The 72,089-nt window shown below is 34.8% G+C and overlaps 2 protein-coding genes and 2 pseudogenes across 7 annotated transcripts; 3 read left to right on the top strand and 1 right to left on the bottom strand.

Annotated features, from left to right (window-relative positions):
• The window catches only part of LOC104596923 (caffeic acid 3-O-methyltransferase-like), a 10,133-nt pseudogene extending 7,610 nt beyond the window's left edge, over positions 1-2,523 (top strand).
• Positions 2,524-14,620: 12,097 nt separating this feature from the next.
• On the top strand, positions 14,621-25,051 carry LOC104596922 (MLO-like protein 9). 2 transcript variants are annotated; one of them, XM_010258240.2, is made up of 15 exons: positions 14,622-14,990; positions 15,700-15,757; positions 15,952-16,196; positions 17,289-17,405; positions 18,096-18,156; positions 18,311-18,399; positions 19,188-19,262; positions 19,345-19,433; positions 19,557-19,606; positions 19,716-19,756; positions 19,844-20,017; positions 22,196-22,231; positions 22,341-22,408; positions 23,845-23,905; positions 24,391-25,051. In XM_010258240.2, the coding sequence occupies exons 1-15, from the start codon at positions 14,862-14,864 to the stop codon at positions 24,709-24,711; spliced, it is 1,614 nt and encodes a 537-aa protein (XP_010256542.1). In that variant the 5' UTR covers positions 14,622-14,861; the 3' UTR covers positions 24,712-25,051. The 2 variants fall into 2 exon arrangements, with proteins under 2 accessions (XP_088744857.1, XP_010256542.1); XM_088888731.1 differs by lacking the exons at positions 22,196-22,231; positions 22,341-22,408 and having other exon boundaries at positions 14,621-14,990.
• A 5,723-nt stretch (positions 25,052-30,774) lies between these two features.
• LOC104596815 (FKBP-like peptidyl-prolyl cis-trans isomerase family protein) lies at positions 30,775-40,312 on the top strand. 5 transcript variants are annotated; one of them, XM_088887144.1, is made up of 8 exons: positions 30,775-30,931; positions 31,797-32,013; positions 32,486-32,550; positions 32,671-32,757; positions 33,676-33,825; positions 33,973-34,032; positions 34,772-34,918; positions 39,761-40,312. In XM_088887144.1, the coding sequence occupies exons 1-7, from the start codon at positions 30,833-30,835 to the stop codon at positions 34,832-34,834; spliced, it is 741 nt and encodes a 246-aa protein (XP_088743270.1). In that variant the 5' UTR covers positions 30,775-30,832; the 3' UTR covers positions 34,835-34,918; positions 39,761-40,312. The 5 variants fall into 5 exon arrangements, with proteins under 5 accessions (XP_088743270.1, XP_010256413.1, XP_010256414.1 ...); XM_010258111.3 differs by having other exon boundaries at positions 32,486-32,556; XM_010258112.3 differs by having other exon boundaries at positions 31,797-32,016.
• Positions 40,313-51,618: 11,306 nt separating this feature from the next.
• Positions 51,619-52,160, bottom strand: LOC148791636 (polyadenylate-binding protein RBP45-like; annotated as a pseudogene).
• Between the last annotated feature and the right edge of the window lie 19,929 nt (positions 52,161-72,089).

Raw genomic sequence — 72,089 nt, 5'->3', positions numbered from 1 at the left:
TCTTTCTTGTTTTTGACACTTCAACTAGTTCTACAGGATAGATAGCACAAGTTTTTAACAAAAAGCAGTTGGACAAAGCATGTAAAAGAGTAAGAGTGTGGAGACGGAGGTCATTTAATGATGAAGTAATTGTGATCTGTCACAACATGATTTTGAAGAACACATGAGCACTCAATTCTTATAAAACCCTAATATAGAATTCATCTACCTTCCTTAAGCTCCTTGATAATTAAATTCGATGACAGAAAACATCTATAATTAGATAATTAATTACAAATCAATTACTCGTAGACGCTCTCTGACCCATCTATCTTCGTGCCCATATCAAGGCACAGTCCCCTTCCCATGGTGCAACTGGCAACCGCTACGGTGCTTCCCATGGTCTTAAAAGCAGCTTTGGAGCTGGACGTGCTTGAGATCATATCTACGGCCGGCCCTGGTGCTTGAGATCATTACATATTGGAATATTTTATGCTTTCTTTCGTCTTTTTCTTAATGCAATTAAGTCAAACCAAATCCCTAAAATTATATGGCGTGTTTATAAAATACAAACTATGGATAGGTTTTAATAAATCAATAAAACTATAAAAGGTATTTTAGTTAGTGACAGTTTTAATTTCTTTCTTTGTTTTGAACAAATATAAAGCAAATTTGGGCTAAATCCGGTTCTGATATGATTTGAATCCAATTTGAGCTCCCTATATCTGATTGATTTGGATGAGTTACGGATTTCAGTTTTCAATAGCAGATTGAATTCAGATGTTTAGGATCCGAATCCGAACTGTATATTGCAGCCCAGGAATTCATATTTGGCTATTGATTAGTTTTTATGGAACCACCCAACAACAGAAAAAAAAAAAAAAAAAAAAAAACAAATAATGGAGAATTACAGCCTCCAATTCCAAAATTGTTATATCTAAATGCAACCTTAGCTCTATATATAGATAAGAGTTTAATATCATTTACGTTGTTGTTTCAATTCAAGCAAAACTTGATCATCGAACCTTGGCTGCAGGCAATGTTTGAAAGATGCGGTTTTTAAAGGTGGAATTCCTTTCATCAAGGCTCATGGGATGCATGTATTTGAATATACTGGGGTTGATGCTAGGTTTAACAAGGTCGTGAATAAGGCATTGTCAAATATTACCACAATGACCATGGTGAAAATTCTTGAGACATACAAGGGATTTGAGGGCCTCAAAGTGGTAGTTGATGTGGGAGACTGAATTGGAGTCACAATTAACATGATCACATCCAAGTATCCTCAAATTAAGGGCATTAATTTTGATTTACCCCATGTCATAGCAGATGCACCATCTTACTGAAGAAATATCTGCTCTTCAGTATTATAGTCGTACCGATTTATCAGTTACCAACTCAGGTGAATTTTTTAGAATTGCTGTCAATAGATAGACAAATATTGGTGTTTTAGGGTGGGGTGTTTTTCATTTTAAATTGTATAAGGTTACAATAAAATTCATAATTTTGCAGTGTGGTGTACTGTACTTTTCTACAATTTTTTTCCGTGGAATCTTGATTTTTGAGTATTATAATGGTACCCTAATAAAACTATTTAATTACTTATGAAACAGGTGTGGAACATCTTGGAGGGGATATGTTTGAATATGTTCCAAAGGCAGATGCCATTTTTATGAAGGTGATTTATTTGAATTTTTTTAATATAAAAGAATGATTATTTTTTTAATAATTAAGCATTAATTGTGGGGCTGTAAAGGGTGCAAGCTAGCTAGTTTCACTCATTAATGAACTCAACCCAACACAATTAAATCTAGCTGATTGAATCTCAAATTTGAGCTTACCTGATTCGAGCTCATCTAATTACAGCTCATGATTTGATTTCGAAAATTAATTGTTCATATATATATAATGCTAATATCATCAACTTGTTATGTTCTAATTAAATAATGTCTACATATGTCCCAATTATTGAGTTGTCCCAAGTAACCTCTCCAGGCTCACATGCACCCTGCTCTGTCCCATAGGCTCAGTTTGGAAGGAATATAAAGGCAAATATATGTAGAGTGCAAAATCTTGTATTTTATATTATTTTGTTTATATTTGTACTGTATATATTTGCATTTGTACTGTATATTATAATTGTAAATGAAAGATTGTAAAAAATGTAAAAGTTGAAACAAGCTCCTTAATTTTCTCCTGTGACTCATTCGAGGAATTCAATTTAATTAACATGTCTTTCTTGGCTTGATCTTTATGCTCCTAGTGCATACTTCATGATTGGAACGACAAAGATTGCTTGAAGCTTCTGAAGAACTGTTGGAAAGCCTTACCCAACTTGGGAATGGTCATTGCCGTCGAATCAATCCTTCTGATCCTGTCACTAAAGTCGTATGGGAACATGATTTGGTCATGTTATCACAATGCCCTGGAGGAAAAGAAAGAACATACAAACAGTTCCAAGCCTTAGCACTGAGTTCAGCATTTACCAGTGTTCAAGTAGTTTGTTCTGCGTATGACAGTTGCGTTTTGGAATTCCATAAGTGATGATGATATATATTTTCTAGTTTTGGAGAACTACTTCTGGTTCTTACCTTATGCTTGCTTGATATTAATAATATCGATGGATGATGGGACTATTCTTGTGTGCAGAACTTGTTTCAGGCCCTTTCCTATTCTGTTAACATTTGGAATAATTTCATTGTGGTTTTTTTTACAGTCTCGAGACAATAAGTAAATTTGCAAAGCAGCTATATAAAGGAAAGAGAGAGTTGAGCTATAGCTATTTTGATGTGTTAAAATTGGGATGAAATTATTCAATATATAAGAACGAAATCATTTTTAAGTCAGTGATGAGTGTCCAGGATGCTTTTCTGGTGTGGGCACTCCGATGCTTAAGTCAACGATGAGTGTATTGAAAATTTGAAAGTGACAGTTGAAAGGTTTTGAGAGCTAAATCGTGCATGCCTCTTATGGTGAATGAGGCTCCTTTATATAAGCGTGAGTTATGTGGGCTTCACAATATTCGCCCAAGATCCCCTGTAAGACGTGTTTGTTTCGCTCAGAGGTCATTTCTTAGTCGGAGATGTAGTCCGCGTGGAGGGATAAGTTTTATGTGGTCAACTTTCGAAGCATGCAGCATGGGGAGACGGGTCTGTTGATTAAGGGATGCAATTCTGGAGAACTAGGAGGGCTGTGCGCTAGAGAAGCCATTTGCCACGTTATGCAGATCATCGACTGGGCTGCAGTCAGGCCTATGGGACCTTGACAGCAGTCGCTCCCAATGCCAAGGTCTCCAGCTCGGCCCCGACCAGTTCGTTGGAGTGAACATGCCAAGGTGGCATCAAGGCTCCTTGGAGCGTGTGACATGCCCCCCGAGGGTTACCAAGGTGGCTCTAAGGTCCATCCAAGGTGGCATTGTTGATTGGGAAGTGCCACATGTTGCGTTGTCATTGGAGGGTCAAATCCTCCATCAATTGTTCTCCACTCCTGAGTTGGGGTCAATCAGGCAAAGGGAGTAGCTCACTACATATCTTTGGCCCTAAGTGATTAAGTCTAATTAGTCCCTCTATGGTATGGTATCTTGGAACCTCAGCGTTCATGCGACAAGGTGGATTTCAGATCTCCAAACGGGACGTGGTCCATGTGTGGTAAATTCAAATTTTGAACAGGGGCGTTGGATTTGGAATGTCCATGCACATCAATTTCAAATTTCGACTAAGGCGCACATGATTCAAATTCAAATTGCTTGCCTTGCCTTTGAGCAAACGATCCTTGGGTTCGCTGCGAGGTTCTCCATTTTTGCCATCTTCTTCTCCTTAATTGGTGAGTAGATTTTCTTTTGAAAATGTATTAAGAAGGGCCAAAGGGGGATTCCTATGAGTTTAAACGAGATAAGGCTGGCACCTTGGTTCAAGAGAAACAAAGGTCTTAGAGGAGAACTTCAACCTCTCAATGACTTGTGTTTGGGTTCATTCTTAGCTCACTGACTGGCGAAGAGGTTCTTGGGTTGATAGCAACCTTCAACATCCCCTTGACCTATAGCTGCATTCTGCCCAGCGAGGGTCAATACCCTTGGAACCATGGGCGAAATGAGATGTGTGTCTTCAAGGGGGCATTGATTGCTAAGCTTCATTTCTCACTTCATCCCTTCTTCTGTGAGGTGCTCAACCATTACGGGGTCTCCCTCGAGCAGCTCCATCCAAGCTCAATTTGGAGAATTGTGGGGATGATCTCTCTCCATTACCACCTCGGCATGGGGCTAGACATTGACTACTTTATGGGGATCTACCATATAAAGAAGATGCCTAGGGCACCATACTGTTTTTATGTGAGTTACCAACCTAGGTACAAGCTCCTACACGACTTCCTTTCAAAAGTGAGGAATTGGAAGCATAGGTACTTTTCTTGTCCTAGGAGGACAGCTGGCCGGTCAATACCACTTGGCAACCTGAACCAAGGAAGGTCACTGTGTTTGACAGCGAGCTAGTAGACGAAGTCAGATTCCTCGTAGAACGATGATCTTTGGCCGAGGATTTCTTAGCCGAGCTGGTGCTCATTGAGGCCGATCTGAGTCCTGTCGGTAGGTTGTCCCTGATGATATTTTTGTTGTCACAAGATATCTTACCATTTATCTATTCGGCTAATTTTTTGTTCCTTGTGCAGAAATGTCCAACACTTCGAACATCCTTGTTGCGGCCAAGATAATTGGGGCGAACAAGATGTTGAAAAGAGCAAGAGAAGTTGCCAGCTCACTTCCCATAAGGAGGTTGGCCGAGCACATTGTGATTGACCCGAAAGAGGATGGGAATACAGTGAATGTCGATCCCGCCCATGATGTCCAAGCTCAGTTGCAATTACATTGTAGCCTTTTCGTTTTCAACTTGCCTCAACTACTAATCTATTTCCTGCTCGCAATCCAACTCTCTTGTTCAAGTCCTATTAGATCAGGCCACTTGTACGAGGCGTGAGACGCATGAGATGAGGGACTAGATTGAGCTTCTCCAAGCTTAGTTGTAGAATGCTCGACTTAGTGGCGAGGAGGATCGCCGCCAACTAGGGGAGGCTCAGGAGAGATGTAGCCAACCTCATCAGTGAGGTGGAGGCACAAGACTGCCAAATCTAGGAGCGGGATCGTCTGCTAGAGGAATGGTAGGCTAAGTACGCCAAGGACATTTAACGAGCCGGTGGATGCGTATCGTATTTCACTGAAGTTTGAGGTTGAGAAGACTACTGCCATTGTACCCTCTCTCAAGAATTCAGATTGTGTCGTCGCTTCCTCCGAACTCTCCACCCTAACTTCAACTTTGATCACATCTTCATCAGGTTGGTTTCTGATAGCATGGGAGATGCTATCGTTGCCGAGATGGATACATCCTATGAGATGATCGAGGATGACAAAGAGGTTGGCGAAGAAATTGAAGAAGTTGGCGGCAACGATGATGGCAAGGAGGGAGACGAATAGCCATACACCTTTTTTCTTTTTTTCTTTTTTTCCAATGTAAAGAAAGACTTTTGACTTCTTAAAAAACATAAGTTGGGGTATCGAGGGATATATAGGCCAAGGCACTAGGGGAGTATCGATTGATTAAATTTTGGCTAAGTCAACACGGGGCCGAGGTATATGTATTGGTCGAGGTGGTAAAAGTGAATCAGCCAATTGATCTCTGCCAAGTCAAAATGATGCCAAATGTCTGTAGGTGTTTGGGGCTAGGCCGAGGTGCTGAGAGTGTATTAGCCGATTAATATATGACTAAGTCAAGATGATGTCGAGCTCCTTAGAGATTCAAGTGCTAAGAGCGAGCTGGTTTCTTGAAGAGTGAACTGGCCGACGTGTTAAAAGCATATTAGCTTTTCCATATTTTTGGCTAAGTCGTAAATTAGCCAAACTGCTTATACGGGCCAAGGTGCCAAAGTAAACCAGCCTTTTTGATTTTTATGCTATGTTCTAAGTTAGCCAAACTGCCTAGATATACATACTACACTCAGGTGAGGTGGTCGATGTACGTGGTCGAAACTTCATATGTAGTATCTTCTTATGTTCTCAACTTTACATGTATAGGGGACATGCCTCCCTTCGAGGGTTTCAAGCTCGTATGTCCCTTCGTTGATGACTTTGCATACTCGGTAGGGTCCTTCTCAGTTAGGACCTATCTTTCCAATGCCGAGCTCAAGTACCATAACCTTCCTACGTACTAGGTCACTAACTCAAAATTGTTGTCTCCTGACTCAGGCGTTATAGTACCAAGCTACACGTTTTTGGTATGTCATATTTTGGATATAAGCCAAGCCGCAAACCTCTTCCACCAAGTCTAGATTGGTTTGTAGCTCATCGTCATTTACTTCCTCTTCATACACTTCTGATCACAAGGTTGGCACTTCGATCTCGGTGGGGATGGTGACCTCGGTCCCGTATGTAAGGTTGAACGAAGTCTTGCTCGTTGCTATCTTGATGTCGTGCGGTAAGCCCCCAGATTGCTTTAATGAACCATTGGATCTTTCTCTCTGACTTTGTGATTTATTGGGTTTTCATGTTGATTGTTACTTGAATTTGATTAGCATCTCCTTGAGTGGTATATATTCTTTCTCTTTTGTTGTCATTGAACCTGGATCTAAGGAAGTACAGTTCCATGTTAAGGTGAGCCTCATTGGAAGTCTTTTGTACATTACCATGTACCAGCTAATGTTAAGGTTTATTCTCGTACATAATGACCTACATAGATCCATTTCTACACAAATACTAATAGAATCTATCTTAATCATTGTTCCCAATTTTATTTCCTATTGACCAAGAAACCCATGTTCTTTTTCAGATTTATGTGGGGACCAAGGAAAATTTCTTTTCCTATGTATCACTTATCCGGATTAGTGATACCCATCTACTAGGTGGGTAAATAACTTTTCCACCTGGGGGAAAGTTGCAAACACTTGAATGGGACAATAATGCCCCTTTTAATAATGGACTTTTATGGCTAAAATGGTCATTGACTTGTTTATCTGGGAAATAAGATAATATGGGTAAATGCACTTACCCGGATAAATAACTTACCGGAAAGCAAACGGGGTCTAAGGACAACATTTCCTAGTCATAATATTCCATAGGGAGTTATACAACTCTAAGACAAATAGATGTCTTGTTAATGTGTTCTTGTTTCAATTTATAAATTGATAAATATTGATCAGCTATAAGCCAAGGACCTTGAAAGAGAGTTTTGCCTCCAACATGAACTTAAAAATATAGAAACCATTTGTGAGATCTATGATTTCTATGTTACTTGATTAATGGATTCCAAACTTGCTTCAATCTCGAAAAATCTAAAAACTTAAGTTGCACCCAAGAAGTATACCAACTACAGTATTCACCCAAGGCAACGAATTATTTGATGAACTTCTTCTTAAATTTCCACATAAACATCAGCTTTCGAGGCACCATATGAAGCCAATGATCTTTGTCATCTACATCTAACTGTTATCTTTACTATGGGTGCTCTGCTCTAATTGTATTTCCATGGGAACTTCAGCTGAATCATAGGTCATATCTTCATTTTGATCATTCATATTCATGGAAAGCTCTTTCTGTGCTATTTTCCTGGACCAACAACTTTGACCCCTTGTTGTCGCTACTAGGTTTCAGTAGCACATGTGCAAATTTGTAAGAGTTGGACTTAGTTATCTATCAAAAGGTTGTAAACCCACATGGATATTTCATAAATGTGGCAATAAGATCTGGAGGGGAGGATTTCTCAGGGAAACACTCCCTGTGTTTTCCCTACCTTCAATGTCCAATAGGATCTAAATTCAAAGAGAATTTTTGGTGTGGGGAAGGTCTATAATGGCCTGTATCAATTTAATTTACTAGAGATCACTCTACATGTCATCAGCCTCAATTGTGGTTCGATTAGGTCATGCATCTTGTGATCATTTGTCTCTCATTTCCAATATAAATATTTCAACATAATCTCTAAATGGTTGTTGATGCTTGTAATAAATTAAACCCAAATGGCCCAGATTACCTCATCCTAATAGCAATATACACACTACTTCTACAATATTCTTGGGCTATTTGTGTCTTATTGATGCAACATAAATCCAAAGCGGTGCATAATCAATTTAACACAAATATTAAAATGGCTCGATCTGATAATGGAATGGAATTCAAATCTCGACCACTATTAGAATTTTATGCAACCCATGGTATTGATGATTATCATACTAGATGTATGGCTAGGGGTGAGAAAAAAAACCGAAAAACCAAACTGATCGAAACCGAATTGAAAAATTGGGTAACTGAATGGTCGGTTTGGCTTCGGTTTAGTATTTTTTAAAAAACTGAAGGTACTGGTTAGGTTTTAGTTAACCAATATAGAAAACCGGCGGTTAATCGAATCGACTGATATACATATATTTCTATATATTTTATATATATTTATGTATATTATATATTTTTTATTTTTTATAAATTAATAAATATGCATTATATATAGATGTATATTTATAGTATATGATATATTATTTATTAATTAAAATATAATATTTTATATATATTTTTTATTTTTTTTTTTATATTTTTATAATATATATTGTAAAAATTAAAAAACCAAAAAATCGATGAACCAAATCGACGGTTAATTGAACCAGTGCACTGGTTAACCAATTGGCTTTGTTTCGATTTTGGTTACTGGTTTTTCAAAAACCAGTAGTACCGATTTAGTTACAAAAAAAAAGCCCACAATTCGGTTAACCGAATCGTGAGCACCCCTATGTATGGGCCACACCACACTAGAATGGTGGTTAGGCACAAGCACAAATACTTACTTGAAATGGCATGGACATTACGGTTTCATGCAAACTCACCACTCTGGTTTCTGGGTGAGTTTGTACTCATTGCTATGTACTTACATGTTACATCATAAACCAGTTCCCACTCCGGTCCTCAATGAGCAATCTCCTTTTGAAAGACTTTAGGTTCAGTTTGGAAGGAGTATAAATGCAAATTTCTAGAGTGCAAATACATACAAAATAATACAAAATACAAGGTTTTACACTCTTCAAATTTGCATTTGTACTCCTTCCAAACCGAAACTTATGGGAAATTATTGACCTATGAGCGCCTTTTGAGTGTTCCCTTTTCTTGCTTAGGCTCAGTTTGGAAGGAATACAAATGCAAATTTTTAGAGTGCAAATACATACAAATTAATACAAAATACAAGGTTTTACATTCTACAAATTTGCATTTGTACTCCTTCCAAATTGAGCCTTTTGAATGATTACTAGATACAGTTGTTGACAAATTTGCCACTCAATCCGATTGGTGCATTTTTGTCAGGTATCCATAGAGACAAACAAACTACAATTTACAATCTCGACACCAAAGTTTTCTAGCCCCATTTGGTTCGGGGGAATAGACCTGGAATCAGAATTGGAATAGGTTATTCTGGTTCCAACTATTTGGTTAGGTGGAATTAGAATCTCATTTCCATTCCTGCTAGAATGGCATTCCCCATTTGAGAGAATGACCATTCTTTGCCCCTTCCTTGGGAATGAAATCTCATTCCTATTTAATGTAATTTCCATTCCCATTCCTGCCTGAACCAAATAGACTATGGGAATGGACCATTCCGATTTCGACTGTGAAGCAAACAAAGTCTCTTTGCCTAGGGACATTATTTTTTATGAAGAATAAAAACGGTGCCTCTTAGGCCCATGATAAGGATCAAGTTTCAAGCCTACATTCTCCTAAGCTTATGTTTGGTTTGAAGGAAAATGTAGGGAAAGGAAGGGAAAGGGAGAAAAACCTATACAAGGTTTGTAAAGGTTTCCCTACCTTTCTCTTCCTTTCCCTACTTTTTCCTTCAAACCAAACACACCATAAGGTTCTAACCTTTCTCATACTAATAGACCTCATCGTGTCACCCATCCACCAGCTAAGCTATCTGATTATGTTTTGTCCCATTTTATGTACAACTATTCAAATTTGGGTGCTTCCATAGCTTTTTCTTCTGCTCTCTTGGACACAACCGAACTAGGCTCTATGTGGAAGCCCCTCACTAATCCTCACCAGAAACAAGCCATGAATGATGAACTTATCACAAGAAAACACAACCACACATGGTCGTTACTCACTGAGCTTCCTCCAGGAAAAGCACACATTCGTTCTAAATGGGCTGTGAAGTTAATACTCAAACCTGATGGCACCATTAAGCAGGCATCCTGTAATTGGTTTGAGAAATTAGCTTATGCTCTCAAGCATAATGGTTTCATCCAATCTACAACTGATTCATTACAGTTTACTTCAACTCGACCAAAAAGATTTTTGGCGGTCCTTGTATATGTTGATGGCCTTCTCATTGTTGGGAATGACTCCACTCACATATTTGGTTTAAACAGTATCTCAGTCATTGTTTTCATGTCAAGGACCTTGGTCCCCTTTACTATTTTCTTGGTGTGGAATTTACTAGAACTGATGCTAGGTTTTATGAGTGAGGAAATATCTCTTAGATATCTTACAAGAAGTAGTCATGTCGGACCATGGTTTTTAAAACCGAGCCGGTGATCAAACCGGTCAGGGGTTCGGTTACCAGGTCGAACGGTCCAATCGTTCAAACTGAATGCTCAGCCCGTTCTGGCAAGAAAATAAAAAAATTAAAAAAATGAAAAAAATGAAAAACAGTCAAAATTGTACGAATGGTTCGAACGGTTAACCGCCCAATTCAGTGGTTCGTTGACCAAAATCAACAGTTTTTGGGAGAAATCCGGTTTTTGGGGAAAACAGAACCCATCACCTGACCGGTTCCTGATTCTTCCGGTCCGGTCCGATTTTGAAAACCATGTGTTAGACTGCAAGCCCAACACTTATAGAGGTCTTGTGGGTTGCCTTATCTATTTGACAATTACTCGGCCTGACATCAACTATGTGATTCATACTCTAAGTCTATTCATGAGCCATCCATGCATTTAGTACAATCTTAAATCTACTCCTAACCATGGACTCATACTTGTTGCCTCTAGTATTCTTCGTGCCTTTTGTGATTCAAATTGAGTTGGTTATCCTCTCACTAGAAGATCCACCACTAGCTACATCACATATATCAACTCTTCTCCAATATCTTTGGAAGACTCAAAAGCAACCCATTGTTGTCCATTCTTTAGCTAAAGCTAGATATAGGTCCATGACGACTACTACCAGTGAAATCCTCTAGTTTCATCGCCTTCTGATCACTGATCACTTGGGCCTTCGTCATAAGAGACCCATGCCCTTATTTTGTGATAATAAGGCTGCCAACCCTGTGTTTCACAAAAGAACAAAACACATCGACATTGACTATCACTTCATTAGAGAATATCTTCAATCTCAGGCTATTTCTATACTCACCACGTTCTTTCTACTACTCAACTGTGGGTATTTCAGTTGAGCTTACAGTTGACTCGCACTACTCGTATCTAATGAATTCATTTTATCAACTTTCTCAGGCCCCGTTTGGTTTGCAAGAATAAGTGTCTGGAATCGGAATCATAATGAATTATTCCAATTCCAGCTGTTTGGTTGGTGGAATCGGAATCCTATTCCCATTCCTTGTGGAATGGCATTCCACTATTTGAGGGAATGATCATTCCTTCCCCTTCCCTTGGGAATATGAAATCCCATTCCTGTTGATTCCAATTTACAGTCCCATTCCTATCTGAACCAAACAAACTATGGGAATAGATCATTCCAATTCTGATTCTGAAGGATTTCGATTCCGATTCTGGCTGCGAACCAAAAGGACCCTCATTTTATATAGGAGTAATGGCCAATTTCTATTACATGCTCCATTCAGTACATAAGAGTAGTAACCACTACTAACAAAGTTCCACCAAGTAAAGTTTAGTGTGTAGAACCTACAACATGGATCCAACTAGAACAATTATTGTCATCCCTGCATTGATCTTATGCTAGTATATCTCCTCTTTCGCTAGAAACTCCTTCAATTGCCTATTGGATATTGTTAAATGGCTGTGTTCTGAACTCGAAGTTAGTCTTGTATAAATTATTCTCATCTATCACAATCTATACCAAGAGCAAGAAATCCAGATAAATATATAAATGTCCAATTTATATCATTCTAAAAAGGAATCCCACCCATTGTCACCTTGACTTGAAGCCTTAACCATGCATGAGATGAATTTCACAAAGTGTTGGAGTCTACAAGTTCGAGGACACATAAGATCAGTAACTTCTTTATGTCTTTGCTATGCATAGGTATGGGTCGTACAAGTGGTTTTGGACCCATGCCGTCCAATGGTCTTGTTAAACTGTGTATGGGTTGTAGGGGACCATGCATGTTAATGATGATGCGGGAGATGGTGGAGAGGGAGGGGGGGAGATGAAACACTTTGGAAACCCAAAAGTCTTTTGAAAAAAATGAAAATTAAAACCATAAAAAAAAAAGAATGTTGCTATATATGTCTATATCTATACAACTGTTAAAAGTGTAAATGAGAGTTTGAAACTTTTGTTTGACTAGAATACCTCTACTTTTTTAAATGTGATCCCTCTCTTATTATAAGGATAGAATTGTAATTTGATCAACCACTTTCTCCACATTCAAATCCCTCTCATTAAATCTTATATTTAAGGTATTAACTCCTATTATCATTCATTGAATTATACTCTTCACTATAATAACCCCTATTTAATTTTGAATTTGGTTCTCTAATTGTGAGGACACAAAATGTAATTTAAACTACTACATTTATCCTCACTCAATTCCCTCTCTTTAAGTCCTATAATTAGAGTATTAACTTCCATTTTCTCATTGGATCCTAAAGCTATTTTTTGACCAATAAATTTTATTTATTAATTGATCTATATCCAAAATACATGCCTTTTAAAATTGACTCAAATATTGTTCTTTCATCCTTGTGGCAAGTAAGCAATTCAACAATCTAGGTCAAATGGACCAATCCATAATGTCATATTAAATAAAAAACTTTTAAAATATCAATAAATACAAAAAATTAAAAATATAGAAAAATTGGACATATCTCTAATGTTTTATATTAATCATATTAAGAAAATAAGTGTAATAAATAATAACTATTCTTATTGATACTGGAATGGAATATAAATTTAAAACTAATCCATGGTGGTGGGTCAACAATCCAACTTTTTGAGTCAAATGTGCCAACCCTTGATATCATAGTTAAATAAAAAAAATAAAAAGATAAAAACACAAAAACATTATGTAATAATATAGAAAGTGTGATATATAAAAAACATTTAGGCACTTATCTAATGTTTTATATTAATCATATCAAATAAAGATAAGTGTGATATATAATAGTTATTTTTATTGATGTTGAAAATAAAATATAAAATTAAAATCAACCCAAAAATAAAATTGTTTTCCTAGTGGTAGGTAAATGTTCAACCTTTCGGGTTATATGTGTCAACCATTGATCTCAAAATTAAGTAAATCATAAAATACAAATGCTATGAGAAATATAGAAATTCTATAGAAATTATTTGGACACATCTCTAGTATTTTATATTAATAACCATATGAAAAACTAAACATGATAAACAAAAATTGTTTTTTAACTTTTTATTGATGATGGAAATAAAATAAAAATAAATAAAACTAACCCAAAAGTGAAATTGTTTTCTTGTTTAGTGATAGATCAACAATTCAATCTTTCAGGTCAAATGCATCAACCCATTATGTCACAATTAAATAATAAAAGTTAAAAACATGAAAACACAAAAATAGAAAACATTTGGGCATATCTCTTATATTTTATATATTAATTAACCATATTAAAGAAAACTATGTGACAAAGAATAATTGTTTTAATTGATGATAGAAATAAAATACAAATTTTAAATCAACCTAAAAATGAAGTTGTTTTCTTGTTTTGGTGGTGAGTCAACAATTCAACCTTTCGGGTCAAATGTGTCAATCCTTTTTCCAAAAAAATACCAATGTTTTAAAAATTTTTATTCAATAAATATTACGTTACCTTTTTCCAAAAAATAATTAAATAATAAAAACTAAAAAAAATTACAAAACATTTGAACACATATTGAATATCAGGTATTCATCATAATAAACAAAAATAAATATGACAAATAAGAATAATGTATATAAACAAGAATATAAAATAATTATAGAAAACTTTGAAAACATATCATATACTATCATCATAAATTGCTGCATGCAAATCTTGTACGCAACTATTAGTGTGTGTGTATATATATAAGTGAAATTAGGGGATTCTAAGTTGCCTATATATTGCATAAATGCATAATCTGAGGGTGTAGATGATCAAACTAAGTGAAATTCTCAGTGTATGATGTTATTCATGCTATGGTCTTCTTCAATCTTCAGCATCAGTATATGATATAAACAGTCTATAATCTCTCCCACAACCAATTGTTCTTTTGATAGAAGGCATAACTAATCGTTCTTGTGGCTAGATTTTGACCAATGAGGCCCGATGAAATGCCTAATAATAATAGACACCGTTAAATACTATGAGGGCAGATTCGAAATTAACATGGTAAACCAAGGCATTAACTTTTAATCCTCCTTCTCTAACTGCCACTTATTTTCCTCGTACCTAGTGGTACGTCCTTGGTTTTGTACCCTTACTGCAAAATTTCCATTCCTCTTCTCAAATCGTTTTCTGAGAAAATAATGAGATGGTTTCTGAAGGTCTGAGGCCACCTTCATTCAATTTTTCTTCCGCTCTCCTTCAGCTAAAGCCATCTCTCAGACCTCTCTGCATTAGAAATATTCAATAAATGCATGTTATCAGAAGAATCCCACGTAAATACAGAGAAAAAACGCCTCACGTATTATTATCATCCTTCGCCTAGTTTCTGGAACTAGTTTCTTTTTGTCACCATGTCGGGAGGTGATAACTCTCAATCAAGGCAGCTTGATCAGACACCCACGTGGGCAGTTGCTTTTGTTTGTGCGTTTATCATTATAATTTCTATAGTATTAGAGAAGGTTCTTCACAGAGTTGGGGAGGTAAGCTGTAAACATATGATTTCTTTCTTTTTTGAATTATTGAATTATAATTATTTATCTTCTCGTTTTATGGATTTCTAGAAGAAATAAACAAGTATTTCTTTCTCCAGTGATTCAGGCTTTGAGTTTTATTTGGGATTGTAGATGGGTGAGAGATAGATTGGTTTGGTCCCCATCTTTTGTGTGCTTGTGTGATTATTTTCATTCTGTTCTGATTGTCTTTTTTTATTTCATTTTTTTACATGGATTATGAGAAAAATGAGGGGGGTAATCTCTTTAAAGAGATTCCCTCCCTCCATTTTTAGCCATTTGGATTCATGGCCATGTGCTTCACGGGAGGAGAAATGGATGAAGTTTGGCTTTACAGTTGGTTGAATGATTCTTTGATTTTTATTTTGAATTTAATGTGCTTGAATTTTTTATACATTTTTCATTTCTCCCTTCCAATTCTGTCACTGGAACTGCTTTGTTTTCCCATTGTGAATTTTCTTTCTGTTATCTTTTGTTTGAGAATGCATTGCAGAGTAAAGATAGAAGGCATCTCATATTTGAGAAAAAAATAAAGATTGACAGTTTGCAACATCTTCTGGTTAGCTAATGGGTGGTGGGAAAGTTGACCAAATATTATGGGCAGTTTTTAGATGTCAAATGTTGTGTAACTTCAGTGGTCTCCCTGCTTACTGGTCCTTGCATTTGTGTTTCATTTCAGTGGTTTCAAGAAAGACGCAAGAAGGCCCTGTATGAAGCTCTTGAGAAGGTTAAAGGCGGTAAGATAACTTAAAGCCTAATCCTTAGTAGTAAACATTGCAACAAAGAGAAAAAAAGAGGGGGGGGGGGGAAACTTCCGGCTTGTGCTTTTTCTGCTCTTTCATCATCATCATCATCATTATTTTATTATTATTGTGCCCATTGCTTTCCTTTTTCTGCTAGTTAATTTTCTTTTATCTAATTATTTGTGCAGAGCTTATGATTTTAGGTTTCATTTCCTTACTCCTGACTTTCGGCCAGATCTACATTGCCAAAGTATGCATTCCTGAGCATTTTGCAAATACAATGTTGCCATGTCCCTATAGAGCAGGGGGATTGGCACATGGTGCAGAAGATGGAGAACACAAGACTGAGAGTGCTGGAGAGGGACATCATCGAAAGCTTTTATGGAATGAGCGTAGAATCTTATCTGGAGGTGGAGATTATAAATGCATGGAGGTATTGTATCTTAGGGAGCATTCAGTTTTCGATATTGAATTTCATTTTTCTGATTGAAATTTGAAGATTAGTGCAACAAAGGTCGTACATACATTGGTTTTTCATGCAATGACGAAATTGAAGGTATATATGGTTTGGATAGAAGCAGAGTTATTGCTGTTGTGGTTTAAGCTAAGTTTTTAATTGCCATTAACATTAAAATCATCTTTTGAAGGCAACATCACCAAGTGTTTCACTTTGTGAAATTTTGAATTTCTATAAACCCTTTTCAATTTTCTAATTAATGTTAGTTTTGTACCCTTCTTGAAACTCAAATTCTGAGTTGAGAAGCTCTCCATGTTTCATCCAAGAAAAAAATGGAAAAGAAAACCAACTTGAGGATCGGTGAAAGGAATTTCTTGTTTTTATGATTCTACAGTGTGACATGGGATAGAGAAATCAGTGAGAGCAATTGATTTCTTGCTTTTATTTTACAGAATTTGTCATACTTTCTATTATTATGAAAGAACCAAACTAGATGCTCCAAGAACAAAAGGCTTCACCTTTCAATTATTAAAAAAAGAAAAATACACACTGTTGGACATGGAATTACGTGAGGACAAGCTACTGAACTTGAGAATCCAACTTTTCTATTTATATTCAAATGGATAAGTACCTGACGGAATTCTTGAAAGAAATGCCCGATTTCAGGACCTGAAATGCATGGGTATGGAGGGGCATTTGGATGGTTTAGATGCTAGGGACCAGCTGGTCCCTAGAGTAATGCTTGACCTTCCTCTCAGGTAAATATAAATTCCACCCATACATTCAACCAACCTTAAGTTATTGGCCCAATACTATAAAATCAAAAGCTCCAGTTGCCATGAAAGTTTGTGAAATAGTTCCATAAGCCAATTAAATACTGTTACTTTTGTCTTCCTGGTTTGCTAGCTTTGCTAAATGCTAATAACCAACTTGTGGAAATAAGATAACTAAAAATTAATTTTCATCTTCATTATGGGCTCTAATTGACTATCTTACCACGTTTTCAATAATGTATGAATGTGATCCTAGCTTTCCAGTTTATAACTGTTTTATATTTCATGACAACAGGGGTACGAGCCACTTATATCTATTAATGGATTGCACCAATTACACATTTTCATATTCTTTTTAGCAGTCTTTCATGTGGTGTATAGTTGTGCTACAATGGCGCTTGGAAGACTAAAGGTAGGTCAAATATGGGAGCATTTCTGTGGTTTTATTATTATACCCTGTAATCTCTTAAAATAGTTGTAGGGACACTTGATACACAAGCAGGATATTCTGTCATTTCAAATATTAATTTGCTAAATGTTTAACCCATCACATATAATGAATGACCAGAATATTGGTGATTGGTTGAGAAAGCTAAAATACTCTTGAAGTCTTGATTTGAAGGGTCTCAACCGAGAGATCCCCTGGTAATTAATTTATAAGATCTTAATTATCCAATACATCTCATTCTTTTGGATGATAAAATATTTGCTGATCAGTTCAGAAAGTTGCAAGTAGTGTTAGTTTTAGACATTGTAGATGTTCTTGTTGGATCATTGAAATTGAGTGGTTAGTACCAGCATCTAGATAGGTTTTATAGAAATGCTATGTCTGGGCCTGGCCACAGTCACCTGAGACACTAATTTTCATTTATTCATTGAGGTCAATGAATTTCCAGAAGCGAAGTTTCCCAGTGACCTATAGAGAACCATTTATAGTCTTGCTGTAATTGAGGTCTAACTGAGCTTGGCACCTGCCTATGAAATTGGCAGCTATATAGCTTTATATTCAATTTATATTAATTGAATTTTCTAAGGATAGATCTGTCCATACCTTGGAGATGTTCAATGTACATTGTGGTTGTTGATGAAACTCTTTATGCAGATTCGTGGATGGAGGGCTTGGGAGACTGAGACATTATCACATGACTATGAATTTTCACAAGGTACCTCCTGCATGGAAAAATATTTTAGTTCCTACTTTTTGGGCTTGAAATTGATGGATGTTACTTAGAAGTGGCAGACTTTTAATGTGATATATACTTTTCATGGTCATTTCCCTGAATCTAAAAAAATATATATATTATCCTAATCCTGCAGATCAAGCAAGATTTAGACTTACTAAAGAGACATCTTTTGTAAAAGCACATAACAATTTCTGGACTCGGGTTCCCTTCTTGTTCATCATTGTAAGAAAAATTCCGCCAACTTGTTCACTTTCTTCTTTCCTTCATTTTTTTCTTTCTTGTTTTTGTGAAATGACTTGAATTTCTCAGGTTAGAAAGAACAACTACAAATAGAATATGGTAAGAATGACAAAATTGACGTTACATTCTTAGATTAGAAAGCAAAATTGCAAATAAAATGTAGTAAGAATGCAAAAATTGTGGTCATGTGGTTTTGCTTTTCCATTTTTTTTTAATAATGTAGATGCTATGGGATTTTGTTTACTTATTGCCCATGATGATATGCTTATAGACAAGTGATAGTACTAAAGATAAGGAATGCAGGTGAGCAAGTAGAATTTTAGTGCACCTTAGTTCTTCCTTCTGGAATGCTTAACTTAAAGATTTTTTTTAATGTCTTTTCATTGATCTCACAAGGGTGACATATGTTTCTTTTAAAGGATGCATCCAATCCAAATTGGGACCTTAATCCCTAGAAATGCCCCTCTGAGACCTTAGATAAATCCAACATCTTGTTTGGAGTTTATGAAAATATTTGAAGTTTGATTTGCTTTCTCAACTGCCAGTTAATTATGTCTAGATAGAAGTCTTTCTTTGGGCAGCAAGAGCAAAGATATGCTACCTATTAAAGGAAAATAATTAAAGAAAAGGGTTTTTCAACATTCAATTCTTTTTTCCTCCCTTCTGTGTTTTTTTTTTTAGAATTTTAAGCTGACTTTTTGCATTTAAATTAAAAGAAAGTTGATATAAAATGTATAGATCACTGATTCTTCTTAAACTATTCTCTTTAGGTATGCTTTTTCCGACAGTTTTTCAGGTCTGTCCGAAAGGCTGACTATTTAACCATGCGGCATGGATTTGTGGCTGTGAGTTTTCTCAGTTTCTGAATCTTTAATATGCCAAGTTCTGTTCATTTTGTTTTAATTGAAAATAATCATATTCTTGCAGGTTCACTTAGCTCCTGGAAGTAAGTTTGACTTCCAAAAATATATCAAAAGGTCTTTAGAAGATGATTTCAAGGTAGTTGTGGGAATCAGGTAAAGTATTATTATTTTTTGGTTCTCATAATCAATACTGCTTGAAATAAGTTTGCATGCATGTATGATTATATCACTCCATGTCTTGTATCCTTTTACTGAAGTTTTTGATGATATCTGCAGTCCATTGTTATGGGCTTCGGTTGTGGTAGTTTTTCTTTTGAATGTTAATGGTAAGTTAGTTCTTCTACTTAATCCCCATTTTGATATAATATTATCAATGCATCACATTCAAATAGAATACAATGTTGTTCACTATTTCATGTCATTGTTTTCAATCAGGATGGCATGCAATGTTTTGGGTGTCTATGATCCCTCTGGTTGTAAGTAATACTGGCACTAACCTATAGATCACTACCATGCTTTCGGTTCGACAGGAAAAGAAGTTCTAAGTATTAAATTGATTGTAGGTTATCTTAGCCGTTGGAACAAAACTTCAATCAATTATAACAACTATGGCTCTAGAAATCCAAGAAAGACATGCAGTGGTTCAAGGGATTCCTCTTGTACAAGTCACTGACAGGCACTTTTGGTTTCACTGGCCTCAGTTAGTCCTTTATCTCATCCATTTCGTTCTGTTTCAGGTATTAAATGTTTCTGATCTCCTATTTTTGATGATAGTATATAATATGATGATTGAGAAGAATGTATATTATAAAGGTTAACCAATTATGTTATAAAGTTACTGATGGAGATGGGTGTGATTTTCTTCTTGTATAATAGGGTTTAGGGATTTGGAAATAGACAGGGGGAGTTGGGTTTGGGGGAATTTATGGGATTGAGATTTGGTGATAGGTTTGATATAAAGGTCAAAGGATGAGAAAACCTATGGGCTGTGTGAAATATGAGGATCAAGAGGAAAGTTCAAGAATATGGATTGTATTATTGTTAGTATCGACTGAATTTCATGAGCTGGTTGCAGGATGTACTGAACGGATGAAATTTTGGGTCAAATTATAATAATTAACTTTCTTCCTAACCTTCAAGAAAACAGATAGAATTAGGATTTGAACACGTGGTTAGAATCAATCTGAACTCAGTTCAGTTCAACCTAGGCTTAGTCCAACTATTTGGATCTGCTACATGAGTCCTGCTCCAGTATTCCACTTTGTAAGGCTAGGAATGATCCTAATCACAAGTCCTCGAGTTTTTACTAACTATTTCCATGCACATCTTCCTTTCTTGTTTCTCTTTCAGAGACTTTGACTTGCTATAAACCATTCATATCCAGTCCATTCAATGGATACCTATTTGTTGATGTTCTAGACCTTAAATGAGCCATTTGGAATTCTTTCAACCACTATTTGGATGATCTGAGAAAATATTGACAATTGTGAACAGTAAAGGAGGAAAACAATTGATATATTTGATTAGGTCAATTCTATGATTAAAATGTTTGTAAGGCTGGAGTTGGCAAGCTACCATATATACTGTTGGGTATACTTACCGGTCAGTGTGGACTGTGGAGCGAGTGGACCTTTCAATTTGCTCCAGGCCTAAATATGCAAAACTTGAGGATCCAAGGACACGGTTCCATATCCCTGGACCCTAGTGGTGATCATTGTATTTAGAGGGGATAAGGGAGCTACTGATTATTACATTGATATATCTTGCCAAAGTTCTTAGACTGATGGTGAATGAGACAGATAAATTTTGTCTACAGTTGCCTAATTATGCAACTATTGTCTTGTATTTAACCACTTGTCTATGTTAATGGAACTACGGAACTAAAAAAGCTCAAAAATTTTTCTCACATCAAGCATTATATCTCAGGCCCAAAGGTTCCTGTGGTTCAAGGGAAGAATTTTGTGTTTGAGAGTCATTTCAATCCTCAGCCTTCGCCTCAGGCTGAGGATACTGAAGACAAGAACTCGGACACAATATGTCAATTGCCAATTCAGGGGATGTTTTGGATCGTACTCACTCCCCTAGAGCTCAAATACAACCTCTGAGTACAGATTAAAGGCTGGGGGTGGGTTTGCAAATTGGTAGGGTAGGGATCTTGGCCTTTTCTTTCGGGATGAAGTTGAAGGTTCTCGTACATTACATTTTGAACTTGAGCAGAGTTATCTGATTCCCTAACAAGTTTCCGAGTCTTTGTATGGTTTAGTAGAAGAAGGGACTCAGGACTCAGCTTCAAGTGGTGACAATGGGAAGTCGGTTGAGTCCTCTAATTTAATTCATAGTGATAATGAATTAGTTTACTATATTGGAGGATTTCCTGATCTTAGAAAATTAAAGGAGTTGACGGATCTTTACTTGGAATGCCGGGTTGAAAAAGTTAAGAGAGGTTGCAAGGTGACAAGAGGCCGAGGAAGAGGAGGAAGGGGAAAGAATTTCTGCTGATTCTCTCATTGTGGTCATCTAGGTAATCGTGGCTCTTCCTGGGTTGTTTTCTGGCTTCTGTTGGGTTCTTGGGAACTCAGATTCAGTCCTCACAATACCATGCTTAGACCATCCTCACACCAACTTGCAGCTATGAATTGGGAATATCTCCCCGTAAATAAAAAGATACAAGTATAGAGATGTTCCCAATGCACCTCTGAGAAAAGGCTGTGAGGACAAAATGATGTTTCCGGCCTTGTTCTTTCTTCTCTTTGGTCTGGACTTCTGGGCTGCAGTATTAATGGCCTATGTTTCTTTTCTCCCTTCTTTTTTTTTTTGCTTTTAATATTTTTTTATTTAGTACAAAAAATATTATATCTCTGTTTCCAGGTTTTTAAATTGATTAATTGTGTTTTCTTTTTCTGTTTGTGGCACAGAATGCATTCCAAATAACATATTTCTTTTGGATATGGGTAATGAACTGTTCCCCTTAATGTAATTAACTTCAGTATTTTCATTTCTAGTTTCATGGCATGTATTCCTCAGTCAAAGGTCTCATGGAAATATTCTCTCTTTTTGCAGTATGAGTTTGGGTTGAAATCTTGCTTCCATGAGAATCTAACGCTTATATTCATTAGAGTTGCCATGGGGTAATCTTTTATATCCATATTTTGTTTATCCATGCCATAGGAATAGTGGACTCCAACAAGGGAATCTGTAAAAAGATTTCTACTTGGGTCATGATATCTAGAATTACAACAGTTGGTAGAGACTACAAGGATGTACCACTTGGACATCCTATCAGTTAGTTAAGCTAGAGCTGCATTTGGGAGTGCTTCTCCAACAGGCTTTTTGTGCTTTTTCATGTTGGAGAAACCAAAATCAGAAAAAACATTCAGAAAAGCATTTGGGAGTGCTTCTCTAAACATGCTTTTTCGCATAAAAAAACATTCAGAAAAGCAGAAAAAAAAAAAAAAAACCTCTATTTAGCTTCATGTCTAGAATAGGGTAAAAGACTTAAACAAACCCTGAGTTTTTCAAATAGACTTAAATATACCTTGTGGATTGACTCACTGGACTTAAACATACTTTCATTTCTTCTTCCCTTTCATGAACCTCTTTTAATATTTTAAAAATCCAATTTCATCCTTTGAAAATAAATGGCTTTTAAAACAATATACTTTGTTTCTGCAACTACAACAACAATCTTTACAATCTATGGCATAGAGGAATGAAAGTAGACCTCTTCTTAAATCTTTGACATGCAGATGAGGGCAATTGGTTCAAGATGTAGAGACTGGAGCTTTCTATTAATCTTGCGCAGATCAAACTTCAGTGTTGTAGAGGAACAAGCATACACAACTGAATCAAGTGGGGCTGGTGGTTGATCCATGGCATAGCAAGGGAGCAAAAGACGTTGGATGGATTTGAATTAAAATAGGGGGCCGGTGACAAATTGTAGGTTAAAGGAACAAACAAAGGAGAAGAAAGAAGAGGGAAGAGGAAGGAATAGTAGAAGAGGGGGGGAGAGAGAGAGAGAGGTGGTGATGAGGTGTTTTATGTTCAACGGTGAAGGACTGAAGGGGTAGAGGAAGGAGATAGAATAGAGAGGAGGGAGAGAGAATGGAGAAAGATGAGGCAGTTGAGCTTAGTATTCAACAGTGATGTTTTGGACATGATGAATAGTGTTTAGGTTTTCTGGTTATTTTTGAAAATTTAAAGAATGATGAAGGGTAAAATAGGTCTTTTATGAGCATAAGTTATACTTAAATTTATTTGTAACTCATGGTATGTTTAATTCAATTCATGAAAACTCAGGTTATGTTAAATTTAAGTCTTTTACCCTTTAGAATAAGCTATTCTGAACCAAAAGAAAAAAGAAAAAAAAAAAAAAAACTGGTGACCAGCCAAACACTAAAATAGCACTTTTTTAAAAAGCTCATTCCAAAAAGTTGGCTTTTACAGAAGTCAATTTAGGCCAAAAGGCACTCCCAAATGTGCAAGTATTTACTTATTTCCCAATTGTATTCAACGCAAATAACATTGATAAATTGATAATTGGGTGAATTTTATTGGAGTGTTGCAGGATTGGAGTCCAAGTTGTGTGCAGCTACATTACACTTCCTCTCTATGCACTAGTAACTCAGGTATCCTGTTTCCTTCCTCATGGAGTTTGTAGCACACCAAGTAGTGATAGAGAAGTAGCAAATTTTCTTAGCTTAGGCGCAGTTTGGAAAGAGTACAAATGCAAATATGTGCAGTGCAAATACATACAAAATAATACAAAACATAAGGTTTTGCACTCTACATATTTGCATTTGTACTCCTTCCAAACTGAGCCTTAAGTACTGTAACTTGAAGGGATTAGCTGTTACAACAGAATTACCATTGGTACTGTTGGCTGCCTTTTCACTTTTCCCTAATAACAAGATATTTTAACTCCAAACAAGAGGCTGCCACTGAAAATTTATTACTATCAAATTAAAGAACCCTACCAGAGGCCAGAGGGGACATGAAAAAACTTCACCCCTCTAAAAATCTATACAAAAGTCCAGAAACTAAAAAATTTACCAAGAAAAGGATAAACCAATTCCATCTTCAATCACTAAGTTGCATATCTGGGTTTGTGCAGATGGGATCAACCATGAAGAAATCCATCTTTGATGAACAGACGTCAAAGGCCCTTAAGAAGTGGCACATGAACGCCGTGAAAAAGAAACATACTGGGGACAAACCAGCAGCTTCCCCTACTAAGGGCCATGGAGGAAGCCCTAAGTCTTCACCTAACCAAACCCCAACTCACCCACTTAATCGTTCTGACATTGAAGCTCATGCATCACCAACAGCAGCAAACCTTATGGACAAACCAGAAAGTCTTCAACAAGATGGGCAAAATCCTCCCATTGTGGTGGCAGAAGACTACACCAAGGCTGACCTACTAACTGGACTTTGAAGGTGATGGTAGTAATAGCAATGATACGATGGCATGAAGATTACAATGGTAGTTGTCATTGGACCAGCAGCAAATTAAGCAATCGATATGATGGAAATCAGTTTCTCAATCAAATGCAGTATCTTCAGTTTATGCCAGTGACATATTTTGTATATGTATTTGACAAATGACAAGTTGGAGCCCACACATTCAATATATGTATTTGACACTGGTTGTGAATTATTAGTTAGCCCGTGCATTACCCTTTTCTATCAATTTGTAATGTAATGTAATGTAATAATGTCGATCTTTAAATGAAAGAAATTGTAATAAATCTCTTTAGCTGGTTTACAGTTTGACATGTTGCTTGGTTTCAACTCAATTACAGACTTTCAGAGTGAGGTCATCTCGTCATCATTTTTATGAGCTCAGCATCTTTTCACTACAATCAAATGTTTTTTTTTTTTTGTTTGAGAGGGGGAAAAATGGGAAGGGGCGTGGGGTGGGGAAGGATACCCATCTCCTAGCTGACTAAATAACTTTCCCACTTGGGGGTAAAGTTGTCAACACTTGAATAGTTGAATGGACAAAAATGCCCCTTAATTTTAATAATGGATTTTTATGGCTAAAATGGTCATTGTCTTATTTACATGGAAAATAAAAGAATATGGATAAATGCACTTACCCTTTCCCGGGTACCCAGATAAGTAACTTACCAAAAAGAGTTTCCTGAGTATCCGGATAAGTAACTTACCAAAAAGCGAACGGGCCTAAGTCTGACTAAGGAGGAAGTTGTATTCATTTATTCAAAGATGGGGAACAAATGTTTAATTTTAAAAATAGAGCTATGGTAAATGGCAATGGGCCATCCATACTCTACTCAACTTCGAGTTGAAACAACCATGGCTACTTCTTTGTAGAGTGTTGACAAATGCACAATTGATTTTCTTTTATGTTCAAGCCAACTAGCAAGCCCGTGCCCCACTAAGCACGCCCCACATGAACATCTCAGCTTGCATTGAGAACATCTCCTGTACTTATCATGGAGAGATGTTCCCAATACACAATTGGGATGGGTTGTGGGGCACATGTAGGGGCACTGATGTGAATTCCTCTTCCTTGAAAAGCTAATGCCACTCAAGATCATTTTACTCTCTCCCAAGGATTTAAATATTGATAGGATACACCCGATATGGGGCGTATCGTATCAGTATTGGCCTATGCCAGTACGGGATATGCTACGACAGAAGCATAACTCGTGAGTTGTATGTATCATAGTGATACAAATCCGTATTAACCTGTATCGCATTGTATCGGCCAATATAGGCCGATACACATTGATTGATGCATTTAATATTTAGTTGCCTTTTTGTTAATGTTAAAAATAAAAAAAAATTATATAATAATTAAAATATAATAGATACATATGTTTAGTGCCTTGGACTCTTGATTGATGCATTGTAAATAAAATTATATGATACCTATGCATCCTGATATACTAATTATAATATATTTCTTCATATATATCACTAAAAATATACATTTCCTATGTATTTATATACTATTTGTGATTATTTTGATATTAAATTTAATGATATTATTGTATTTATGGAATTTATATGTATTTTCCTACTGCATCCATGCATTTTCATATTTTTCATCCATATCCATATGTTTCCAAAATGTATTTGTATCCGTATCCGAGTTGTTCGATACGATACCCGATATCGATTATTTGCTCTCTCCACCTTCACAGGTTAGAGAGATGGAACAAATGTTGGACTACCCTCCTGATGGAGTGGGGCCCATGCAAGAAGACAAAACGAAGAAATGCAAAACAAAAGGCTAAGGCAAAGTTACTTTTAGCATTACCTTTTCAAGAAGCCAAATATGTTACTTCTGGCCAACGAAATGGGGATCAATGTTTTAAAATTAGTGGGTATTCATTCGGTTGGTTCGGTTCAGAAATAGAATTAAATCGATATTTTGGTTAGGTAATTTTCATGAATCGAATCCAATTGAATTAGACTTGAAATCAAACTGAACCAAACCAAATTTAAATCGGTTCAATTCAGTTTTAATTTGGTTAACTAAAATATAAATGTATTTTAATTTATATTAATAAGTATTATTAAAATATATCAACATTTATAATTAAAATATATATTATTTATTATTATTAATATAAATAGTAATGTTAATATTAATATGAATATTTATAATTAAAATATAAGTATAAGTATTTATTATTTTGGTTAATTATGTTTTCAGTTCAGTTCGGTTGAATTTTTTTCTCAAACCGAACTAAAAAATAAAAAACCAAAATTTCTAAGATCTTAAAACCAAACCAAACTGAAAACTGAAATAGCCAAACCAAATTGACTTATTCTGTTTGATTTGGTTCGGTTTTCGATTTGATAACTGAATTTGAGCACCCATATTTAAACCATCACTTACCCAAATGGTTGATCATGACTGAACCAGTCATGACCCATTTTCTGTTTAAAAAATGTTGGAAAGGTCAACAAACCGTTGAACCGTTCAACCCTATAATGATTTGCATGTTGACCTTACAATAATATTTAAACTAACTTGGTTGTCAAAACCCCAAATATGCTCACTTTTCACATTTTCACAAAACGCACTGCTGCCAAGATTCCCTTCATCCAGGAATTTGGATATTCAATTTTTTTCTCTTCTATTTCTTCTTTCTGTTTATTTTTTCTACTAGTCAGAACCCGTGTAGTGCACGGGCTTTATTTATAAGAAAAATTGAAGATGAAGCTCTATGACATTTCTAATTAAGTGGTGTCCATCTAAGTTCAATTCAAGTATAAGTTTTTGGGGTTATTTCTAGTTTATCCAATCACAATTTAAGTTGCACTTTAGTGAGAGTGGCCAATTTCTATTCTCTAGATAAATTTGAAAAAATAACTTTTTTTATTAATTTTTATTAGTTTATTATTATTTTTGTATTATTTCTAAGTAAAATTATAAAAAAAAACATCCTTTTAAAACAATTCTATAAACCGTGCTTGTGTTTTGGCCCTAACAAAGGCTTATCCTATAGTTCTAAAAAAAAAAGTTCAAATACCTCATTTCCCTTGACTTTTCGATAACAAAGGCATTAAAGTCCTTTCAATGTTAATGCATTGTCATACATAATTTAAGGTTGCAACCTTACCCTTTATTAATTTATTTTTCCAGATAACTTTTAAAGAATAATTCTCCTTACTCTTCTTGGACAAAATGAGGTAAAAAGGCTAAAGTGAAGTAAAATTAATGCATTACATCAACATTTTTTATTTGGAATGCTAACAAAAGGAAGGCATTTGCATCTTCTTTCAAAAACAATATGAAATGTTTTGTTATGGCCAAAACACTAGGGAGCCTCATAGGATTGTTAGAAAACCCAAAGAAGTTTTTATAATTTTCCTTATTTTTAAATGGAATTTAAATTGATTTTAAAATAATTAAACTATATTTAAAATGAATATTTTTATTAATTTTTAAAAATAGTAAAAATTGAATTTATTTAAGCATAGAAATTTTTATTTTTAGTGGAACTTAAGTTGGTTTTAAATTAATAAAATTTAATAATAGAACTAATAATTGTTTAATAATTTTGTATTAGTATTTTATTAATTTTAAATTGATATTAGTTTTTTATTTATCTTATTCTTTTTATTAATTAAATTATTTTTTTTATATTAATAAAAATATTTTATCAATAACAATAATCAGACAATTATTTTTATTTTATTTAATTAACTTATTAAATTATTTTTGTTATGGCTGATTAATTTTTATTATTTTCAAATGGAATATAAATAAATTATAATTTTGAATGGAAGTAGATTATTTTGCATAATAATATATCATTGAATATCTTAATTTCAATATAATTAACCTTTACTAATAACTATAGTTTAATGCAATTATAATTAATGTGTTGTATGCAATTGAAATGAATATTAGTGGTAAAGGTGATTGGCGACTTGAATTATTTTGTTCAATTTTAAATTTATAAAATAAAAAAAAAACAAAAGTAAAAGATAAATGCCTTTAGGAAGAAACTAGGAAGCATGAAAGTGCCAACTTGGCCTATTGCCTTTTATTATATATATAAAGATGAACAAGAACTCAGAGAGAAATGGGAGCCAACAACAAAGGGATTTTGAGCATGAGGGATATTCGTAGGGTGTCAATGGACCGGTTTTGAGTTGGACCCTATCCAAATTAAAATCAATTTGGAAATAAGGCATATTGAATTGGACCAACCCAAATTTAATATTCAAAAGTATTTATTGGATTGGATTGGACCTGATCCATCTATATCAAAATTTATATTGGATTGGGTCAGATTAGACCAATATCTCATCCATTGATAGAAGATAAGAATATAGGTGTCAATGGACCAGGCTTGCATTGGAACAAATCTAAATTCAAGGTTTTTAAAATAAGACCAGATAGAGAATTGTTCTAGGAATCGGTTTCCAGGCCAAACGGTCCGATCGTTCAGTTCGAAAGGACGGCCCGTTCTAACTTAAAAAATAAAAATAATAAAACAACCAAAAACATTGTCTAGGTCGACAATTCGACTGCCCGTGTCAACAAGTCGTTGATCAAATCAACGTTTTTTTTTCCAAAAAGTGGTTTTAGGGTGAAACGAAATCAGTTACTTGACCAATTCTCAGTTTTTTTGGTCCAACTGTCCAATCCGGTCCATTTTTCAAAACCATGTCTAAACTAAAACCAATTTGAGTAGATTAGATGGTCCAAACATCAAATTAGACCGATTCAAAATAGTTCCTGGTTCCTTAAAGGGTTTGGTTCGATCCTGGTTCCTTAATACTTTTTTTCGAGTTAGTTCCAGTTCTACCTAGCCGGACCCGTTGAGAGAACATTGTGAGGAAATTTTAGTAGAGGAGAGATTTCTACTTCTCTCATTCTCGGGCGATTTGAGGGCTAATGCCTAATTCTTGGTGAAGATTTTGGCCATCTTAGACCACATTCTTGTGGATGTCTTTCTCATAAAAAATATGGGAATTAGATTTTCCTCTTTAGGTCTGAGAATTTTTGATAAAAATCTCTAAGATTGATAAATATGCAAATCAAAGTGTTGAATTTATGATCTTTTGCATGCGAAGCCAATTACTACCCCTCTAGGCTCTAGCTTTTGGCGCCTAACTTTCAAAATATTTTGGTACTCTAATTTCTTATCCTATATTGTACTAGAGTATATATAATGGGTGGCTTGCAATATGTAACCCTTAATTATTGCCTTTGCATTCAACAAAATGCGCCAATTTCTTCAAAGTTCTATTTCCAGGTAGGGGTGTGAATGGATCGGTTTTGGATTGGACCCCATTCAAACCAAAATCAATTTGAACAGATTGGATGGACCAACAAGATACATTGAATTGGATCAGTCTAGACTTGATGGTCCAAAGTATTTATTGGATTGGATTGGACCTAGTCAATCCATGATAAATTTATATAGGATTGGATTGGATTGAGCCAATATTTGATCCATTGATAGAAGATAAGAATATAGGTGTCAATGGATCAGGTTTGGGTTTAAATTGATTTAAATTAAAACAAATTTGAACAGATTGAACGGTCCAGACATTGAATTGGATTAGTCCAAAATATTCATTTGATTGAATTAGGTCTGGTCCATTTGTAATGGACTCACATTGGACTGAATCAGTTAGACCAAATCCACTCCAATTGACACCCATATTTCCAGTAAGCAATCCACCATTGCTCGATCTAGTATAGAATTTGAGCTGCTTGCTCTTGTTGATGCCACTATTATTCTTGTTTGGCTTTAAGGATTGCTATGTGAGTTAGGCTTTCCGGTGCCCCCTCCAATTTAAATAAAACCCAAAAATCTAATAAAAGTCCCTGTGGACTGATCCATTAATCGGAACCGGTTCCGACCCAACTATTAATCGGGTCAAAAGAACCAAAACCGATATAAGCGATCGATCGTTTGGTTTTTCGGGTAGACCCGATCCATTTTGGATCTACGTCGCGCATGACATGACCCGGATGACGTCCGCCTACGCCTTCACTCTTCGCAGAGATAACTGGTGGGGAATTCTGTAGGATTTCTCCGCAACGTTTCAAAAGGAAAATGAAAACCACTCTCAGTCTCAGATATGGCGGAGGTTCTAAAGCTCTTAGCTTCCATTTCAAGGAGAATCTCCCCATTAACTTCAACAACTATTTCCAGGTATTGTTAATCTCCTCCTCTGTCTTTTCTCGTCTTCATGTATTCTGTTTTTATTTCATTCGGCCTTATCTTTTCCCACCTTCTCTCCATGTTTTTTCCAATATGTTGATTACTTGCCTCTGCTCTCTTTAGAAACCTCGATTCTCTGATTCTAATTAGCGTTCCATGTCTTAGGCTTTTCTTTGTTTTTAGTTTTCTGAACTCTACTCTTCCGCAAGCGTGAGGGACTGTGATTTTCTGATACGTAGAACTGGTGACTAAGTGCTCTTAAATTAATTTATTACTTTACAAGGATAATGCCTACTTAAACCTTAAAAGAAGTTTCAGAAATTAATGGTTTCCGACTTTCTGGAGTCGAACTCTTCAAATTGAAGCAGCATTCTAACCATGTTTTATGCTTATAGCAGAAAACTAATGCTACTCTTAGAACATGGGTCCTAGCCATGTAAAAGCATATTACAATTTTAATTAAATACTGGAATCCCCCGAGACCATCTCTATGGGCATTTTCTTGGCTGTTGAACACTTGAATTTTGACTTTTTGGTTAAATTTGTAAATCAACTCTATTACGTGGTCTAGGCTCCATCAAACTTTATGAAGATTGTGTACCAAATTTTATTGTTTTTAACACAGGAATCTACTATCTATGCTATGCTATGCTATCTACCATTTTCACTGCCATCTGATATTTCATTACCCTCTAATTGACTGCATGATTTGTCAGTTAAATGTTTAAGCTTTTAACATTCTACCAATCATAGTCATAAAAAAATTTCTGTCAATCATTGTTTTGACTGTATGGTGTGATTATTATAAGTAATTCACGGACCAGCTGGTCTAACAGCCATGGCTGATTCTTTGCAGAGTATTGACAAAAGCATGGTTGATTTTCATCTATGTTCAAAGGCAACAGCAAACCAAAAATTATGCTCAAATCAAGTTTCTCTTCCACTACCCATTTCAAGAAGATCTACTCTTCTGATCTCTGCTCTACCACTCAACCTCATTTTACTCTCTCCACCTTCACATGCTAGAGAGAGACGGAACAAAAGGGCCATCCCCCTTGAAGATTACAAGACCAGTGGTTCTCTCTTTCTCTCTCTTCCTCTCTCTTCCACCCTCCACACACACGGATACACATAGAGTTGCAGACAAAATTCATGATTTCTCTAGAATTTCTTATAAGAGCTGCAGCGCATATGAAAATTTGTTCTCTGATACTTGATCATTTGCCTAGAATTATTTCTGCATCCATTTGATATTTTCATGCAAGTTTGGGTTTTATCTTTGTTTGCATTTGATTTTTGATTGACACTGTGGTTAGATGTGTATCATCAAAGTGGGCAGAGCATTTTATATTTTTTCTCGTTCTCCTTAATGATAAGATTTACTGTCCACACATCAACAGCATGCAATGTATAATCTTATGGTAACAGCAATGCCATTGGAAAATAACAGTACTGTATGAAAGATGTTTAATATTGGTGTTACATCATGCACATTATTCTTGTTGTTTACACAATAGTCTATTACAATCTGAACTTGTTAAACAGCTGATGGTCTGAAGTACTATGATCTTGTTGAGGGGATGGGTGCAACAGCTGAGAAAGGATTTACAGTTCAGGTTCTTCTATAATAGATGTAGAGAATATTCTGTTCCCCCAAGTTAATTGGTTCCTTGCTTTTCCAATGTTATTGAATAGATCCTTAAATTCTTCTTCTCCAATTGTATTCTTAGGTCCATTTTGACTGCATATATCGAGGTATTACAGCTGTTTCAAGTCGAGAATCTAAACTCTTAGCTGGGAACCGCACTATTGCACAGGTTATCAATCTATTGGTCTCTTGCAATGTTTTGTGAAACACGCATGTTAATTTCTTTTCGGCCCATCTTTTTCTCCTTTTTTTCTCCTCTAGTGTTAGAATCATAGTGTCAGATTGGCTGTAATATTCTTTTATTCTGAATCTATCTTTTTTGGGAAACATTTATAAGATGTAAAAAAATTTGACTAAAATTTTTCACCAAAAAAAAAAATAATAATTTGACTAAATTATGTCTCTAGTTTTTTGCTTTCCAGCTGAAGGGCCATAGGCCCAGGCTTGTTTTTTGTGCCTATTGCTTGGGATCCGAAAAGGATTGGCTCCCCTTGGCCCATCATTTAGAGAAAAGTTGAGGTGATGGCTAAGACCATAAAACAATGAATGGGATTCATGATTTGACTGAAGAAAACTGGACCTTAGATGATGAGTGAAGTCAAATAGCTGGAAGGTGGAGAGCTGAATACTTGGACTAGCCCCTCTTGCTCCATCTGTTTGTAAGGACATTTGGTACAAGATAGCTAATAGCTTGCAATTGCTCCTACCACTAGGCCATTCAAAAACATGTTTATGTTCCACTCTGTAATGGTAGCTAACTATCTACATGTTTCTTTCTTTATTTAAATGATCATGCATTATCATCATCCATGCCTTATCCCAATTATATGGGGTTGGATACATGAATCCTGTTGCACCAACACCAATTCATTCTATTTAAGGCCATATAAGGGTTTGGCAAAAGCTTTAGTGACAGCTGTCAACCTGACACAACTCTCCTCCTTTATCCAGGCTTGGGACCAGTGGTGTAAGACAAGCTCATACTGGCACAGTTAAATTGCTGACAGACATATTCTATGTGCTTTATGTACATGTGCCATATTATGTAAACAATAATTGCTGATAGACATTCTCTGTGCTTAAGTAGCCATATGAATTCAAGGTTGGAGCTCCTCCAGGAAAAGAACGGAAGCGTGAATTTGTTGACAACCCAAATGGTCTTTTTTCTGCCCAGGCTGCACCGAAACCTCCAGCAGCGGTGTACTCAATAACTGAAGGGATGAAAGTAGGAGGGAAGGTGAGAATTTCTTAGTTAATTTCCTATTTCACTAGTTTTCCTCTTAGTTTCCTCCTAGTTCTAAATGCAACTATATTTACTTTTAATGTGCAATTTGACCCATATTTTTTATGTAACCAAGTTTTCTAATAATTGATTCCACTGCAGAGGACGGTTATTGTGCCTCCAGAGGCTGGATATGGACAAAAGGGAATGAATGAAATTCCGGTAAATCCTAGTCATTGTTTGATTTCGTAAGTATAAAAATATGGACTGTTGGTGGTTTTCCATTATACCCTGATCTGGATTGGTGTCAGTAGACGTTCAAGACTGCTATCAGCCTTGAACCCTAATAGATTTCAGGTTCGAAAATAGAAGAAAAAGTATAGAGAAGAGAGGAGAAAGAGAAGAGAGAGCAGTAGAACACAAGGGTTGAAAGGAGGGACAGAATCTTAATGTTCTGCCGCCGTCACTTTTATTTAGTATTTATAGGTTATGCTCATTACATGGAAAGGACAGATCTGCCCTTAGTATTTACATAACAAGTAGAACAAAATAAAACTGAAATAAATAACAACTAAAATAACCAACTGACCCCCAGCTAACCCTAGGATGACTATAAAACATTCTACCCTACGAACACAGTGGCACCATAGCTGTGGGGCCCACATCAGTGTTCTCTACAGTGTCACAGCAACTAACTGTCCATACCATGACCAATGGTGTCAGAAACCATCCATACTATGAACAGTGGTGTCAGATCACCTACATTTTTCATCTTTTTGTGCATCTAATTTGATTTTTTCTCCCCTGATATATATTAAGTTTTTTATTTTGGTAGAACGTACAAATTTAAGTTGAGAGTGTATTTCTTGTTCATAGAGGGCCTTCTCAAAATCTACATGCATATTACATCTTGAAGTATACTTGAAAAGCAAGTAAAATGAAATAAAAGATTATTTTGCAGCCTGGAGCTACCTTTGAATTGAATGTGGAGCTTCTACAAGTAATACCACCAGAGGCAAACTAATCCATGATGGGTGATAAGAGGGCCATCTCAGTTGAATTTATATTCTTGCATTGAAGCCATTCTTTTCCCTTACTTGTAGAAGAGGTAATTTTCCATTTGAGTAATTCTTTTGTGCAGAATGGTATCTTATCTATAGATTCTCCCCCCTGATATGTGAATTATCTGTGTGTTGTTTCCTATTTCTTTATTGTATCTACAATATCATTTCTTTTTAATTTTTGGTATTAATTATAGCCACAATACATACTGTAACAAATATTGTAAAAGGTTGGGGATATTTAAAAAAGTAGGGAGGTAGCATTCTTGCTAGGTAGAGACGTACCTAGTACCCAAAGAAGGCTGTTCAAAATCCCTTTTTCCTTTTAACTATGACAATTATTCTCACTATTGAAGCCTATGTACTGTGGTTATAAGCTTCTCATTCTGATAATATTATCCTTTTTTCTAATAAGTACTGATAATATTTCTTTTGATCATATAAGATGGTATAGTTATTTATTTTGGCTGTTAAATTTAAGTTATGGATATTCAGGTAGCTGTTTATGTGGTTGTTGTTAATGGGGATACTAGTGTATGTTTTTCCTCCTTTTTCTTCTCTACATCATTGATAGTTGACATCTACCATTGGTTTGGTTTGGATAATTAGATCCACTTATAATGAGGGTTGAGACAATGAGTGGGTCACTAGAACTTACTACAGCTTCACTAGCCACTCCAACCCTCTGCTGGACAGCTCCTCAAACCAGTCCATACCTGTCTATCTTTAGGCTAGCATCCCAACCCATTCCAAAATCTTAAGTTCAATATAACCTTTCATGATTTTACCTTGTCCAATTGTCAATTAGGTTTTTGTTAGGAACCTGCCTAACTCAAGAGTTCTCTTCGGGGGTGAACTCTTCCTCCAGCAGCAAGGCTCATGCCAAACTCATGGCCTTTCTTGATGTGGATATCTTGAGTTTACAAACTGGTATCACTTTGAGGTTGGGCCACCTTGGTTCAACTCTGTAGTGGGCTGGTCTCCCAAAACTGTTGGCTGGCTATCAATAGCCATGTAAGGTCTAAAGACTCCCCCCTCTTGAGGTCAACCTTGTCCTCAAGCTTAGGAGAGTAAGTCGGGTCAGGTTAGGTTGGATTATGGTCAAGGATTGAAGTATTGATATGACACGCCCCATATCAGGCATATTGTATTGGTATTGGTGTATCCAGATGCAATGGATACACTAATACACAAAAATTTTCAAAAGTTTAAAGGGTCTCAGACCTCTTCTGGCACCCTCTCATTATTATAAAATAAAAAAAATAAAAATAAAACAAACAAAAAAGGAGTATCGGCCCATATTGATACACAGTGATACCCATGTTGGGTATCGGTGCATATCAATATTTTAATCCTTGCTTGTGGTCAACCCTAGCCCAACTCAAGGTTCTGAACCCCCAACCCTAACCCTAACCCAACACAACCTAGTCAACCCAAACGTAACCCAATCTAAAATCCCTTAATCCTAACCCAACCTCTTAAAATCTTATAAAATCTCTCAAATTCTCTTGATATCTGATTAAGACACCCTAAACTTAGCTTTTATGACCATATATTGACTATATATTGGTATTTTCTTGTTTGATGTTTTTATTGTCTCTTTTAGTACAAAAGTAAAAAGAAAAAAGCACTTATGAATTATGATAGATCTCCTATTGAAAATATAAAATCATGAAATCATCATCAGTAAACATAAAATTATGGAATGAAAATCACTAATGCTATCTTGTCATTAGGGTAGGGTTAGGGCTTAAGAGTTAAGACAAATTGATTAATAGTAGGTGGTGGGACTATAATGCATATGCTCAGTAGTGATAATACTGCCGGGTTTGGGTTGGTAAAACTTGACCCAACCCTAACCTGATTGTCAGTCAATCCAACCCAACCCACTTTTTTGGATTGGGCTTGGGCTAACCTAGCCCAAGTTGCAGCCCTACTCAAGGTTGAGACAAAAGAGTTACTTTAGATTGAGATAGGACACCCAAGTTGCATCCACCCCTAACAGTTTATTCCAAATAACTAAGGTTTCTTTAATGGTCTTTTATCCTGTTAACTCTTCTGGAGTCGATTATCTTCATGGGCTCGACTTAAAGTGTCATTGTCATCAAAGTCAGGCAAAGAAGGTCCCCCCATTTATGTTTCAGTCAAGGCGTTGCTTGAGAAGGGAAACATGGAATATTGGATGGATTTTGGAGCTGGATGGCAAGCCCAACTTGTAGGTGGCATGCCTATTGCACTGAAGCCATGTTCCTTGAAGTCAGAAATACTCCTTTCTGAGGTTAATCAGGAAAACAGGTCTTGGTTTGAAACAATGAACCTGAGAGTGCCATGCAATTTGGCCAATTTGCTCGCAATAATTCAGCAACCATCATGACATTGTAAGGACGTGGAAGCCTAGAAAAGTGTTCATACTTGGGGAGTCTGTCCACGACACCATTGTTACTTATTTTCCCCTGGATGTTGGCAATCCGCTGATAAAATCCGTCAATGCATCATTCCAAACTCTTGTGGAAATATACAATGGTTGAAGTAGACCTGCAAGCAATGGGGTTGCATGCCTCTTTTGCTGACACACCTATTTGCTTCTTCATTCCTACTAGTAAAAATGAGTTGCCACCTGTTTATAAGTTCGCGATTCCTGAATGACCCCCCATCTGGGTATCATGAAACAACTGCAATTACTCTAGAATAAATTTCAAGTTGGCTAGTAGAACCAAACATCCCTTGTAGTACAAATTTAGGCCATACACCACATACCCGAGGTGTAATGAAGTGTCCTAGGCTAGCTGAGCTCTAAGTTTGCTCATACTAGGGATTTTGTGAGCTTCATCTTTAATTTCTTGTAATAGTGGATTTGTTGATCTGGGAGTCATCAATTGGTCTAACTCGGCCTTCCTTGAGAGAGAAGTCACCACAACATTTCTCATTTCTCAATGGGTCATGTGGAAGGAAAAATGTCTTAGGAGCACACCAAACTTCCTTCACAGGAAATGACCCAAAAGGGAGGGGCGGTGATCCTAACCAACACATCAAAGAAGGAACTACAAGAAAGCTACCAGCAGAGGTAGGAACCCAAACATGCCAATCCCCAGCAGAGTTAGGAACTATCAAGAGCCACCCCTTCCAACAAACTTGGAAGACTAGAACTAGGAATAATTTCAGAATCCCTTTAAGCCCCTTCTAAAACCCAAGTTTCAATTAAACCCAAGGTCAGAAGAAGGTGAAACAAAATTAGAATAGGTTTATTTTTAAAGTTAGAGATAGTATAGAGAGAAGGAAAAATGTCTTTCAGCGGTGACTTCTCAAGTCACAGGTCTCCCCAGAACTTATTCTTGTTGCTTGATGAAAGGTCATACCTGATATGGTTTAGAAACAAGGGAAGAGTGCTATGGATGCCCTTCCAAGGAGAAGCAAGGGTGGCTCTACGCAAGATATCAGCATCCCATCCATGCTTTGAGAGCCCATGTATAGTCACCACAACTTATCACACTCCACCGAGAATCTTCACAACCATATTATCTAATCCCAGTCCCCCTTCCACTTTCCTTCTACTCACTAGGTCCCATCTAATCAGGTGATCCTTTCCTCTCCAGCTTTCCAAAGGAAATGCCTCATCAACTTCTCAATTCTTCTAATAATCACTTGTGGTATTCTAAACATAGAGAAGTAGTACAGAGGAAGGTTAGCTAAAGTGGATTTAATCAAAGTTATCCTATCCCCAAGAACTTTTCCAAATCACCAATCTCTTCTTGATTTTCTCCATCACTGGATTCCAGAAGCTATTTGGTCTTAGGGTTAGCTCCTAAGGGTAGGCCTAGATTCTTCAACGGCCACTCACTGTAGACACAACCTAAGGCTACTACCCAAGAATTTAATTCATCCTCTTCCATATTTAAACTTGCCACCATGCTCTTTCCCCAATTGACCTTTAATTGAAATTTTTTTTCAAATAACCTCACCACCAACTTTAGGTTCTCAAATCCTTGCCTGTTCTCCCCACTACAAAAAATAATAATGTCGTCAGCAAACTGCAAGTGAGACACTACAACACTATCTCTTCCCACACTCCACCCTTTGAAGAATTGAATCCTTTCTGTTCTTTAGATAAGCCTACTAAGAACATCTGTCACAAGAGTAAAGAGAAAGGGGGATAAAGTCATCACAAAACCAATCAAACATTCTTCCAGCCTATCCATGGGACAAAACCCATTGATCAAACAAACAAATGTTCACATCATAGGTTGACAACTGATTTGATGGAAATTAAAAAACATTTCCATTTTCTTGCAGTTATGTAAACTTGTAGCATATTTAATGCAAACAACTATTTAATCTTATTGAAGTTCTCTTGTTGATTACTGGGTAGGCAAAAAAGAATTTCTGGGTTTGTACATATTCCAAGACATCTAGCTGATTTAAGTTTGTTCAGGTTATGGATTCACAGGAGGCATCATTAAATTGTGGAACTTGTAGCTTAGTTGACAGAGATGGCATGCTTGATATTCTGCTATAATTTTTCCAAGATCTGCTAAGGAATGGCATTTGGAATTTCAAACAATACTTAACAACATAATGGCATCTATATTACTAGCAACAACTGCATATATACATTATGTTGACTTGCTTCGATTTTGAAATTCAGATACTGTTTCTTCTGCTTTTGCTGAAAGTGAAACATATGTTCTTATGGTTAGCTTCCACATTGACTTGAAAGGGAAACTCTATAGTTAGTTTCCACGGTTACTATTTCTTCCATTTAAGATAGAAGAGTGTATGATACACCATTAGTCCATTTTCTTTGCATATATATTTCTCCTGTAGAACAAACTCTTTAAAATTGAATGGCACTGTTTGCAGATTTCATTTGGGCTTATTTGCATATGCTGCAGGAAGCTGCTTTGAGACTGGTTTTGGCATATTAGATGCAGAACTGAAAGCATATTTGTGTGGAGCTAAGCCATGCTTGCTCAACAAAGAAACTAGAAGAAAATCATTTTCGAGCCTGATTCAAAATTTGAAATATTTGCATCGAATGGAGATGCTTCCTTGATTTTGCTTGGATGCTGTAGACAAGATTAATCTCTGTTATTCTTTTGATATGATTAAATTTAGGCCCTGTTTGGTTCGCGGGAATAGGGGTCTGGAATCGGAATCGGAATTGGAATTGGAATCGGAATTGGAATTGGAATTGGCTATTCCAATTCCAACTGTTTGGTTGGGTGGAATCGAAATCCTATCCCCATTCCTACTGGAATGGCATTCCCCCATTTGAGGGAATGGCCATTTCCTGCCCCTTCTTTGGGAATGAAATCTTGTTCATGCTGATTTCAATTTTCATTCCCATTCCTGTCTGAACCAAACATACTACAAACATACTATGGGAATGGACCATTTCGATTCCGATTCTGACTGTGAACCAAACAGACCCTTATATTTGTTAATTGATCCTTTAATAGAGTTTAAGATGCGTTGTTCATTGATCCTTTAAAGAGTTTAAGATGCATCGAGCACTTGAAAGATAAGGCAAATTGCCAATGAAGATTGGAAGTGGGTCCTCTAGGCCATTACCTAGAAGATTAAGATACTCAAGTGCAGGCTTCTTTTAACTTATGAGACTCCCATAATTGCAGTTGATTTAAGTATGAAAATTTGATCCTTCAATCACCTTTAATTTTTTTGGTAATGCAATTTTTTATATTTTTCCTTCAATTTTTGTTCTATATTTTTATCATTTTTGTTCATCCTGCAATATTTTTTTTAGTATTTTTATATTTTTCTGTAAATTTATTATATTTTCTGCATTTCATGAGATTTTTGTTATTTCAATCGGCTTGGATTGGATCACCTCTAATTTGATCCATTTGCATTAAAATGAATTGGATTGAATTCTCTTTTCGTTGGATTTGGGTCACACCGGATTTGGATTATCCATAATGCACCCCATGCTGGATTGGATCGGATTGGACCAATGCCAGTCCATTGTCAGCCCTAAATAATAACAGAAATGCCCACTCAAATGATGGGATGACCATTCAGTTCAAGGTCGATGGTCAAATGGTTCCAGTCGTATATGACAGGGCTAAGTTCACAAAGCCACTATCCCTAGGACTATTTGCACCACTGAAATCCAGAGGGTGACAGTTCACTACAAACAAATGATTCTGAATCTTATGAGCCAATTCCGTCACAACTAAGTTGATTTCCGTCCGCCACATGTACAATGAACGGGTCAGTGTGCTGGATATTCAGGGCCAGTTGTCAAATGCGAATGCATGCAATGAGCGTGTTTCCACCAGATATTCCAAATACGAAGCTGTAATGTATTGGGGTAGATATGTGAAAACAATTTGTGGGTAGCAAGTTGATTGAGCCACTGTCTATATGAGTATGGAAACCCTTCGTCCAGTTAGAACCCATTCGGCCAAGTGGGCTTCTGGGTCGATTGAGCTGTGTTGATCAAGCCACTTTAGAGAAACTACGTGAGGACTCACTGGAAAGTTGACTGCGGCTTCTTAAGCCTATTTCTGACTTTTTGGGGTTTTACCAAATACAGCTTCACGGCATTCTGGATATCTTGGCTCATGGGACGACAGAAGCCACTACATGGAAAACCCCTGGCACTAGATGTCTTTTGACACTCATGCTAGAGTCTATGGTGACATTGGATCTATGAGAGCCTACAAAGATTGCTGGGCTCTTAGGCTCAAAATAGAGGTTCTATGCTTCATTAATTAGGCTTCCCCATTGTCTGTTCATCTGTTGGGAGATGGAAGGTCAACGGCTCTTACACTTGTAGCCTGGACTAAGGTTCAATGTATCAACAATAATAGGGTGTCAATTGGACCAGATTTGGTCCAATCCAATTCGGTCTAATATGAATCTATTACAGATGGACCAGGTCCAATCCAATCCAATGAATATGTTGGATCAATTTGGCCCGGTCCAAAATGGTCCATTGACACCTGTATACTTCTCTTCTATGAATGTATTGGATATTGGTTCAGTCCAACCCAACGCAATATAAATCCATTACAGATGAATCAGATCCAATCCAATCTAATAAATACTCTAGACTGGACTGGTCCAATTCAATATGTCTTATTGGTTCATCAAATCCATCTAAATTGATTTTGATTTGGATGGGATCCAATATAAAACTGGTCCGTTGACATCCCTAGTTGATATTCCTGATATACAGATTTCGCGTATTAAAAGTTTATATTGAGCGTTCTTTTTTCTTTTTACTTTTTGTTTGGTAATCTGACAAAGGCCTTTCACTTCATTGATTATTGTTTCAAATAATTGAAATCATGTAAATGCTCAATTTAATATATCGGTCACCCTAAAAATTGATGCATATAGTCCATGCACATTGATATGTTTCAATATTTTGAACCTTGGCATGGGTTGAATTTTAAACCAAACACAGCCTTTTTAGCTGTGTTTGGTTTAAAAGAAAAGACATCCTACAAGCTTACATCTTCGCCCAAGTTTATTTCTTAGGGTCTTTTTTTTTTTTTGGATTTTGAAAGGGAGAAAGTTGGTCAATGGGATTTTGGTTTCGATTGACCAAGAAACCCATGTTCTTTTCGTTGATTTATATGAGGTTCACTGAAAATTTATTTTCTCTAGGTACCCCCATCTCCTAGGTGGGAAAGTAACTTTCCCACATGGGGAAAGTTGCCAGTAGTTGGATGAGACAAAATTGTCCCTTTTAATAATGGATTTTTATGGCTAAAACGGTCATTGTCTTATAACTGGGAAATAAAAGAACATGGGTAAATGCACTTACCCGAATAAATGTTTCATAGGAAATATTTACCTAGGTATAGGGGTGTCAATGGACCGGTTTTGGGTTGGACTCTGTCCAAATCAAAATCCATTTGGACAGATTGGATGGACCAATAAGACATTGAATTTAGACAGACTGGACGGACCAATATAACATATTGGATTGGACCTGGTCCGTCAATAATGAATTTATATTGGATTGAGCCAATATCTGGTCCATTGATAGAAGACAAGAACATAGTAGTCAATGGACCAGGTTTGAGTTGAAATCAATCTAAATTAACAGGAATTTGAACAGATTGAACAATCTTTGGACCGGTCCAAAATGGTCCAAAATATTCATTGGACTGGATTGGACCAGGTTCATTTGTAATGGACTCACATTGGACTGGACCGGATTGGACCAAATCCAGTCCAATTGACACCCCTACCTAGGTAAGTGTATTTACTTAGATAACTTATGCATTGTTATGTCCATATTGAATTTTATCTTGCTTCCACATCTTGGCCCCAACCGTAGCCATCCCTTGGCTGGCTAGGGGCCCTTCACCCCCAATCTGATTTCCTCCTTAAGGCCTTCTACAAAGCATCGTACCACAACCTTGTCTAGCCACCCATGGACCTTGATAGTAAGTTGCTTGAATTTTAGTTGATATTTTTGAACCGTTTTGGTTTGTCTCAGTTTGGAATCTGACTTAAGATAATCTTCAAAGGCGGTTGGCCCTAGCCTTGTATGGATTGCCTTTGTAAAATTAGGGTTGCTCATGGTTTGGTTAATCAAACCATAGGGTTTTTTTTTTTCTGAAACTGAACCATCCTACCAATTTTTCCATATCCCAAATCGAAACTGAATCGATACCACCGGTTAACTGGTTGATTGGTTTCAGTTTTTTATCGGTTTAGTTATTCGTTTTTTGATATTTATAAATATATTATAAATAAATATATATAAAATATTATATTATAAATAATAAATAACATATAATATTATTTATAATATATTATATATTTTGAATAGATAAATACAAATAAATAATTATAAATAGAATACATGTATATATTTATATAATATATATATATATAAATAATATGTGGGATATATTAAAAATATATGTAATATACATATAAATACATATATCGGTCCTTCTGTTTTTCAGAAATACTGAACCGAAATCAAACCGATCGATTGGGTTAACTGCATTTTTTGGTTCATTTTGCTCAGTTTGGTTTGGTTTTTGGGTTTTTAGGTTTTTATAAACATCCCTATGTAAAGTCCAATCAGGCCACCTACGGGTGTGAAAAGTGGCAACATTGATACCAGTGGATGAATTTTGTCATCCCAATGAATAGGCATCTATATAGAGAGTCACTGATGACCATGAGTCTCGTAATACTCAAAATATCTTATGTCCAAGGGATTGAATTATTACTTGTAAAAGGAGGGAACTCGATCCTTGCATGGAGCGCTACCCCCTTTGCAATTGGAACTCTGACGATCCCTCCTAATTAGCATATTCCCTCTCATTAACTCAATATTTGAGGAACTTACCTAACAATTTGATCCACTTCATCCACCATTAAAGCTTAATTTGTGGTTATCCTCCTTTGGCTTTGTTAGGAACCTGCCTAACTTACGAGTTCTCTTTGAAGGGGAAGTCTTCCTTCATAACAGAACCCATGTGATTGGTCTTATCTTTCTTGTGCTCAGGGGTGCAATCAAGCTGAGCCGAGCCGAACCTTGGCATGTCTTGTCGCAGTTTGATTCTAATCATATTTTCTGGCTCGAGCTCGGTTCGATTAAATATTCAATGAGTTCGAGTTCATCTCAAAATCTTGAAAATAAATATATTTGTGTATTATATATATATGATATTTTTTTTATAATATATAGTATATTTTTTATATTTTATAGAATATAAAAGTATAGTATATATAATATATATGTACATATGTATCTATGTGTATGTATATATGTATGTATGTCTGTATGTATGTATGTATGTATGTATGTATGTATGGATGGATGGATGGATAGATGGATGTGTTAATCAAGTCAAGCTTACGAAATTTCGAGCCAAACTTTTTATTGGTCGAGATCGAGCTCAAATAACCAATCGAACTTACCCCAAGGTTCGAAGTCAATTTGAGCTCGATTAGAATTGAACTCGAAACGAGCCTAATCGAGTTTAAGCCTGAACTATTCGATTAGTTAGAGCTCAATTTGATGGCAGCCTTACATGTGCTTGTCTCAACTATACATGTAACCTAGTTGTATATGTTCCTTGTATCAATTTTTACCTCCCTTTTGTATACTGGCATCATAAACGAGTCCTCTTTCAAATTACTTTGCATCTTTATGCTATCAGAGCATTAGCCTCACATCCTGATCTTATTCTCTCATGGCTCTCAACAACTCTCAAAGCCCTGAAGCTATTGAGAATTCTATCACCACATCACTCAATTTCTTTCTTTTCCTTGCATTTGGACAACTAGTCCCTATCTCTTTCTCTCACTACTTAATTTAGACGATTCTCCATTAAGGTCAACTAGGTCTCAGGCCCCAACTAAAGACAATACTCTTTTTCATTGATAAGGTAAGTATAAAATATGAGAATACATTCATATTTATTTTCCTTGGGTGCCTATGTCTTATTCTTTCTAGTTTGTTGTTGTCATCATCTCTGTTTCCATCTCCATGTTATTTCCCAATGTAGAAAGAGAGAAGTGAACCATACAGGTTTCATCTCTCCCACAGTAGATTGACATTTGTTTGATGTTTATGATGAATTTTTATTTTGTTTTCATTCCACACAAATATTACAAAAATCATCACTATGCCGATCTGATTATCTCAGATTCAAATGATGTGTTTGTATAATTAGATTGGATTTGGATTTTGCAATTTGCATCTGAATTCACTAGGATTTGAATTAGATTTTAAATCCGATTGGATTTCAGATTGGAATTGGGTGCAAATTTTCAATAACCGGATCAGATTCAAAATTTGATGAATCCAATCCATTTACAGCCCTAATCTATCACCAGTGTTTGAATGGGTCCCAACTAAAACTATGGGTGCATTTATATCAGTTTACCATGTGACCATTATTTAAGTCAAGACTAAAAATGGAACTTCATATATAAGGAAAAATTACATCAAGAATAACTCCCACCATTCCCCAATAAGCCAGGTTGGGTAGAACTCAAGGAATCAATTACTCTTTTGCCTCACCCAATAAGTCAATGTTTTGAAAGCCAATTGCTTGCAACAATTACAACTTGTGTTGTTAACCTTGGTGGAGGTATTCAACCTAGGCAAATTTCAGATTTGGTGTATGTTAATTATGTCTAGAACCATCGTTGTTATAACTATCATGTTACTAGAATTTATATCTAACATGGGAGCAATACAAATATCTTTTAATAATTAAAGCCTAAATAACTTTACATCCCATGACCATGAGCAAACATTAAATAAGTCAGATGAAGTAAAAATAAACAATTAAGTTTGTATCATTTGGCAAGAGTTTAGAAAAATGGGGAGATTTAGCAGTGAAGATGGATGTGTTGAAAGAATCCAATCTCAGTAGAGAAATTGTACATAGAGGGGAGGTAACGTCTCATTATATTGATTAAACATAGTAAATATGTTAATGCATTTGCCTTTGTAGGTAAGATTCTCTCTTGACCAATCTTTTTCCTCTTTTGATTGATCGTACTAATTTTAATGCAACAACTATTTTCTTTATGTCCATTACAATCCCACATATTCACATAACTTCTTTTTCTTCTAGTGGTCACTCAAGTTGGCGAGGTTATTATTAGTATTCAAGTGATTTGTTTCTTACCAGTTTCTTCCAAACACTAAAAATATTTTTCATTAATTAGATAAAATAATCTAAATATCAAATTTATCTCCACAGATTTCTTTGGTTTTATAGGGATAAGATTGAGAATCCATCAAAATCAAAATCTTGGAAGAAACTTTTGCCAAGAAGTATATTGATTGCTTGTAGTAGGGATTCAATTAAGACTTCAACTTGGTACACATTTACTAACATTGTATCAAAACTTACAATTATTCTCAAATAGTGTGATATTACTATTTTGCATTGGGAAATGGCTAGTGAGACACTATTGGAAAATTTATCTATAGAGGCAGTCATAACTACTTCTAAAGGCATAAAATGTTCTTCTAAAACAAATAGGAGGCAACCAAGTGAGTGCCTCTAAAAGCCCTATGACTATATGTTTTAGAGGCACTTGGTTGAGAATTAGAGGTGGATCGTCAATCTGCCTCTAAATTGGACTTTTAGAGGCACATACGACTACCTCTATTTCACTGACGCTAAAAATCCTATATAGAGGTAATTATAATTGCCTCTAAAAGCCCAATTTAAAGGCACATTTGAATGCCTTTAATTGTTTTTGAGGCAACTTTATATGCCTCTAAAAGTAATGTAAGATGAAGAATAATCTCTATCAAAATGTTTTAGTGACATTTTGGTTTGCCTCTAAAGATATATTCTTTAATTTTTAAAGGCACTTTTGGCCACCTTTAAAGATGTTTCAGATTTTTTAAAAGTGTTTTATCAAACCTATAATAAAATGTAGATAATATTGAGACAAAACTTGTATAAAATATGTCTATACCACTTCATTAAAAAAATACACCTATAAATATTGTTCCATGATAATTGAATTAAACAATAAAAAAAAATACACCAATTAACTTCCATCCTCTTTCTAAGAAAAAAAACCAATTTTGTTGACAGACACCCCCTAAGCTGGTTACTTAGATAGATATGGTAGTGACATGAGCGATGAACCCCACATCATACTTGAAATAGATACCACATGATTAACAAATTGAAAAAAAATGGATTGAATACAAATACTTAGCTCATAGAACCATTATAGTTTCTTTCTCTTTACTTAGAAAACCAGAGGCCTCAACTCGATCATACCATAGTTCAAGTGCACTAAACTATTTGATTTGAAAGCTGAAACTTTAATTGATCAAAAACTTTGAAAGTAAAACAATGGAAAACAAAGACAAGCATTTTTAATAGTATAATATTGCAAGAAAGATCCCATATCAACTAGCTTGAGTGAGAAAGGAAGGGGGAGGGGGGCAAGATAGATGCTTGATCACCTTGAAGAAAGAACTATCATTTATAAGAATTACCTCATGTTCAAAAGTAATGGCATCTCCTTGCTCTATAAATCGTTCTCTTCAACAAAGTTTGTTAAGATAGTCGAGTGTTTTCAATTCTTTTATCCTTATTTCACTATAAACATACAAATGATTTGGATAATTACAAATAAACAAATAGAACCATACTAGAAGCATCCATTACAAAAAGTAGATACAAGAAATAATTTTTCCAAATAAAATTAAATAGTTACCACCAATGTTTTCTTGAGATTATTATGGTTGAGATTATTAATACCACACGAATGCTTGTGATGAGTTCATAACTCATCAAACGTCTGTGATGATTTTATAACTCATCGCATGACTACGACAAACTTGTACTCGAAACGGGTCGCGATGAACTTTGGCTAATGTAAACTTGCGATGAGCTTTAGACCCACACAGGTTTGCGATGAGTTTTAGACACATACGGACTTACAATGAGCTTTGTACATAACTGAATCCACAATAGATTTCAAAGCTATTAAGGAATCGCAACAAGCGTAGAGCTACTGTGGACCAAGAATGAATGCTAGAAACACATGTGTCTCTAATTTATGTGCGTGACAAGACACTCTATAAGCCTAGTAAAGGCGCACCAACTAAATAATGATGTCATTCATGCCACGCTAGTTAAAAGGGTCACAAAAGGAAGTAGCACACGCAGATTATGAGAATCCTTGGACGAAAGAAAAGTTCATCCTAGAGATATCTCATAAGACACGTGGCAAAACCCTAGTCCCTGACAACTGACAGTGAATCCAATATTCCCTTTCCTAATGAGAATCAAATGCTTTTGGTTCCTTCATTTCGGGACCTCGGGATCTCTCCCTATAAATAGGGGTCCATCTCGTAATGAAGGCATCATCTTATCATTAACATTTGCCCTAGCCTCTAGCCTACCTCCTACATCCAATCTTCCTTTAACTTTCAAGGAGACCCCCGTATGTAGCCTCACCACTTCACTTACACACATTATAAAAGAATAATGAATGGTACAGGTTTGATGAAGTTGGATCCCATCAGTTTTCAATTGTGCACCTAGGGGCATTGGATCCCATTAGTTTTTAACCCTAATGAATGGTGCAGGTTTGATGAAGTTGGCCTAAACTCAATGGTAGAACCAACCAAAAAATGGAAGGAGGTCTACATTTTAAACCCCATTTGGCCATATCCAATGAATAGAACCAGTACACTCACTTCAAGCTTGGCTCCTATTGGACTAATCAAAGTCCAATCTTCAATCAAACCAGTCCTATCAATGAACTATCATAAGCCCCTAGATCCTTGACTTATAGAGCATAAATATGGCTTTCTTATCCATGCTAGAGGGGCATCAACATGAAAAGGAAGGTTTTTATGCCCATCCTCTCCTCTTGTTGTTTACTAGATCTTGTGGGGAGAAGGGAAGTCCTTGATGAACTATGTATAAATCAAACATAATTAAGTCTCCTAAATTAACAAAGCACAAATCAACCCTGTGGACCCTACATCAATAACAAAAAATATGAAAAAGGAAAAAAAGACAAGAAACTAAATTTTTCAACCAAGCTATGCTTTTAGTTGTTCAATTCTACTAGTATATTGTGGAGAGCTTGGAAGAAAGTGAAGCAAGAAAATTATTATGATTATTATCCAACCACACTTTCTCTCTTTGACTATACAGTTAAAAGAAAAAAAAAGTTTCTAATAGTTTTTGTGTATTGGCAACTTGCAAAAAAAAAAAGAAAAAGAAGATATTACCTGCTAAGACTATGGCCATCAATAAGATGGAGATGCATGTATGTGAAGTATGATGGTAGTGTTGGACTGCACCAAGAAAATAAAAAGTAAGCAAAGGTTAAGTAAACTTAATGAGATAAAAAGACTAATAATGAACTGGCCACACTTGAACCTACTTGTTCAACTAATATACAATTGAAAGAAATAAAGTAAAAAAAAAAAAAAAAAAACTCCATTTAGATCTGATTGTTCTTATATGTTACCTAAAGACTCTAACTAAGCTATAGTTTATTAATTATGACCTTGATGTGGTTAAGCATAGAGAGAAACAAATTGTTAGAACTAATTGAAAAGTAGTTTCTCTAATGAATGTCAATATGCTCCATGGTTCTTGTCCTTTAAATATTGTCCACAAGGTATTTATAAGAAGTATAACTATATATAGAGTAGAGTGGTCCATGAGGTATTTATGCCCATCTACTCTAAATTACTTAAGCAAAGGTCTACCATTTAATTCTTATCGATTAATCAAAGTAAAATTAATTATTAATAAGTTTGAGTTGAAGACCATGATAAGCTTTATTAAGGGGAAGAAAAATATAAATCTACACTAACAATGGCTAAAGAGATACAAATAAAAGCCACTTCTCCTACAAGCTTCTTCAACTCTCCTACAGTCATGGAAACAAAAACTATTTTAGATAATACCACTTAAAAATATATAGAACTAAAATAGTAATAAAAAGGGCTTCTAAAACAGACAATAAGTATAAAAGATACACAGGCAAGTTGGACTATCTATAATCCTAGTTTGTGTATCTTGTAATCATTAACCAATTCTTTAAAGTTTGAAGTATCTATAATCCTAGTTTGTGCACCTACACCAATACACCATCCTATATGAAATTCAGAAATTGGTTCATCCACACTGAAAAATCAAACTAATTATAGAATTAAAAATCAAGCAAACAACATTAACCAATTAATAATTTTTATTTGGTTATATTAAATTTATGAAGATTGCAATTTACTTTGATACCACCACATTATGTATGGTTACCTCAGTTCTTCACTTGTTTTTATCTTTTTCTCTTTTCAACTTTTCTCTTACATTAATGGAAGATGGTTCCTATCATAAATTTATTTTTCCTAGCACTTCTAACGAGATCTCCTATCTTCTACTACCTTCTCAAATATGATCATTTTACAGATTTTAGAAAATGAATTTGATATTAAGTTTTCTAAACTAATAAGCATGAAGTAATCTGAAACAAAACTTAAAATTTAAGTGATCATATAGAAGAGATATTTAAATTTCATTGGCAAGATAATTACTAGACTAGGCTCTACAAAGGAGAAAAAAGATCCTTAGAGAAATTGCCTCATTCGGCATGCAAAATCTCAACATAATTGCTTAAGCTTATTTGTTGCTGTGGAAATTAAATTAAATTAATAATATACTTCAAATCAAAGAAAATAAAACACTAATTCAAAAGAGAGCTCAACAAGGATTTTACAAAGAAACAAACAAAGACAATAAGAGGACTATAAGCTACCTTCAATAGATCCCAAGAAAACATTGCAATTTGTATCCTTCATGATTAAGTTCAGTTGGGTTCCACTAAGATTTCTCATATCCAAATTAATATTAGCCATTGTAGCTTCTATGGAGACCTTGGCAATTCTACCAGTAACTAAATCATGACTGAAAAGTACACCAACATTCACCACTATAGGTCTTCGATAGTACACAATCAAAGAAGAAGACCTACATCAAAATGAAAATCAAGACAAGAAGAGCAATACCCATGGTTGAAGATTCAAACTAATAAATGGTTTATTTTCCAAGTAGAGCTCAAAGGAAGCCGTAAATGTAGAAACAATATTGGGAAGCAAAACCATAGGCAAGAAAGATAGCAATGTGGCACCCCTATTTTGACCACACAATAACCAAATTGAAGAAAAATTAATCCAACCCAAATGAAACACAAAGGGGATGGGTTTGCCGCACTCTTCTCAAGATTTGATTCTGTTCTTTTAGATATTTAGCTCACCCAAACCAAAAGATGCCTAGTTTAGCCTAAAGTTCTTTGCAAAACATTGGTCATTAACATGCCATTGTAAGTCTGTAAGATCCTTTCAATTGTAGCATGATTACAAACTCAATGAAACCATAACCCTCTGATTGATCAGCTTGTTTATTGTAGATCACCTTCACAGAAGAACATCACCCATGTGAGCAAAACAACAATGGAAATGGCACTCCTTCATCCATTACTACAAATCTTGGATCCAAAGCATGCAGACCTCATCCATGCTTGTTGGCTATGTAGGTGGATATTAATGTTGTGGTTGTGGTTGGGGCTGAGGTTGTTGGGGTGGCACTTGGGGCTCTAGCACTTGAAAGATGCTAGTTCCACACTACAGAGGGTTAAGGCATAAGAAACTATTGTGGTGGCATGCATCATCATCCACTATTTTTGTAGTGGTAGTTGTTGTTGCAAATGATGCTAGTGTTGTTGACCCATTTGTGAAGGAACCATCAATGATGGAACAACGCATGTTGTAGGTTGCATCATTTTCAAAAGAACCCTAAGCAATGATGGATATTGAAAAGAACCCTAACCCACTAGCAGATATAGAAATCCAAACTCTAGATAGAGCCCTACCCCTCCAAAAATATTTACTAGGGTTGCAGGTCGAGACGGGTTAGGTCGGGTTGAGGCCAACCCTAGCCTAACCCTAACTTCTAAACCACCAACCCTAACCCTAACTCTAACTAAATTCCTTCAACCCTAACCCAACCCAAAGTCAACTTCGGGTTGAGCCCAAACCAACCTTCTTCCCATCTCTTATAATATTGTAGAACTTATTAATCTTAGATCTTAACTCAACTTTCATTACATATATTAATCCTATGTTTTATAAGTATTTGTTTGTTGATGTTTTTATTGGTTCTTTAAGTACAAAATTCAGAAAAAATAAAAAAGTGTTTGAAATGACTATAGTTTATTATGATGACTTATAATAGATCTTTTATGGGTAGCAAGTTATGGGTAGCAAACGACAGATCTAGAAGAGATAAAGAATAAAATGTTTAGAAAACATAAAATATGTTATCAAGGTTTTAGTATTTCCAATTAGGATTAAGTGAAGTGATTATCTTAAATGAAATAAATGATAGTATGTGGTAGTGGCTATACAATTATCATGCATCTAAACAAATCAATGTATGATCATATATATAACATATATTTATATATGATATGTACTATAGAATCGGGTTCGGGTTGGGTCGGGTTACCCAAGGGGTCAACCCTAACCCAACCCAAAGTAAAGTCGGGTTCATAGATTTCAACCCTAACCCTAACCCGAGCATCAACCTGACCCAACCCAACGGGTTGGGTTCGGGCTAATCCGACCCAAGTTGTAGCTTTAATATTTATAGACTTTGGAGTGATAATCGGATTGAAATATGTAATCTTGGTAAAAATAACTTGAAAGAAAAAAAATGAAGTATAAGAACCAACCCTATAAAGAAAAACAACGATGATAAACAATAGAGAAAGTTGTACCCCTTACCTTACAACAAGAGACTAGTGAGAGATGATGGGTTGGGATCTAAGAAACACTAACCCTAAAGGTTTCTGAAGATGCACAATCTCTAGCTTGATCCAAACATGCTCACTTCGATTCCAAGATGAGATGAGTTGGAATAGAGAAGAGAGAAACAAAGTAAGAGAAGAAGAAAAGTAGAGAGTGTAGAGGAGGTTTTCAAAGAAGAAAATCGTTCAAACATCAAAGATGGAAAATATGTCATTTAGGGAAGGGTTCTGTAGAGATGATCAGCTCTCGTTTGTAAAGAGAAGAGTTCGCATATGTAATTTATCTTGGGCATGAACCAAAAATGGCATTGTTTTTGATAAAGTAAAAATGGTACTAAAGGCATTAAAAAGTGAGTACGGATCTCCTGCCCACGTCTACCCACATATCATCGCAGCCACACATGGAAAACATCTCACCCTCCTACATAGTATTATGCAAGGGGAGATGTTCCCAATTCATGGGGGGTAGTGTGTTGTGGGTAGATGTGGGCAGAGTTCTTGTGGGCAAGAGATCCGGAGTCTTAAAAAGTACCTCTACAATAATCAAATAATAGTTACCTTGTTTAATATGCTATAGAGGCACTTTTCTTTGACCACCTCTGCCCAATAGCCTCTAAATCCATATATTCTAGTAGTGAGATTTTAAAGTCTAAGATGAATTAGGTGGTGTTATTGGCATACTACTATAGTGCAAGTGATGGTTAACTCATTGTTATTTATTGTCAAAAACTACTATTCTAGTGTGATATTTCCTTTGCTATTGCTTTTATTTTGTTAGTTTCTCTATAGTATTTCTTACCATGAATTGACAATGCTATGTATGTACTTTTTGCCAAATTATATAATGGATAATGTATTTTTGTATTTATGTATATTTTCTACCAAACATTATGCCATGGTAACCTAGGAATTATTTGTTCATATATTTAATTAAAATTACCTCTAGACCCTTTATGTCTTTTATATTTCTATGTTGGATTCATTCAATTCATATTTTTATACTTGCTATGGTCTAGAGTGTTGCTTTATGTGGTGTATGAAATAGTTATTAATGTTTCTCTATAGTTTTGGTGTTATTTGTTATTTAATGTGCCTAAGCTTTTTCTTATGTATATTTTGACTTCTTTTGTGAGAAAGATAGAAACACCATAGTAAACATGGTCCCCTAAATAGGAGTAAACCATTTATTGGTTTTGAAAATGAAAAAAAAAACAACATAACATATGGTTGATCACCATCTTCCTTAGTTGAGGTGTTTATTAGGGCTACTATATGCATTAAAAAAATGTTTAAGCCAATTTAAAAGCAATACATGGGTACTCAACCATTTCTCTATTGTATTTTAAGGTGATTTTTATGAGTTTATGATGACTAAGAAAAGTTCTCTAACACAAAATATGGGTAACCTCCTTCGTCCTTAGTCAAGGTGCCTATTGAGGCACTTATATGCATTATAAAATTATGCCATTTTAATAACAATTTATAGATATTCAACCATTTTTTCTATTATATTTAGGGTGTAAAATTTTTTCTTGATTTTTGAAATCTAAGAAAAGTTTTCCAACATAATATTACAATACATGGGTGACAACTCCATTTTTGGACAAATTTTCTCATCAAGGCTAAAAAGGTTTTTTAAGCCATTTAAAAGCAATATATATTGGTACTCAACCATTTATCTATTCTATTAAAGGGTAAATTTTTTTCTTAATTTTTAAAAATTAAGGATAAATTTATGACACAAAATATAGGTGACTAATTGGGACTTTATATACATTAAAAAAATAATCCAACTTAAATGCAATACATGGGTACCATTTTTTGTTTTTGGTTTTTGAAAACTAAGAAATGTTTTACACCACAATGACCTTAAGCTCTTAATTTGAAAGCAATACATAGGTACTTAATCATATTCTATTATAACTAACTAGTAATTTTTTTCTTGATTACCAAAAAGAAGGAAAAGTTTTTTAACATAATATATATGTTAGTACTTTCCATCCATGGCAAGGCACACCTACTAGAGCCATTATTTGCATAAAAATGTTTCCAGACCCATTAGAAAGCAACACATGATACTCAATCCCATTTCCTTTATTGTACTCAAAGGGTAAAACTTTTTTTAGCTTTTAAAACCAAAAAAATTTTTACAACATAATACAAGACAACAAATATTAATCATTGGACAAGGCATCTACTAGAGATCCTGTATGGGTACTCAAACATATTTCTCAAATATTTAAGGATTAATTTTTTTTTTCTATTTTAAAAGCTAAGAATATTGTAGGGATTTCCTACAATTTTCCACACTTTAGCTCTTTTGAAAAGTCCATCATCTTCATCTCAGTGAGTTTATTGTAAAATTATTTAACTACGAAATTTCTTACTTTATATAATTTCCAAATTTGCATATTTTTACTTAGAATATTAGGTGTAATGGCAGGGATTTCCTACAATATTAACTCCATCCACTTTCTAACATTCCAATCATTTAGGTTTCCTTTAAAAACAGGACACCAAACTAGTGTACCTCCTCCCTAAGAAATATCCTCAACTACCAAGCATTTTTTTTTTTATTTTATGCAATCATAATAAAGTTAAGGAAACTCTCCTTAAGTGATTGATCTATACACAAAGTATCTGACTATAATTTAATCCTCATACCATCTCCTACCATATACTTAGTTCCTATTTTGAAGTCCACAAAGAGACTTTTGGATGTCTCTCTAAATGATACACCTATAAGACATGTTTGTTTCCGTGAACTGCTAATTTAAATTATCGGAACCATATTTTGCTAAAATAACCATTCTTCATAAAGTATTGGGTTGCTCATTCCATTTCCAACGCCACTTATCATGACAAGCCATATTAGATTTCCTATGCTTCTTCATCTCCTAAAACCTCATGCTTTCTTTACTCTATAAACCTTGCTCCATTTGACTAAACAAAATTAAATTCATTCTTCCACCTTGGTAGTTCTGTCACTTTCATAAATGGAAAATTATAAAGAAAGTGTCTATTTGGGATTTGGATAAACCTTGTTGATACTGCTTATTAATTGGTATTTATGGTTAAGATTCACAAATTAGGATTATTTAAATAACTGAAGTGTATTGGTACCTACTACTTGAAAACGTGTTTTCTTTTTTTTGTTTGTATATAAAGTGATAGGAAAATCTCTAGTCATAACTTTAAAATTTGACATTATTATCCATGACCCTATATGGACATTTGTCAGTATATAATTTTAGTACAGTTAGTGAGTTTTCTAGTGTACTTGTATTAAGTTTTCTCTATGCCCATTGTCACAAATGGAGGAAAACCATAACATGGGTAATAAAGAGTTTTTATTCATTTTTACCACATTGGTGGTGAGTTAAAAATAGGTGAAAATAATACAATACAATATGTGATTGGTATGAGTTATGAATTTACTATAAGTAATACAATGACACATACAAGTTTTATAGTAAGATTTGCTCAATGATGGAAATAGATGAAGTCTTAAGTTAGTCAAGTATACAAATGAATCCCATACAATTGCTTTTTTTACATGGACCAACTAAGTTAATGAATTTAATGATGTTTGATGATAGTTCTACCCATATTTATGCATCATTCAAAAATGTAATGATTAATGATGTGGTAGATATGTAAATGTATATATTTGTTACATTACTTTTATTTGTAATATTAAGCCATTGTTATATATAGAATAAATCATTTTCATTATCTATAATTTCTTATTATAGTGTTAAAGTTAGAGAATAAACTAGTTTTTAGTACTCTAGTATAAATTTTGAAGATAATTTGGCACTAGAATATTTTAGTCATGCAATGCTATCCCATTTATGTAAAAGTAAATTGAAAGACAGAGAAAATCTTTAAAGATGCAAATTGTTTTTGAAATGTACTTATAAAGTATTCAATGGTTCATTGTTTTGAGTATAGGTTTGTCACTAATAAAATTGATTGTATAATTTCATCATGTAAAATTAATAAATGCTATTAGGTTATTAATGCAAGTGTTAGTAAATGATCATCACATGTTTCAATATACAATTTCATAAACAACCACTCATACTGCTAGTGACATGTGTAGTTAATCTTAATGTATTTCATTTGTTTATAACAAATATCATAGAACAAAAGCTTTAAGATAGTTTTAAAACTCTCCAAGAGAAATTATAAATGAATTCTATAAATAAAATTTCAATGGGCATTGGTTATTTACAATCATAAAGAGGTAAAGATACAACAAAAGAAAGAATAAATGAAAAGATAAAAGATTCCTATAAAATATTACATGGTATTGTCAGTAATTAAAAGAATCAAATCGAAGCACGATTGTAAGTTGGACATGGATGAGCAACGCTGGATCCACCAATTGTTCATAGTTTATCATGTATATTTTTATAAATTTTGTATTAGATGACGACATATTTTATGTATTGATGCTACATACTTAAAATCGTAATATTTTAAGCAATTACTTTGTGGAACAACATTTAATACAAATGAAAATGGTTGGACATGGCTTTTGAAGAACTTGAAAAATGCATTAAATGATAGGAGTATTATTATTATTTCATTTTGTAATAAGAACATTTTAATTATATTTAATGTTATATTTAATTTTACTTTATATAGACATTGTTTCAAACATTTACAAAAAAAATTCAAGAAATTTTTGAAAGATTTAAACTAAGTTCTACAAATTATGATTTTTTATGAACAATTTGTGAAATTGGTATACACTTATTTTAAACAAGAATTTGATAATATATTGGCATATTTGTCACTTTAGTATCAAGAAATTAAATAATGGGTGTACAAAATGATCCAATACATTGAATAAATCCCTGTAAGGTGATATGATAAGATTAAATTGAGAGATAAATGTCAATTATGCCTTTAATTGAGCTTCTTCATGTCAAAATTGAGGAGGTAATTTACAATAGGCATATTGATGTCTCTTTGTGGGATATTTCAGTTAGTAAGTTTATTAATGATAAAAGAACAATTGGGTGTTATTATAGAGTACATAATAATTTGATACTCATATGCTTATATATATATACCATAGCCATGGAATTGACTTTTAAAAGATGACATGTACATGTAGATATTAACAAATGGTTGAATTATCATACAAGCATGTATATGAAATCATAAAAAAATATAACTGGGATGTATATGAATTTATGGAATCATGCTATTCGAAAGAAGTACAAGAACTTATTTACTCTACGTGCATGCACTCCTTTTGATATATGGTATATTGATGAGTTAATTAAAGATGGGATGTGTGGTTTATCAACCAATCAAACGTTACACTACCAAAAACAAAAAATCTTTCAAGTTGATCAAAGAACAAGAGAATTGAATCATAGTCTACCTCAAAATGAACTACTTAGCCATTGCAATCAAACTAATTACAATTGGATATCTTGTCGAAAGCCTATCTAGTATCTTTTGTTATATATCAACCAAAGTAGGTATTTATTATAGTGAAATGTGTAATGTGTATTGAAAAATTATATAATGTATAAGGGACAATTTCATTGTCTATTGTTTTATAATATTTATGACTTAGGTGTTGTTTAATCATATTTACAACTCATTACTCCTTTTACAATGTAAACAATAATAGAAGTTGCATATTTTTTTGTTGGGTTGAATCCATTAAAGCCTTTTAGATGTTTCATTTAATTGAAAGTAATGAATAAATGAATATGATGCTCTAGTTGGAACCTTAGTATAAGTTTACATAAAGTTATGTGCAAAATTGAAGTTCATCTTTAATATTCATAATTAATGACATTTATGAAAGATGAAATATATAAAAACTACTTTGTATATGGGAACGTTTCTATGACCCTAATCCCCCAGGATATAGGGAGAAAATTTATGAAAACCTAGATAAATTTTCATTGAGCAATTTGAAAAACTATGGTTCAACTTATAAGACACTTATGAGGGCTATAATAATCATTATTGGAGCATTTTTGCCAACATAACATATGTACGCACTTTTGATTGAATATACTAAGGATATGCTTACTTGGTGCATGTATGTGGTAGACAATTTTTCTTGTTTTTTTAAAAACCTGAAAAGTTATCAACCCCAAAGCAATGGTCATATAGGTCATTTGGCCATGTCTTCTTTCATACTTTATGTTTTATCCTTTATAATGTATATCAAAACATTCATTTGGGTAATGTACGTGGTCAATAAATTCTCTTTTAGTTTTAGAAACCAGAAAAAAGTTATTGCCTCTAAAGCAATTAGCATAGAGATCATTTGGCCATGTGTTGATTCATGCATGGCATGGCATATTAAAGTATGCTTGGCATAATAAAGCAACTAGCATAGAGACAATTTCTCAATCCTTGTAGATGGCCACATTTTGTCACTTTGCATGGAAATAAAGTATGTTTTACAAATTTAAAAAACTACTCAAAATCAAGAAAATATTTACAAAATAATATATAAAAAATCATTCATTGACTTGTATGATTACCATCTGAACCCCTAATAAAAAAGTAGCAATAGAAAAGTTCTTTACCCTGAATCAAAAGTTATACAATTCAAGTGGCCATAACTATTCTCATACTTAGACTAATAATTTTTGAATGTATACTATGACAAAAATGGTTAAATAGTTCAAGGATATGCCTAATTGGGACATGTATGCAGTCATTAACTTTTCTTGATTTTTGTAAACCAAAATAAGTTATCGACTCTAAGGCAATTATCATAGAAACCAAGTGGACATGCCTATTTGTGGAATGTGTGTAGTTGATTTGCAAAGGGTATGCTTAATTGAGGTATGTGTTAGTTGAAACCCTTTTCTTGGATTTTGAAAAAAGTTTTTGATCATAAAGTAATTATGGTGAAAGGTCAAATGGTCATTCATTTCTTTGTAGTTAGCCTAATGATTATTGTAATTTATATTTGGACATTCAATGTCTGATAGGAATAACCAAAGTGGACATACTTATTTGGGGCATGTATGTGGTCAACACAAATTTATTGGTTTTTAAAGAATAGAGGTCAAGTGGATGTGCCTCTCTTTGTACTTGGAATGATAACTCTTATAATATATATTTGGACACTCATAGTTGAATATGTTAAGGGTATGCCTAATTGGGGCATGCGTATGGTTGAAATTCCTTAGTAGTTTTGCAAAGTTGAGAAATGTGGGAATGAAGTTGGAAAAATCTTGTGATCAAAAGTAAAGCAATAGAGATTTAGGTAGGTTGAGGTGGAAGGTGATTCTAAGATGGACATTCTCTCCTGATCTTTGGTCAAATATTTGCAAGAGAGTTCCATTGAGCAAGAGTGAATGGAGTTTGTAGGATTGAATCAATAGGTTAGTTCAAGAAAATTGGCATGTTCAAAAGACCTTTGAAGATTGGGGCAAAGCATTCTCTTTTGGAAAGCATCAGGGTGAAAGGGAAGATAGCTTTGAAAATTAGAGGAATGAAAAAGGTCATGATATTCTTGATTGGAAAAGATGTGATAACCTAGTTTAAGGATTTTGTTGAGGAAGCAATCCTATCAAGTTGGAGGGTGAAGTGCAAGGGATCAACAAAGGAAGATGGTGGGAGGTATGTGGTAGAAATGAGAATGAATGCCAAGGGACTTTCTGGTGCTCATTAAATATTTTAGAGGATGGAAGAAGAAACTATTTTGTTTCCCACAAGGAAACTTGACGACTGGTTGAAAGGAGATCATAGGTGCTTTGAAAATTTTCATTCTACGAATGGGAGTGATGCAAGAAATAAGGCATGCATAAATAAAGGAAAACGCAGAATCCTAGCAAAGAATTTGCAAATAAAAAGGAGGATCAATAATAGTTTTTAAAAAATGGGGGAGCTATTGGCTCCTAAGAAAACTGTCCCAATATGACTTGTGTCCACACATCCCACCATAAGACTGGGACCTATAATGTCTAAGGACAGATCATGTTGGAACAATTTTTGTTGGGAGCAAATCCAAATCCAAATCTTTGACTATTATGGTGACTAGTGAATATTGCTACTACAATTTCTACCATGTCATGTTGTTTCTTCATTGGGTTTTTAGTTAAAGAGTTTCTCTAAATTATTTGATAATTGTTAACTATTATTGGTTTTATAGAAATTAGTAAATTATGCTAATTAATAATAACTTTTATGAATAAATAATTGTTGTAAAGATTTTGTGAAAATTTACTAAATTACAATGATTAATGTAAATTACGCTAAACATTAAAAGTTTGGACATTTATTAATTAACCAATTGTTAGTTTTCACCAATGGTTGGTCAGTTTCAAGTAAACTTGTTCATAGGCCGGGCTTTGGGCTTGACTTTACACTATATCGGGCTTTGGCTTTGGGTTGATCCCATTCAAAATTTGGCAAAAGCCAAGCCCGAGCCCAGCCCATGAATTGGTATAGTTTTGAGTGACTAACTCCCTAACCCAATAAGATCAATTTGGCTAATCAAACAATTTCCAACCGAAACTGAATTGCATAGTGAACACTCCTAACTTTAAATAAATTAATAATCTAATCTCTAACAAATAACAATAGTTTAATATCCATTAATTATTGAAAATTTATAGCTTACAATAAAAAACTAATAAAAAGATTTAATACCTCTAAGTTATTTAAACTACTCCTACTATTTCAATAATATTTATTTTTCATTATTTAAATATATAGAGTGCTAATGTGGAACAGTCGAATCGATAACTAACGACCCAAAGGCAAAAGTGAGTCGGCCTACGAATCAGTTTTTATATTTACTAATAGTAGTAATTATTAACACTAATCATATTTATTAACAATATTTGGTAATTATATATTTGATAAATATTAATGGAATTTATTAATAAATTACCAAAGATACTCTTAATACCGAAAGTGGTATTTATTAATAAATACCCTCAAGAAAAATAATGGCAATTGATAAATAAATAAGGTTATTTATTGATAATTATAAGATAACTTCTGAAATTTTCTACTAGTTTTTGATAAATATCAGTATTAACAATATTTATTAATAAAAATAATTACCAAAACTACTTTAAAAATACAAAAAAGTACAAAAATACTTTAAATATTACCAAAAATTACACAAAAACTAATTTAAAAATAACCATAAATAAATACAATATTTGTTAATTAATTAACTGCATTACTTAATCATATATATATATTTTTAAAAATAACATTCTTTTTGGTATTTACTAATTATCAAAAATAATTTAAAATACCAAAAGTACAAAAATACTTTAAATATGACAAAAAATTACAAAAAAGTCACTAAAAATAATTTAAAAATATCCATAAATAATATAGCTATATTATTTATTAAATAAAAAACTATCCAAAACTGTAGTATTTTTTCTAATTTTTATTAATAATGTTTATCAAATTTAGGTAAAATAACATTAAATATTAGTACTAATTATATTTATTAAATATATTTGGTAATTTATTATATTTGATAATATATTAATGGTATTTAATAATAAATTACCATAGATACTCTTAATACTGGAAATGGTATTTACTAATAAATACTCTTAATAAAAAAATGGTAATTGATTTAAAGAAATAAGATTATTCATTAATAATTTCATGATAATTTCTGAAAATGCCTACTTTTTTTTGATAAATAACGGTATTAACAGTATTTTTAATAAAAATAATTACCTAAAATAATTTAAAAATAATAAAAGTACAAAAAATCACTCAAAATAATTTTAAAATAACCATAAACAAATACAGCTATTTTATTTATTAAATAAAAACTATCCAAAATTATAGTATTTTTTCTAACTTTATTAATAATATTTATAAAATTTTGGTAAAATAATATTAATTATTAATAACAGTAATTTTTTCCACTAGTTATATATTTTACAATTTTTGGTAATTTATTATATTTGATAAATATTAATGGTATTTATTACTATATTACCAAAGATAATCTTTATACCGAAAATGGAATTTATTAATAAATACGCTTAATAAAAATAACGGTAATTGATTTTATTATTTTGAAAGTTTTTATTAATAAATAAATACTCTTAATAAAAGTATTCTTAATGTATTTATTAATAAATAATGTCTCCTATTTTTTGATAAATACGGTTGATCAAATAATAAGGTAATCAATATTACCAAAATATATAGTAAATAAAAACATATAATAAATAAATACTGTAATACCAATATTAATTAATATAGTAATCAATACGGTTAATAAATACTGTAATCAATATTACACAAAATATATAGGAAATAAATACTGTAATTTATTAATTCGGTAACCAATTTTAATTAATATTGTAATCAGTACAGGAAATTAATTACGGTAATCAACATTTAATACTGTTAATTAAATGAACAATAATTAAAACGGGCCGGATATGGGTCGACTTACACTCATATTCACTTATAACCTGGTCCATTTAACTTTACCATGTGGCCCATGTCACTTTAGTTAAATGGGTCGGTTATGATTCTACGAAACCGACCTGTACCCGGTTCGGGTCGTTGTCTTGTCCACCCAACAACAGTCGAGGTAATGCACATAGAAAAGCTCGAATACTTAACCATCAAAAAAATAAAAATAAAAAAAGCCAGTTGGGAAATTTGCACAAAATACCAATTGCTGACATGAGAAATTTGCAACAGAAATTGTTCATTTACCTAAGAAGGAACAACAAACAAACACTGGTTGGAGTCTACGGTGACGGCCGAATAGGGTTGGGCATTTGATTTACCGGCGTCTACGGTGATGACACCGGTGGTGTGCAAGAAACAAAGCCGAAGACAAGCTTCCTTTCTCTTCTCAGTGGAAGTAGGGTTTCTCTTTTCTTATTCTCGGGGCTTTTTGTTTGGATTGTAATGATTTGCGATGCACCGGATCAGTTCTTTGCCCGCCACGTCAGTCCCTATATCAACACCAGGTCAACCTTCAGTTTCAAGAAACACTTAGCCATTGGGAGAAGTGAGGATTTGAAGCTTCCCCAACCCCCCAAGGACTAGCTATATAAAAATTGAGGCATTCTTGTTTTTTTAGTGTTTCTTTGAAAAACACTTCAACCAAACAATCCTTCAATGTCTGCACCTAGCTGATGCAGACGTGGCAAGATTTTTTAAAAAACGCCTACAATTCCAAACATCCTATTAAATGGGCCCCAGTATAATAAAAGGATTTAGGGTTTTTACATAGGCCCAAGTATAATATAAGGGTTAGGGCTTTTACGTCTTACATATTCCTCCACTTCATAAATTTTTATACGATTGTATAAAGAGGAACAACGTCAGGTGGGAAATCTATTGCAATACAACTGGCATATAATATAGGTGCATGTGTAGGATAATACATTCAACAAAATCAATAAAAAATTATAAAGGGGTTAACGTATAAATTGTTGGAAGAGGTGAATTGGATATATGTTAGCACCCGATTTTTATTTGGTTCCTTTTCTGATCCATTCCTCACATTCAAAATGTCCAATTAGACCCCACCATTCTCTCTAGAATATGTTAAAATCCTAAAAGACCAAATTTTGGTTCAAACACTCTCAATTTTACCATTAATATTACAAGATTCCTTTTTGACGATCATGTTTGTGCCCCATCACCACACCTATCACATGATCAGACCTCATCATATGAAACAAAATTTTTGAATAACCAATTATACCAAATCTCAGATTTAAATTCCTTGATTTCGCCATTCATCTATCAAATGTTCCATTTTGACGAACTGGACATTGCAACTAACACCCATGATCCAAATATCCTTGACACAATAAAAAAGTCCACCAACCTCTCAATCGATCATCCATCAAATTTCAGATCTTAAAATGCTCATTTCATCCTTATTGGTTGTCGTTCTCCAAATTCAAGATTTTCATCATAGCACATAATTTGCTACCCCTCATATAAAAAGATTATAAATCAATCCAAGTGAACCATTTTCCGACGATCACAATATAGTTTCAAAAATGATATTACTATAATAAAATCAAGATCAAAATAACCCTTTCCCTAAAAACTAAAGCTAAGCTTTCTTTATTAGTTCAATAAGATGCAATCGAATAAGACTTAGTGGATTTAATAGTTAATTAAAATAATAGTCTTAATGACCAACTTCACTATTGAATCAAGAGTTGTAGCTTCAATAAACAAATAAACAATATAATAACAAGAGTTGTATGAGTTAGCAATTAACAAATATAAAACAATAAAGTGCATAACTACTAATGAATGGGTAGCAACTAAAATGAAATATAACAATCTAATATACAATAAAAAGTAAAACAATAAATGTAAATAACTACAAAATGTAATTTGACAATGATGGGTTGCAAATGGTATACTTGCACTAGTGGTGTGTGTTAAGATTAGAATTCAAATCAGCCCCGCATGAGTTAACCTATTCATGGGCTGAGTAGCCCGATGGGTTGGCCTGACCTGATCTATTATAAGTCGGGTTTGGTCATAATTTTAGGTCTACGGGCTCGGGCTCAGGCCTAAATCATTGAGTCCAACTTTTTTTTGGGCCAGGCTCGGGCAAACACTTTTTTATTGAATAAAAAAGAAAAATAATTCTATTTTCAAATTTCTGTCGGGGCTTGGGCTCGGGCCTAGGCTTCGGGCTTTATATGAGGGTTGGGCTCAGGCTCAAGACCTAGGCCTGATGGTCGGGCCGAGCTTGAGCTTAGGCCTGAGTGTATGTTTATACATATACAAGCCCAACTTGAACCCAGCCTAGCTCGGCCCATGAACAGGTCTACCGATGAGATTGCCCTTCACAATGTCTCACAGCACATCCCTGCCGTGTATTGGGAACATCTCCCGATGATCATATCAAAAATGGTGATGTCATCATCGGGAGATGTTCTCAATACACACCAAGGATGTGCTATGGGACGTTGTGGGGGACAATCTTGTGGGGGGCTGATTTGATCTCTTGAGATTAATAGTCAGAGATATGAACCAACTACAAAAATGAAGAAGAATGAACTACTCAAATAATATCAACTAGTTAGACTCCTAATGGAATCTCAAGGACAAATTTAACCATTAAAAAGTAAATGATAGAATAGAATGATAAATGAACAATAAATATATACAATTGTAAAGTAAATCTAAATGCAAAGCAGATAAAAATCGTTGTTTTAAAAGGATTAAGCCTTAAGGCTAAACCCACTGATTTTGCCTCAAGGATTAAGCCTTTATCAGAATAAGGTGTATTCCTCAAGCATCAAGTATTAATGATTATTTAACGATTTAATGCAAAAAAAAATATACATTTTTATAGTAAAGTACATGGAAGAAGCACTTCAATAATTTTGAACCAAATAAATAAAAAGAGTAAAAATGAAAAACCAATAGGGGAAAGTCAAGTTATATTAGTTTCTCTTAGTATTTTAGAAAAATTTACTACAAAAAGGGCCAATCAAGTTCATAGTTTCTCTTAAACATACCAAGTTAGATTTTTTTTCTAATTATAATAAATATAGCATCCCAAATTTATTATTTTTCTCATTTCTTTTCCAAACGGATTTATTTTCTTTTTATTGATTTTTTACATACTTCAAATTAATTAAATTGTTTTCTTTCTTTTAAAATATTGAATGACCATAAATCTAATATCCAAATAAGGGTACTCCTATCCAGTCAACCCATACTTATATTAGTGTATGGGTTGACAGGTTTAGAGGATTAGTGATAATTCTAATCTATTCTCTAATCAGTTCAACCTAGTTCTCTTCTCTCAATCATCTCTTTCTCATTCTCTTTCTTCTCTTTGCTTTTCTTTCATTTCTAGTTACTGCCTTGATCGATAGTGATTACCGTGTTTTCAAATACCAAATATTAGCTCAATATGAGTATATCATAATTAATGACTGATGATTATTCAAACGTATTTCATCCTTTTGAGCACCTTCCAAAGAAATAGGTCAGAAAATTATTACAAGATATATACAATAAATTTAACTCATAAATATTTAGTACTCAAGGGGTACTCTTGTCCATTCTAGTAACTATATATAGACTATAATAGCTATAGACATGCCCCATTTATCAAAAAGAGGGGGGATGTGTCGAAATCGTCACCATTGAATTAGAATCAAAAGAGGGCAACACACACGTAAGTTACCCATGTAAGTTCAATTGGATTCCAATCGTAATGCCCAAAACTACTGCATCCTGTGAGAAGACCCCCATTGACTCCCAATCCCTTAGAAGTATTTTTTTAGTTTTGTTGATAAGCACATTAAAGTGATCTTTCTAATAGAATTTATTTCTAGGGGTTTAATAATGTGAATTATGCCCCTTTAATTTGATAGAATAATGGGCAATTGATGGGTTGTTAGCTAATTGCTTTCACCAAGGGGCAGTGCATGCGAGTCATGATCTATTTTACTGAAATCATCCCCCAATTGAAATTCATGACTTCATATGAGTTATTAGGTCACACTGCTCAGTGAAAGAAAGCCTACATAATATATCTTGGAAAACAACACAAGACAAAGACATAAGGTTCATGCATACCATCATTCATACAAGGTTCACTCTTATCAATTATTCAACTATGAAAGAGGGATCAATTCTCAAGATTTTACCTGAACCACACTACTAAAGGGGAGTAGTAAACATGCAAGGTATAGGCATTCCCTCATGGCGCACCCTCCGCTCCACCATGACCACAATTGTGCCATTTCACTATGCATATACTTGTCATAGTGGACCGAAGCTCATCCACATTTGCTCTAAACATGCTTCGAGTTCACCCCCTAAGCCCAAGCAACAAACCTATTATAGATGATCCTTACCCAAAACCGCCATCACTACATTATGGGTACCCATGGGCTTGACCTGGGTGCCTTTGTTCTGCATGCTCAGCCACATATGATCTCATCCTTGCGTACAATAGTTTTAAATAATATATTTATTTAAAATGGTCCAACATAAAACCACACCAAAATGATTAAATAAATAAATATAAAATAAAAGGTTAGAGTAAGTTCCCCCACGTGAGAGTCAAAAAACTCCTTAGGGAATTTGTATGGGCAATCATAAATGGGTTTGCTCTCCTATCTGGGGGCATATTGTTTTGCCTTCTCTCTTATTCCAACAAATCATTGAGACTTGATGAGGGCAGATTCAGTGAAATTGTGACATGTGGCACCTCATGACAAATAGGCAAACACCCAAGTAACAACTTACTAAGTTGGTGTCCCACCCGGGCACTGGTCTGGCCGACCTGGCATGACCTATACGCGGCCTGGCGCGGCCTACGTGCGACCTGGCGCGGCCAGCAGGCAACCTGGCGCGGCCTTCGCGGCCTGCACGCGGCTTGGCGCGGCCTTCGCGGCCTGCGCGCGGCCTGCGCGACCTGGCCGGATCAGCCTGGCACAGGATCCAACCTGGCCGACCTAGCCACCCATAAGACGCCCACCGATGAACCACAACGGCTTACCCAGCGAGCTCGGTAGCTCACCAAAGAGCTCGGCAAGGAGCTAGGCAGCTCTCCAAGGAGCTCGCCACCAAGGAGCCAGGCAACTCGGCATAGCCCAAGGAGCTCGGCATAGCTCCCCCGGGCAACTCGCCACTTGTAGGGTAGCTCGGTTCAAAAGAGTAGTTTGGCGTATCGTAGGAAGATCTCCTGCCTGACAACCTGGCCCAGACACCAACCCGCCGACTGACACAAGCGCCAACCTGACAACCTAGCCCAGACACTGACCCGCCGACTGACACAGGTGCCGACCTGACAACCTGGCCCAGGCACCGACCTGGCTGCTTGACTCAAGCGCCAGCCTGACAATCTCGAGGAGTTCACCACTGTACCTCGGTTCTGACGAGTCTTACCGTTTGAAGGCTTTTCACCCACCTCACCCGCGAGGACACCACTATATAAGGACTTCGACCCCCAAAGCCAAGGGGGGAAAGAAAAGGATGGTAACCTCTACTCTCTAGCTCTCTCATTTCTCTCCAAGCTCTCTATAATCAGAATGCCTAATTAAGCATCGGACAGTCCCTGCCGGGAAAATACCCTCGGGTCCTCTGATTCAGTTCTCGCAGGTCCCTCAGCTCCCGCCGCCTACAAAGGAGAGGAAATCACCTCATGCAGAGGGCAGTCAGGTTGCACTGCACCAGGGAGCTCCATCATCCTCTGAGTTGCAAGCTGCCTAGGAGCAGGTCAAATGGCGAGCCCACCAAGCAGTTCGCCACCAGGGAGCTCACCACCAAGCAATTCGCCACCAGGGAGCTCGCCACCAGGCAATTCGCCACCAGGTAGCTCGCCACCAGGCAGTTCGCCACCAGGGAGCTCGCCACCAGGCAGTTCGCCACCAAGGAGCTCACCACCAAGAAATTCGCCACCAGGGAGCTCGCCACCAGGCAGTTCTCCACCAGGGAGTTCACCACCAAGCAGTTTGCCACCAAGTAGCTCATCACCAAGGCACGTCACCACCGGGTCAAATAACGAGGTACTTAGCCAAAAAAATTTATACATCACAGAAAAATGGTACGTACCAAAAACAGTTACATCAAGACTCAATATATAAATGAACAAAAGAATCAAAGGTATAAAATGCATTATTCTTCTTACCATTTCAAGGAGGTGAGCAATGTAGGATTTTCAACCCAAGTGGTGATTGACCAAATTATGTGACCTCACTTCAGTCATAATATTGCACACGGTCTTCAAAATAGACAACTTAGTGATATTAATAAAAAATATATTTACCATATCCTACAAAAGATGAAAGAATATAAATGCTAAGCACTAGTAATGAACAAAGGATATAAGAATTTACAAGCATTTCAACTAAATATTACTATATGCATTAAACAAGGACATGCAAATATGCACCAAATAATTTCATTAAAAAACCACTATACATATTATACAAACAACCCCCCATGAGCCTTTTTGAATATGCAATAATTTATAACCAATTGTGGTTAATCATACACACACGTATACAAAATATTTTTGTGCAAAAAAATGTCGTTCACAAGGTTTTAAAAGGCTAAATGTGCAGTTGGGCATGTGAAGAATCATGAATATGATTGATATTAGATTTATTGTCATCCAACAGTTTAGAAGAAAGTAAACAACATAGGTGTCTATGCAAATAAAAATCAATAAAAGAAAATAAAGCCATTAAAAAAAGAAATGAAAAAAAAAACATTGTTATATTAGATTTAGAATAATAAGGAATAACCTGTGAAGCTTAAGCCTTGAGGCAAAATCTGTACATCTTACCTAAAGGCCATTTAAAATAATGGCAGTTAATTATTTCTATAAATTGAAATACAAGCAAAAATACCAGAACTAGAGTCACCACTAGTTGATATATATGTCAATGCCACCTTATTAGTACTTGACTTATCAGAGACGTCTTCCTCAAACAAATCATTGATGAATTAGCCATTCAGTTCTTGTGAAGCTCTACATTGTGAAATATCAAGAGGTCTTTTCTACAACACTTAGTGCAACATCATTTCTAACACAATCCATATTTTCATCATTTAGGCTATTTTTTTTTCCAGTGTGAACTTCATTGATGGAGTTTCAACACCGATGGATTTAAAATTTAGTGAACCATTGGAACATTTTTAAATTTGATAATCGATGTAAAAGTACGCCAATAAAGTCATTGTATTATCTACATCGATTATCGATGTAAAACTCAACCAATGGGGAGGCTTAACCTTACACTGAAAATAAATGCGTGGAAATATGGACCAGGAGTGGAGTTTTACACCAGTCTGTATTTATCTTAAAAGCAAACGTGGACAAATGCGAACTGATGGTGATGTTTTACGTCGATTCACATTTACACCGAAAACAAATGCAACCTTATGAAAATATTTTCCTTAACCTGGATAAACACAATAGGTGCACCATCCCTATATGCAACACCCCCTTTAGTCTCTGTACTATGCTTACATCAAATAAATCATGGGGATTTGTGTTGTTCATTATATGCTACCCTTTGTTCAAATCATCCTACATATAGAATACCTGTTGAATGTGATTTGCAAGCACAAATGGCTCATCATCCTCCCTCTCACCCATCCGACACAATCTCCCAAAGTTAACCAAAGTGTATCCCTAGTTATCTTTTTTAATTCCTATCTAATGATTAACTCAATCACATTGAAACAATACAAAGTTGACATCCTTCGTGTACCTCAACTTAATTATCCCTATGATCCTCACGTAAACCTAGTATCAACATCATTGAAATATATGGAGCAAAATGTCATTCACTCCTCCACTAGATACCCTTTTGAGATAGACCCCTCTAAGTATGTTTTATTCCACACAAGCCTTTTATACCTATTGAGCACCTTTTAGAGGTAGACATGTGCGAGCTCTGGAAAGCTCATGGTTTGTTCAAACAATAGGAGTCACCACCCATTTTTCTAAGGAAACGTGCCCTCTTTTTTAGTTTTGAAAAATCAATTTACCTTCAAAACAATGACTCCATTCTCCATGGGAAAATCCTTTGAAGTATTCTCCCAAGCGATTCTATTCACTTTAGAGCTTGATATTAGTTCTAAGATGCTTACCTTTATTTTCTATTCAGTGTCAACCCCCAAAACTCAAGCCTTGCTCTATATTTATAGAGGTGTTTGGCTCGAAACCTTTTTGTTGTTTCTTTGGGAAGATGATTTTACTATATCAAACTTGAATTTCTTTTTAGTTTTTGGTTTATTTTAATGTGTAATACAATTAATTAACTACACATGTAAGGGCCTCCACCTCTACATTCGATATAACAAAATGAAAAAACAACTACTTAGCATATCATTTAATTCAAGCATATCCATGAATTGGAATATATCAGTGCTTTAACCATGCTT

This window comes from Nelumbo nucifera, chromosome 5, assembly GCF_055504915.1.
Source record: "Nelumbo nucifera cultivar China Antique chromosome 5, China Antique-T2T, whole genome shotgun sequence".
NCBI lineage: Eukaryota > Viridiplantae > Streptophyta > Magnoliopsida > Proteales > Nelumbonaceae > Nelumbo > Nelumbo nucifera.
This window is presented reverse-complemented; position numbering and strand designations above follow the sequence as displayed.

Bases quoted from the DNA above. Each gene is read 5' to 3' on its own strand.
- LOC104596815 (XM_010258109.3), top strand. From the start codon at position 30,833: ATGAAAACCACTCTCAGTCTCAGATATGGCGGAGGTTCTAAAGCTCTT. The intron at 30,932-31,796 runs GTATTGTTAATC...GATTCTTTGCAG, and splicing joins ACTTCAACAACTATTTCCAG to AGTATTGACAAAAGCATGGT. The intron at 32,557-32,670 runs GTTCTTCTATAA...TTGTATTCTTAG, and splicing joins AGAAAGGATTTACAGTTCAG to GTCCATTTTGACTGCATATA.
- LOC104596922 (XM_010258240.2), top strand. From the start codon at position 14,862: ATGTCGGGAGGTGATAACTCTCAATCAAGGCAGCTTGATCAGACACCC. The intron at 19,263-19,344 runs GTGAGTTTTCTC...ATATTCTTGCAG, and splicing joins TGCGGCATGGATTTGTGGCT to GTTCACTTAGCTCCTGGAAG. The intron at 19,434-19,556 runs GTAAAGTATTAT...TGATATCTGCAG, and splicing joins AAGGTAGTTGTGGGAATCAG to TCCATTGTTATGGGCTTCGG.